The sequence below is a fragment of the Homalodisca vitripennis genome, chromosome 1 (genome assembly GCF_021130785.1).
Source record: "Homalodisca vitripennis isolate AUS2020 chromosome 1, UT_GWSS_2.1, whole genome shotgun sequence".
Lineage (NCBI taxonomy): Eukaryota > Metazoa > Arthropoda > Insecta > Hemiptera > Cicadellidae > Homalodisca > Homalodisca vitripennis.
Genome location: NC_060207.1, coordinates 191,445,663 through 191,517,751, shown reverse-complemented (window position 1 = coordinate 191,517,751; position 72,089 = coordinate 191,445,663). Strand labels below are relative to the sequence as shown.

Below are 72,089 nucleotides of genomic sequence, written 5' to 3'. Positions count from 1 at the left end.
TTTTTAATCAATTGGACCACCTTAACTAATGTAGAAAAATTCAATACGATGTGTGTAAATATGATGAGTTTTTAAACGTGTAATCGTGTAAGTTATGAAAACATTAGTATGCAAAAAAATTAACTATGTAAAAAATGTATTTGTTAACCAATGACGTGTTTATTAGTTATAGTTGACCTTGAGGTGTGAAACTTTGGTGAATACTTAGCTAATAACTTTCATAAAAAAGGAGGCTAGTTACAAAAGTTCTCATTAAGTTCACATAGTATACAACAAAATGTATTCATTTGTGTGCCTTAAACAGGAAACACTCAGTAATCATAATGGAAGAACCCAAATCATCTGAAACGTTAATACATTAAATCATTTCACTTTTCCCGTCCTTTTTGTTTGGAACTATTTCGTTTTCAATATATTCGAGGGAAACGCAATTCCGGTGAAAAATCAACGGGCTCATCAGCGACCAGTGTTCCTCGCTGCACATTTAAATCCAATTGGCGCTAAATTTTCCTCGCAAAGCCGTGGAACGCTGAACTAATGTTTTAAAACGTGCAAGTAAGCACAATGGCGCCGATTTTGTGAGTACAAATGTAAATCAGCATTACAGGAGGCGAGGGATAGGGAAGGGGAAGTGTAGGGGGCTGCCTATCCCCTCAATCCCAGGCTCAACTCGGGCTCCGGCTTCGGCCAACTCCCATTTTGTCAGGAGGCCCTAATACCTTCTACCTTAATACGGAGTGTAACAGAGCAACGTCGTGGAAACACAATTATTTGCAAGAGCCGATCGAAACCTCTCTCTTCTGGCCGGACAAAAAATTAATTAAAGTAAAAATCCTGAAAGGTCCTTTGTCTTTTTTCCCCATTGTTCGTCCACCTCCGGCGCACGCCCGGTTTTGCAGAAAATACCGGGACCTGGGAAATTCCGGTGCTTTCACTCTTCTCCTAATGGACAAAACTGCAACGAAATCCCCGTGTTTTCTTAATGAAGTACTCGCATGTGGCGCGCTTAAAAGTAGTATTGTGATTTTTGCACACTATTTACTTTGGATGTTTCAAAGCAGTATCCAATTTCTCACTTCAACAATTATTTTCGAGCAATATGCGAGTGAATATGCTCATATTTTACATTTCAGAATTGTTGTATACATTTTATGAAATTCTAACTGCAGTGTCACTTATACAGAACAGTTTAGTATGCCACTGGAGTTTTAAGTAACAAATAACAAATATCGATAGTTATTTAAAATATCCAATTTAAAAACAATTATATTTTAGTTATAGCTAAAAAATTATTCTCAATACACGCACAAAATGGAAGAGAAAAACTCAATGCATTGTTCTATAAATCAACTTCGTTTTATAAACTTAAGTTGACGTAGCAATTTTATAATTCAATCGTTTACTAACTTTATTGAATTATTTAGATACTTTATTATTCCACAATATTCCTTTAATCAAATATCAAGATTGCATTTTAAATTAGTACTGTTTTTAGTTTGTGAAGTGTGTTTACATAATTGGGAAGGTCGAAGGCGCTTGATTTATTAAAGAAGATTTTTAATAGCATGTAGCAGCTTAATACCGTGATTATCATTATCTTTATTAATTTATACATTACACATATTTGTCAAATTATAAATTTGTGCAAACTACTTTCACTACCTAAGATGGCAATGCCTCTTAGTAATAAAATATTGTTTTAATAGCAAAAATTGTTTAATTACCTAATTTCCTGTAATTATCACCATTTTTATTGGACCGGAGGTTATAGTAAAGCTCCTTTAAGATGATAATGTTGAGTTAGCTCCATGTTGTTAGCTCCATTTAACCTTCCTCTTAGTGCAACTTCCGAAATCTGAGACTGTCACATACTAGACGTCTGGAATCTGGAATCAACGTTCATCTGAAGAAATGCAAAGAAAATTCGGTGACGAATACATTCTAAACGAGAAATTGGTCCCATCGTTCCAACATCTAAAACGCCTGGACCATAACGAATGTGTCTGGTTGACTGAGCATACATCCAGTTAATTTATATGCAGAGGAAGGAAATAGGGGTAAACTTAACCCTTCCATCCATAGCTTACTTCTGAGTATAAAACTCATTAACTACAAACTATCGAGAGATGAAACTTTAATATCTTACAATTTTAAAAATGCTCATTAAAAAACAAGAATGTCATGGGTTGCGCATTCTAAGAATTACTAAAATTTTTTAGTTTATAAATTACAAGTACTCATAATCAAATAATAAGAGGTCCAATTTCTATTATTTAAGCGTATAATATACAAAATAAAATCTTAACACAATAATATTTATTAAAGTTCTATAAATGGTGTATAACAGAGCAATAAAGAAACAATTTCGACAATATAAATTATTATATGTATTATAATATTATATGTAACAAAGAATATGACTTTGAATAAACAAAAAATTTAAATTTTTAACTCCCAAATATTATTTTCTCCATTTGTTTTTGAAAAATTCCACAAGTCCAAGAAGGACAAATATTTAAAATTACACAATCGAAGGAACGAAAGAAAAATATGAACTGATATAAATTCAGTTTTGAACTGTTCAATTATAAGTTTGATTAAAGTTATAAAAAAGTCCCCTGTTCCACAAAAACCCTTAATAAATATTATGAATAAGAAATTCAAGATTTATATTTAAATACTAGAGTAGTAAAACCATACAAACTCTGTTAATATTGTTGTAATATTAGGGTATTATATTACTATTTTTATTATATTAAAAATATATTATATTAGTTTAATTTAATAAAACAATAATTAATTAATTTTTTAAAATTGAAAAATGTTTAACGAATTTAAAGTAAGAAGCGTATTTAGAATAAGTAATTTATATTTAAAAAATATTATGTATTTTCCCTCGCTGAATTAAGTAAAAAATATTTAGAACAAATCTTTAAAAATATTTTAAATTGTTAATGATGCAAAATCAAAAACATGATATCAAAGTAACATTCAGAGTTGCATTTTCCTGGAATATTAACTTTATTGTAAACTATTACAACTGATATTATTATCGTCACTACCTACAAACAATACTGAGATTGTTAGTCCAGGTAAGAAATCTGTGCATACATTGTTTGTAATATGAGTAAACCAATAAATAGTGAATGCTTATTCCGATGCATGGAACACAATGATCTGAACTATCCGTAGAGGCTTCACACACACCGATGTTTTCATTCTGTACAGAAAGCCACAAACGAAGCCACCAACATCTATGCTCTTGCATGATTTTTGTCCATTAATTCATAAATAATTTTCATTTTAACCTAAGTATTTCCCATTCTTCATAACCTGGTCTTCTCATGGCCGAAAATGTTCTTGCACCTGAAACATATAGTATAAAAAAAGACTTCGAAAACACAACATAAATCTGTAAATTTATCATGTTTATATGTATTTGGAAGGCTTGTTCTTAATTTATTTTTAAAATTAACATAATGGAACTATACTATGAATTAATTTTATAACCAAAATATGAACAGTGTAGTTTTGTATTACTATTAATAATGTATAATAAGTATTTTGGTATTCAAAGGTCAATTGCTTTGAAAATTATGTCAAAATAATGAATATTTATTTCCAAATAATAGTAATAAATTTAATGTGTAACATTTTTGTGCTTTTAGGTAACCTAGGTGATAAGGATAAAAACGAGTATAAGTCCATTATTAAGCAGACTGATTATGTCATAATAAATTAATTAGATATCTAACGTGGCAAAGATGGTTTGTGAAATTGGTTTGCTTAGTACAAAAAGTGTTTTTTTAGTTCAACTTTATATTTTTACATATTGCAAAAGAAAACAACTTTTATCTATGCGCTGAGTATTTTGAAATTTACCTTAACATCTACAAATTAAATTTTGTACTATGTTACTGGAAAAGCTCTTTAATTTTACAATCTTTGGCCAGTTTGTTTTCAATCGCAAAATATGTGCAAATTCTCCAAAAGGAATTTAGAAATACCTGCTTTGCCATTTAGATTGTCTTTTCCAGCCATGGAATTATTTTCAATAGTAAAAGTTTTGACCAAATTAATTTAGACATTATTTTCTATATTCTTCTTCTTTTTACTTTACCTTGCTTAACATATTAAAAGAGGTGTAATTGATAATTACACGATCCGTCCAATAACAATGTAATTAATAATAATGTAAGATGAACCGTAAAAATATCAAATGTCGGAATGGTTGCATTTAAACTTTTACGGAATCTGCTTCTCATTTTTAAGGGAAATGATCGACTATTCACCAAAGTCTATGCGATAATTGGATATCTAAATGTCCTCAATTTACCCTCAGATCACCAAATTAAAATACCTTCTTGTGTGTCTGAGCTCAAGACAAATATCTAGTACACTGACTTTATATTTAAAATACACCAACCATTCCTAGAATAGGAGTCACTGGAAACGTCTTTCCATTCTTCATCTCTTTCCATTAAAGCACATCCAAGTACGCTCCAGCATTGAGGCCATCAGGAAAATCTTAGGAATATTAACTTACCATATTTTTACCATACGTTTAATGTCAGAAGGACTAGGAGAGCGGCAACTACCAAGTGGCGGCGTGGTTCTATCTCTCCAGTTAGTCAAAGATTTGTTTAACACACACCAATCAGGATTTACATAAATCAGAAACTGGAGCATGAAAACATGCATATGAACATTAAGTACATTTTACCTTAGAGACCAACAATGTGTTATTATATAACTTCAGCATTCGCCTTACTTGCTATCAATAAGAAAATGCGGCTTTAATGTAGCAACCACAATGTATTGCTTCTACCAATATCGGAATTAGTATTGTAGGTAAACTCGTTTAAAGTGAAAATATAGAGTTTTATTTTTTTTTAAAGCTGTGTCCTAAATCATACTTGGTGCTTAAATAGCTGCGAATGAACATTTTACAAGAATTTAGTTATTTTTACTATTGATATAACAGGCAAAAGTTTAAAACATTGTATTATGTCCAAAACTTATAGTTATTGACAAAAACTACTCAATTAAATATTTGAACATTTCAAGTTCTCAGTAAGACATAGATCTTTAAGATAGCGTTTCCTTGCCTTTAAATTGAGATATTAATTAAGTGATTTGTAATTGGTGCCGAAAATATCATATATAGTGCTATTTATTAAGTTTCATTTTGGTATCATCATAAAATACATCCTGGAACTAAAGGAATTCTTCTATACAGAGTTTTCCTTATTCAATATTAAAAAGTAATTTATTTTTTATCCTGTAAATAAATTGCCTACATTTTTACAATTAATAAGGTATTACTTTTTTAAAGTTAAAAATGTACTATTAATTATCAGAATATTATGTTTTTAACACTAAAAACAAAAGAGGTTAATAGTACGTCACAGAACATGTCGTAAAATAGTCTTCGATAAGGTTGCATGTAAAATTTTGAATATATAACCTCTTTAAACCCTCGAGACGTACTGCAGATAGATAGACATACAATCATTAGAACAGAAATTTACAAAAAAAGATAAATAAAAAACGCTGAGCCAAACTCTATTTTTGGACATGCTCTATGATTGGAAGGTCTTAGAACACCTTCTTATCTATGTATAAATGAAATGTCATGAGACATTTTAAACGTGCTGATAAAATCTTTCTCCAGATATCATAACACATAATACAATCACATTTTTGTTTATTCAATTATGTTTCATATATGCTGTTAGAATAATATTTCCGTTGAGCTAGAGGACGGTACTACAACGCAAGAGTGTCCTAAAATAAAATGTCACCAACTTTTGCATTGACTTTCTACTATATCACTTTGAATTTTACTCTATGAATAAGATGTCTCATCTTAAAATCACAGTTTGTTTACAAAACTATTTATTGTGTAATCTCCCATTACCGCCATGGTTACCCATAGGACCAATGAAATATATTCGCCAACGCTCAGCAAAAACCCATGAAGTGACACTCACCATTGAATTAAGTGTTTCTCTTACAAAATTTTTAGGTATCGTGCAGACGGACATACAGAAATTAAATTTGCCCTGCGTCTCAAGTGATAGGCTTCGATAAATCTCAGAAACCAATGTTGGTTTTAAAAATAGTTAATAAAAAACAATAGGTATTTATTTTGGGGCCTTGATACACATAAACTATAAAGTCACAGTAAGTGCTATAGCAAGTACATCACATGCTATAGTTGTTTTGATTATCGAATGTGTATTGTTAGTTACGGATATTCATATTGTTAAAATATCCTGTTTTCTATATCCGATGCATCAATACAACTTTTAGTTATTAAGCCAAACCGAAAGTGCGTAGTACACATCTCAATGCTTGGCACACACACTGAGTTCAATTAGATGTATGGTATAATTTTATATTAATGATAGAAAAGTATCTAACTGTCATGAACAACAGTAGTGTGGATGAATACTTTCGTGCAACTTCATAATGATGAAGATGAAGGTATATACTTTTGTACCTAGACCGATCATACGTCTAAATACCAGCCTATTAAATTCATCCACATTACCTAGATGCAAACAATTTAGACAATTGTAATAATTTTCCTTTATTTTCGTGAAAAATTAAGTAAAAATGTTATTTAATTTGTAATTATTAAAATCAATTTGAGTTTTTTCTTTGTTGTAAAAATTAATTTGGTGCAATCAATTTCGTACGTCGCAACTTTTTCAAAAACCTTTACCATGACTTAAGTAGGTAACAAATTTAGAAATATCTTTGAAATATTTTTAATTTCATTGTATTGATAATGATTAGAAATTTCATAAATAATATAATATTTAGAACAGTTGTATTGCTTTGATCTAATGATCAACCTTATTCCTTACGAATATGTCCCTTCCTAAGGAATTAATAATAATAATAAAAGAATAATGAAATCGCTCATTGTACATTCGGGATTTGATTAACTTTTTTTATATTGTTCACCTCACAAAGTATACTTATATTAGAAGTATTTCATATAAAAATCAGGTATAAGACATACATATAATAGAATAAATAACATAGATTATATAAAATACAACATATAAATAACGACGAACCTGATTTAAGAAACTTTGCCAAACAATGTAAAAAGTATACTGCGTCAATTCGTTTAGAATTGAACTTCCTGGAATAATATTATGTGTATCCCCTAATATATACAAATTTTCTTTTTTTAGAATATTTACCTTATTCTTCAATGTTAAAAATATTTCATTAATACATGTTCCAAACTGTCTCAATAGAACGTGAGTGCTAATAAATGTTTCTTCGCAAAAAACATTAAGAATTTTTAATCTACTCTTTAATATTTTAGACACTAATTAATCACAGACAATAATTTATTTTCATGTACGCCCTTAAACTTAATTCAGATCTAGCCAGTAACTTTTTAGAATTGATTTGTTTTAATATATTTTCATATAGTTTAATTTCTAATATATTGTCATACGTTTTTCATTTAGATTTGCTAAGATTCTCAAAAGAATTTTAGTAAAGTAAGCAGTCACTATGCAAAATTAACTCGGTGGGCATCAAATTGATCATAGTTATAGTTTACAAAATTATGTAACTTAAAAAAACACAGAAATAGATAAAACACGAGTATATCCAAATATAAACTAAAAAAAAGTATAAAAAAAGTTTTGATTCGAGATTGTATGTCATTCTGCTTGTGATTAAAATTTCTTATGTAAAAACTATTTACAGGCAAATATTTTAAAATGATTGTGTATATCCTTGTCATTAAACATTTCATATCACATATTTACTCATTACTGGATTTGTATATGCAAAAAGAGTTAAACACTAAAAATGGATGTTTTATGGTTATATTATCTGGCTGACTTTTTCGGTAAAGTTATTTCCTGGAACTTCATCTACTTCAAAAACAGACCCGTTTATGACACTGTCCTCTAGTAGTGTTCTAATGCCGTTCTGTTAAGTATCGCTTGGATATAGAAAGTCCCTTTCACTCCCAAACAACGACTAGTGTTATTTTGAGTTTAGCACTGGCTGGCCTTACCTTCACCTTAGAGGGTTGACCCTATCCTAGGATCCTACAAAGAACAAGAAGCAACCTCAGTATTCAGCCTTGACATTGTGACTGCACTATCCAGACTACTCCAGCTGAAACCAGTTTCCGTCCCAGGCCGGCCAGGAGGGGTGCCTCCCCCTCCGCCAGCAGGACCCTTGCATGCCGCAGGGGCCAAAGGTTAGGGTTAAGGCCTGTCCTGCACCCAGGTCAAGCTGCAAGGCCAATTACGGCCTATTGCTGGAACTGGTTTGTCCCGGTTGAGAAAAAAGGCCAACCCTCCCTTTCCTGCACCGATATAGATATGCGATTGACCCCTATTATACGGTGGTTTTTGCAAATGCGGTCCGTGTCCTACGTGGGGTCGTCAACATAAGCATGATACTAAGCATTTAGAGTTGTAGAATGATTTTTATTTTATAACAAAATAAAAATATTCCAGTATACGTATTACATCCCAAAATAAGGAATCTCTGACCAGAAACATGTATGTTCCTGAATGACATATTTAATACTCATTACATTACCATTTTATCTGTATTTTCAAGTATGCCTGCCAAAAATATTGTATTTATTATACTTATTCTTAAACGCCACTTCATTGTATAGTTTGAAACTTAATATGTGCTAAGTAATAAGTACATTGATTCACTTTCATATAATAAAACGTTTTTGTCTATAATAAAAATGATAAGCAGGTCTAAATAGTGGAATTGTTTTCTAAAATTAGCTGAAAATGCAGTCTATGCACCACCATAAATAGATTTAAATATGTTCATTATTTTCAGACTGTGATTTGATACCTCAAAGCGGTTTGGTAATAATAACAAGAAGGCAAGAGACAATTAAGGTTCAAGTCTTAAAAGCACTTCTTAAGTATTTGAAAGATTTCAATAGACGTCCTACAACACAATGATAATATTTTGGCTAATTTACTACACGATTCTCTGTTTGAGTGTATATATCAGCTGAATTATGGTGATTTAAGGCCAAATGGGTACTTATCGTGATACTTTTATCATAATAAAGTTAAATAATATAGGTAAAACATCGCATCAAGTTCAGTCCTTTTATGCCACCATGGTTTCTTAATATTGTAGACATTTTCTTTGTCTTAGATCATGACAAATTTCATTGCGACTGCCACTATATTTTATAAAATGTCTTTAAACATGCCAAAGGCATGTGTAGTGGTGGTTATCGTAAGATCAAGCAATGTCAAGCGTGGTTACTGCTTGGATGAGTGACCGTTGAGCGATCCTGTCCTTGCAAACAGCTAGCCTGCCCGGCCATTGGTACTAGTTCGAAAGTCACCGATAAGTGTCAGAGAGGGCTAAGGTTCTAAATTCGCCTATTAAAATAACACATTCTTTAATTTTATTTTTAAATATCCACGAAAATAGACTAAAATGTAGTAGTGTTCTTTTTCATTTCGTTTTATTTTTAAATAATGTTGACTGCTAATCTGAAAAATAGATACACTTTTGATATCTTTGATAACAAATCATTATCTCGCTTATTAAGAATATTTTCAAATTACACATAGCGTAGCTATGGTGGGAGCAGTTGATTCAATGTGAATTATAAGATCCAGTTCGCATGTGTATAACGGGCATCAAGACAATTCAATTGTGGACCCTGTAAATTGAGAATACGTCTTGACCTAGATTATACTATATTTTGTAGTCCAGGTGTCTCTGATGTCGAAACGTTGCAAAGAGTTCAGTTTAAGCTTCTCTTCGCCCCCTTCTTTGGATCTCTTTAGTCAAATATAACTCAGGATTTCAGAAGTCAGGTCTGCGACAGCATTGGATTTCAGACCACACACTAAGAGGAAGTTGAACTGAATCTTAACCCGACACATGAACTTACAACTATGGTTTATTTCCTGTTTCAGACATTTTGTAACATTAAAGTATCATGTGAATGCGTTGTCGGTCCGTTTTTATCAGTCTTAGATAGCATGCATCTCCTGTTAATTTTGCAACTCATAGTAATCAAAGATTATTATCGTGATCTGAATCGTTTTTTGTGTATGTAATGTAAGAAGGCACTTTTAGGAATTAAACAACTTCGTGAAAAAGATATATAAAGATGAAGGTGAAGATAAAATATCCTGTTTATCACCATCATGAGGAATTTGCAGAATGGGCTGTCAAACCTTGTACGTAGTATTTGGAGGTTGTGAACTAATCTACGTCGATTCATAGAATAAGAATTCTCTACACAATTTAACTCGTATTTACTAAAATGAAAAACCCTTTCTTCCAGTATGTAGGTAACCATCTTCAGCATAGTGAAAACTTTTTTGAAACTTGTCAACGTATTAAGTGGATTAAGAGACTTCCCAAGTTATTTAAAAGCCAATTATTCTATAGGCGATAACTGTTTTATTATTTTTAAACTAAAATAGAAGACAATATAAAACTGTTTTACAGAAATAACGTATAATGCTATGGTCACATGAAAAGTCTTCTTGGGACTTATTACAACAAATACTTATTGAATAAATTTTTAACTTCCAACACATCTGGTACAAGTATAATGAGACACAAAAACTGTTATAGTATACATACATAACTACCTCAAATCACGAACTAAACTGAAAACTTTCAAAAATATTTATTTTTCTTCAATAACCAATTATATAGCGAACATAATATTAGTAGTTAGACATTCTTTTAAATTTAACTAATAAATAGCTATCAAACTATCAAATTGGTTGTATAATTTGAGACTTGACATGTTAAACATTTTACACGCAATTTCCGCCACGGACGAACACTGCTTTGTGGGTAATGGGTGTAAATCCAGTTAGCAGAACGGTGTATTTAACAAAGTACAAACGAAACTGCAAGTACAAACTACAGATAACATTGTAGCGTGTAGTAAAGCCCCCTGCATGTAATCTTATGAGGTACGTTGTCTCGATACAATCAGATATGATTCAATAACACAAGATCAAAGCTTAGAATCACATTGCATCGATAGAAAGCTCGTTGCTTTGATTCCATTCCCTCGATTGTTTCTCTATATACATCGTTTGTGCTTTACCAAGAGCTTTAAAAGGTCAGAGAATGTAACGTTGACAATCCTTCCAATGGAAACCGTGGATCTGTAACTCTATTTAATACTTCAGAAGTGTTCAAAGTGGACGTTTGCAGCGTATTTCGAGAGGATCGGCGTTTGTGAAACGTGTTAAGGTTGTTTTATCGATACTAGATCGACTTTACAGCAGCTTTTCTCGTAAACGGGATGCTCAAAATAGGGATTGCTGGATTTTTTAACAATCTTTGAAACAGTTGCGATTAGTGCTGGATAGTTATTATACTATTTTTACTTATCACTTGATGTTTACGAAATTGAAAACAGATTGAAAAAATTGTTTCAAAAAACATGTCAAAGCTTGTAAATATAACGAAAATGTTACAAATAATTTGCAATTTAAATGATGAACGTTGTAATTTAATCTGATCAAATAAAATAAGTTAGAAATTTATTCCATTTTATAATTATCTTGTACAAAACGTTTCTGAAGTGTAGCAATAAAGTATAGGATATGTAATAAAATGAAGGTGTGTGTTTTTATTAGTTTTTTTCTTGAAAAAAAAATTATTATGTAATTTTTTAACGAGTTGTGTAAAGGTTTCAAAATTATAATTAAATTACTTCACATATTATGTTCAAATTTGATTAGTTTTATAACTGAAAAACTAAAATAGCACAGTCTGAATCTCAAATAATTTGTAAAATATTCCAGTAAATATTTATTATATTGTGTAATAAATAATAACAAGTAATCAACTGAAATTACAGAAATAATATATTCAATGATTTCTTGAAATACAAAAATGAGATTAATAATTTAGACGTTTGTAATATTTTTAACCAATTGAAAGTTAAATTTTCTACACCTATACAATTTGCAGGATCTAATTTATATTTCAGTGTAAATTGTAATATCTTTAATATCTTTATTGTGATATTTCAGTGTAATATCTTTATTATTAGCATAACTAGTTTATGCCTTGAAGATAGATACTGTGGCATTTTCCTTCAATCTAAAGGGATGGTGAGGAAGGATTTGAGAGGTCTTTCAATATCCAGTCATTTTAAAACGTATTTTCTGAATAGACTAGTCTAATATAGTATGTATTCCATCCATTAAAAAAATAACTAGTTTTAAACTTAGAAAATTATAGTTGCATCACTCTTTATTAAAGTATGAGAAAATACCTCATTCATACTATCATGTAATGAAACTAAAAACTAAACAGCTTCGTAAAATTTCTAAACATTTCGTCATTCAAAAGCACATCCATAAAAGATAAACGTAGACTGAAACTGCAAAGCAATAATAGACCAAATGTTATCAAGGTCTAGCCTTAAGCATAATACGCAGAAACTGTACTCCTCGAATTTTGAACTCACAACCTAACAACGTAAGGAAATTAAAGAAATATTCTTCATATCTTCTTTTTCATGCATAATCATGAAAATTACTGAAATTAAGCTTTTTAAACAGATTTAGGTTCTGCTTATCCATATTATTTATATACATTTTTAGTATGAAAAGATATACCTAGTTCGCCATTGTTATATCATTTACAAATTGTTATATTAGGTTATAGTTATAAAGAGTCACAGAGTTATAGTGATATAATTATTTGTAACACATTCCTCCTACTGCGACAGAGCTTGGTGGATAAAATGGCAGCCACCAGTTTCAACACAATTATGTGAATTTGGAATCCTTGAAATCACAATTAATCTTTATCATATGATAAAATTCGTAATATTATAACGATATCATTTATAGTTTATAATAAAATACAAGGCAAAGTAACTGAACATATTTGAGATTATAAGGAGGGATGAAGAAGCCTTCTTCTGGGAAAGTCATTCGCTATTCAATCAAAATAATCATACTTTAAATATTTTGGAATAATTATTTTGATAGAATCCTTTTCCAGCCTATATTGATATGTTTGAAAACGTCCAACTTGATTCGGTGCACGAAACAAAAATAGCAACATTCGAGTTTTTAATTAATTTATAAGATATATCAAGTTGTTTAGCATTAACAACACTTTCTCAATTGAAAAAGATAAATATCTGTCACACCTATATTTAAAGGTCAACATAAAACCTTTATATAATTTACGTACGATGAATCTGTGACCTTTTACTTTTTTCAAACCCAATTTGTAACGCACCATCAAAGCCAAGGTGTCCAAACTGAATTAAATTTTATCAATGCAAAAAAAAAAACATGAATTTCATGCACTTCCAGTACACAATTTCAACAGTTGCAATATAGATTTTACAACACAAGGCTGTGGCGAATAAAAATTTTTAAAAGTTGCCTGGTGAATGAAGGTGTTATTTTTCATGTTACTGCATCCTTATTCTACCAAGGCTTACTTTCTCTTATCTTATTCTATAATGTTCTAAAGTCTGTTATGTAAGCTGGGAAATGCTTTTACAATGGAAAAGTTACGTAAGAAGTTTATAAAATTACAACCGTCAGAGCACTTTAATTCCAAAGTTACTTCCAAATACGATCAAATATTATGGCATCAACAACACGAGTTCCACTTCGTATCCTTTATTAAGATTATGTCTAGTTTGTTAGTTACGTAAGAAGTTTACAATTACAAGCGTCAGAGCACTTTGATTCCAAAGTTACTTACAAATACGATCAAATATTATGGCATCAACAACACGAGTTCCATTTCGTATCCTTTATTAAGATTATGTCTAGTTTGTTAGTTACGTAAGAAGTTTACAATTACAACCGTCAGAGCACTTTGATTCCAAAGTTACTTCCAAATACGATCAAATATTATGGCATCAACAACACGAGTTCCACTTTCGTATCCTTTATTAAGATTATGTCTAGTTTGTTAGTTACGTAAGAAGTTTACAATTACAAGCGTCAGAGGACTTTGATTCCATAGTTACTTCCAAATACGATCAAATATTATGGCATCAACAACACGAGTTCCATTTCGTATCCTTTATTAAGATTATGTCTAGTTTGTTAGTTACGTAATAAGTTTATAATTACAACCGTCAGAGCACTTTGATTCCAAAGTTACTTCCAAATACGATCAAATATTATGGCATCAACAACACGAGTTCCACTTCGTATCCTTTATTAAGATTATGTCTAGTTTGTTAGTTACGTAAGAAGTTAATAATTACAAGCGTCAGAGCACTTGATTCCAAAGTTACTTCCAAATACGATCAAATATTATGGCATCAACAACACGAGTTCCACTTCGTATCCTTTATTAAGATTATGTCTAGTTTGTTCATTGTATAGCACTGAACAAGAAAGTGATGACATTCACTTAAGCGATATATAGCACTTAAGAGCACTTAGATACTGTGAAGGATGACACAGCATGCTGCCGTGTTATACAGCGGTTTCGCTCCGGTGCTCACTGCACTTTGGCACAGAAAGATCTGAAAGAGCGTCGACCACGAATGAATCGGGTTTGTAATCATTCAAGAACTTATGAATGATTTTACCGCATTGTATTAAATTTGAGCTTCAATGATAGTTATATTTCTATACAACCGTTCTTATGAGACATTGGGGCTCATAACGGCTGCGAAAAAAGTATTGCAATTTTATTTGAACATTGCATTGGACAGTATAGTAAAAAAAAACATGAAGTTGTTAACAAAATGCAGAAAGTTTTTGACCAGTAAATTTGGAATCAAAAGTCTTCTTACCTTGACTGGTAAGTTAGTACTTGGTCATCCACGATCACAAAGTCTTGCCTATTATCATTATACCGAAGCATAGGGGCATGTCCTATGTGCTGCTCAGAATTTCAGAACTGCTTTACATATATAATTCACGTAGTTGTTTAAAGAAACCAAATACGAGTACTTGAAATTGTATTTTCAAAATAAAACTTTCCCACCTGTGAAAAAATACCTACCGTGACAAATTTTATCATTTAAATACCAATAGGATATTTCCGTAGCACATATATTTTTACCGAACATAAAATCTAAATTACATAATTTACAACGGAAACTCTAGTGTTGTAGAAAGAATTGTGATAAAATGATGAAGTTAACAACTTTTTGCAACAAATCGTTTGTAAAATGTAAGTTTTGATTATTTTACCTTGCTTATTTCGTAAGCACTTTTAGACAAATTCATATTAATTAAAGCTATTTATATTATACGATATTTACTAAATTTTTTACAACCTCATATAGTAAGTAAAGTATTAAAATGTAAAACGAGTAAACTCTTCGGAATATGATCCCTTTTCGTGGTGTGACATAAATTTAACTAATGATAGCCCGTGGATACGGGCGCTAATATCGGGACGGAAGAGCACGGCGTGACGGGCGTTGGAAAATGGCAGGGCCGCTTCTCCTTCTGGCTTCAGTGATTTCCTGCACATTATACCGACCTGAAACAAAACCCGGTCCCTCAGCAACGGTGATGAATGCAGCGAACATCGCATGCTCCGGTGCGGCCCTTCCATCGACAAAACTACGATACTAATGAGTTATTGTAGTTTAATATATCGTATCAGCAACACCCGCTATGTTGGAGGACGGCACGGCGCTGGAGTTGGAAATCAGGAGGTGGAAGTTACAGTTGTGCAATACATGCATTTACTACAGGTGTGGTGGTAATGTCCAATGCGAATGACAAAGTTACTCGTCTATTATGAATTAGTTTTAGTTCACTTAATGTTGAATTACGGACTAGTTCATCACAAACAAAATATTACCATTACTCCTGCTGTAGCGAACGATTGGATGAACAGTACTTAGTACAATTTTCTTAATGTGTTAACTAAATTATAATGTGAATCAAATTACAATTTTTAAATTATACGATGGCTGACTATAACAACATCCATCGTAGGTTTGATAATAATTTTTTTCGATTCTAAATATTTTTTATTTACGCTGATAATGAAGTTTGTCTTTGGTAGGTCTTATTTCTCCAGCCGGAATCTCTACATCATTGTGTACAACAGTCGGTGTTCAGGCGACCGTAAAATGTTTCGCAACTATTTCATTAACACAAAGGCCAGAAACACAAAGAGCCCCAGCGTCTGGGAAATGCTAAATGTTTTCATTATTCGGTACCCGTTCCCGTTTTAGCCGAATTATATTTACCTTTCGTGTATTTTTTACTTTTTCATCCGACAAGGGTACGGGGAGGGTAAACACGGTTTCCCCTTTAATAATGTATTTTTTCTTTCTGAAATCCCCGGCCGAGTGGGCGAGGAGAGGAGAGGAGAGGACCAAGCGGGCCGGGCTGGCAGCGAGCGAACTTAATGGTGCCCTGCCATTGATCAGCAGAACAAATGAGTCTGCTAGAAGCATTTGCAGAAGTTAAGCCTGTCTAATTAATGGCCGCACGCCCACCCCAGGCAAGATACTCGGTTCGGCTCGAAATTTACGTGTGTACAAGAACGTTTTTCATCCGGTGATAAAGCAGGCCCCCACTCTTTTCCATAATTTAATTTATAATACACGAGGATGACGTGGATAGGGAGCCTACCCAAGGGTGAAGTTTTCAGATTATTGTCAAGAATACAGTTGCAATTTCGCCGGCCACGTGTGGATGATAGGATGTATTATTTATTCTGCCGGAGTGAAACATGGCTTTTTACTCTTATTGAGGAGCCTGGAAGATGGATGGTTCCGCCATATTGCTTCCACCAGCTTTAATCAGAAAGGGCTTTTGTTAATAACAAAATCCCCGTGCAATATTTATTTTAGAAAATGGAAAATTTTTTGTTTGCATTCACTTGCACGATCCAGAAGAACGAGGAATTCTCTTGAACTTTCAAAGGCTTTTATAATACCCACTGCACAATATGAGTGGCAACCTAAACATGAAACAACTAATAGTCTAAGTTTAATAAATATCATGCAGTTAAAATAAATGTTTTCTCACATTTGGTTATACATTGTCAAAACACAAAAAAAACATTAAAATAAGACAATATCTACATAATATTAGGCGTTTTTAAGACATGTTAGTAATAAGGTACCAACAGACATATTTGTAATATTTATAGTACAAAATAAAAAAAAATAAAAATATATATATATATATATATATATATATATATATATATATATATTACATAAATTGAGAATCTAGCTTTTATAGTATGAAAAAATCTTATATCAAAAACAACAAATCCCCAATGATGAATGGCAGATTTCAACATCAAATATTTAATTACTCATTAATATAAATAACTGTAAAAAAAAAAACTATCATACATTCTTTATAAAATAAATTATCCAAAATGTTTTTACTCTTGTTAACGTACTTTAATATATTTGATCACAACATGTTTGCCTGTTTCACTCTTTACTTCGAAAAATGTTATCTTACATTTTGTAACAAATTATTAAAAGTTTTAACTTTAAAATTATTTTTTTAAACCTGTATTAAAATACCTCCCATTTTTTAAAACCTATAACCAAGTTTTTTATTATACGATATCCTATAAATATTCCATATTTTATGCGGTGTTTGTATACTGGTATAACACATTTGTAAAGACTGAGTTCATAATATTCCTAGCTCTTGGACCAACAATATTCTACTTGTGATTTATTATATTTCTATTCAAATTTATGAATATTGCTATGAAATTAATTTTACAAATAATAGTAGAAATTCCAGATGGTACTACTTTTAAGCAGAGTGTTGTTTTTATTATAATACATTTCTAAACGATTTTAGAATCAAAATCCCTACACTTTATAAGCAATGCAACATTATAATAGCCTAGTTTAGGAATTTGTAGAAGTACAAGTAATTACCTGTACTCTTCTGAGATTTTAAACAGAATTTCAAAAAAAAAATAAATTTTCTTGAAATTATGGTGTCAAGAAGGTAAAGAATTAGGTTAGGACAGTAAAAACAATTTTGCTTTACAACTTTCATGAAATATCGGCTTAGTTGGTTTAAAATTCAAAGGTGATAGGAGTTCTAGATACCTTTTACAGAGAAACCAGATAAATACTTTTTCTTTCCACGCCAACGGCATTTCAATTGAGCATACCAAACTGTTTTTTCTTTCGTTTTTTTTATGATAAAAAGTTCCAAACCCACTTACAAATATTCATCGACCTCCCCGGGAATCGAACCTGTAACCTCTCAGTTAGAGAGCCGCGGCCTTACCCCTATACTAAGGTGTAGAGATAAGTTCCGTAGTACATTACCTCTTCCATCCTGTATTGATTATAACTATTCGCTCTTGGCATTACTTATATTATAGTAACTATATTTCTTGGAACTAGGTTATTGTAGTGATTATGTAACAAAGCAATCTTGGATTTAATTGAATCTATTTATGTATATACTGTTTGTTGTACAGATACGAGAGTATTTCTCCTGGGGGAACTAAAGTACACTGTTCACTCATGTTCTCTGATCAGTTGCATATCCAATAATCTTCAGCTTCACAATATGACTGAAGTTTATGCTGATAGTAAAGCCATGACAACGGCTCAAGCAAGATTATGGTGCATTCACCATGAGGCTAAACAGTGTGAGTTGACTTGTATACATGATCTTAGCTCAGTTAGTATCTGCAGTGCTTTATTCATGTCAGCAGTCAAGCTTAGCTATGGCTAGTAGCCTGAGGTGCTATTAAAATATCCTTGTTCTTTGTTTTATGGCACCAACTAGTTTGAATGCTTCAGCTGATTTTATTATATTTCGCTAACATTTCCAATCTCGTAAAACTTATATTTTTGTTTGATTTAATTAAAAAAGTAGTAAATAATTTTGTGATATTTAACACGTACAGTATGAAAACAGGATATGCCTCTCTTTTATTTAATACAAAATGTTAACTTGATGTTATTATTACATTTGAAAGTGTTTGTGTAATATATTGTAAACCCTCAACGTACTATAAAAAATCTGTTATGAGAGTTCTATCTCTATGAGCCTTCTTCTTCTCATCCCCACGGGTCACTGGCTTATACGAGGATCTATCAAACAGAATAAGTTGGAGATGTCATACAGTATAAGGTTTTTTACTGATATATATATATATATATATATATATATATATATATATATATATATATATATATATATATATATTAAACTGTTGCAAACATGATCTGATTTTGCAGTAGCTCTAACTCAGATCCAAAGTCCGATATCTGATACCCTTCACCTATCTGTATGTCCTTCTCCCCGTATTTTCCAATTCTCCATGTATTTATTCAAGTAAGAAGTACATAATTATATAGTTGCTTAAGTGTTTTTGATAAAGCTAGGTTGCCTCTATTAAGGAAGAACACAAGTAGAACTTTCAATAGATTTTAAGGACGCTACGTATGTTTTCGTACCTACAGTGTGTAACAATGCAGTTAATAATACCAGTAATCCTGGAAAAATACAAGATTTCTCAATGTCACGATTGGTATTTAACTTATTAGATATTATGGATCAGTACATTAATCAGTACATGTCAAATATTACATGAAACTAAGATCAAAGCTATATTTCGCTATTAACCACTTGCTGTTTTTAATATTTTTGGAAAATAAATAATAGAAAAGAAGAATAACCTTTTCACTTGGTTCCGGAGTGATATGATTTACAAAAAGAGTAACGTTGGTCCTTGTCGAAATTCAATGAGTAAGAGATAGCTCGCTCTATATCACCTTGGAAGTAAGGGATCTAGAACTGTGCCAACCTCTTCCAGTCAAAGTGGGTACGGGAAGACACTCTTTCATGTTTAGGCCAGCAACATCCTTTAACACGAAAGGAGCTCCATTGACTCTAACAGTCATCCTCCGCAGTAAGCTAGACCTATCGACCCTTCCTTCTACCACAATATCTTAGCTAACCGCAACCATATGCCGCTCCTAGGCACCCATGGAATTGCCCATATGAAATCGATTTTGTTCTACCGAGTGTAGGTTCAACTGGAAGGTATAAACCAGCCAAAATTGAACTCTCCATGAAACACTAGGACGAAGATCCAACACCAAATGACCATCTTTTATTACCGTTGTGGCTCCAGACATAGCTTGGTATGTACTTCGCAAAAGCGAGCATGGTTCAAGTCAATGTGGGGCTATCAAATATCCACTTTCATTATTTTAAAACTCAAAGTGTATTATCTTTGCAGAATGAATAGGAAACAATTTTCATCAGCCCACTTAGCACCGAAAACGTATTAGCAAACTTCTGAAGAGTGGATCTGATACTCTCCAGATAGAAAAGAAGGCAGTTAACTACTAATCTCAAGTATTACACTAAATTCTTTGTACAAGCATGAATTGTTCCAACTGTCTTGGACAAGATTGAAGAGATTAAAAGTTTCGTCAACATTGCCATTTCTTCTTTGGGATTGACCAGTCACGTTAACAAATAAAAATACATACGAGGTATTTCACCCACAAGTAAATCCCTTCCAAATTTTTACTAAGACTCAGTTGGGTGATATCAGTAATAATTTTAGTTGTCTATCTTACCTACGGAGAGAAGACAAACGTTTCTTCGAGGATCTGCAGCACGTTCTGCCTAGAGATACTGTATTTATGTATAAACCTAACTACATTTCTGTTGTTTGAGTCATAAAACCTATACAAAAATTCATGATATCGGTGAAACGGTGCCCTAAAGTCTTTAGAGGGGGTCTCTATATAATTTCAAGTATATAGAGGGGGCATTACTTCGCTCGAAAAGACGAATACATTCTTGCCATTTTTATTGAAAGTTTTTTATGAAAGCTGAATGTTGCAAACATCGTGACAAATTCATGCTATTCAGGAATACTTATCTGTATGCATACATTCAGTATTTTTGTAAACTCAAGAAGTACAAATAATTATTTAGTTATTACTTTTTCCTGAATTAGTAAAGCATAACTGCATATTTTGTTGTAATATTTTATTTATTCAAACCGGTTATCTTTAGACTCTTGTGCTTTATTCACAAATCTAAGAATGAATTCCATGCCCTCCAGTCTAATCAACTGTCTGAATTGTCTTTTCATCCTGAAAATTGTCTTCTAGTTTTCAAATCCAGCGAACTTTGTAGAAAGCAATTGAAAATATGCAAGCATGGTGAGCCTGGGTTAATCCGTGAAGACGAAATGCCTGTCACCTAAATTCATAGACAGAAGCAATCAAAGACTTACAAATAGTACTAGTCCATTGTTTTTTAACCCGTCATGATCAAAGTAGTCTATTTTTTATCTACAAGAGATATTCTTTTCTCTGTAGCCGCTGAAGTCTTCATTGCACTATCATGAACACATTTCATTAAGATCTCAAATTACTTACTGTAATATTTATTCCATAACCTATAAAAAATGTCGAATTTATTTGTCTTAAAGACTTTTAACGATAAATACTTGAATTCTCCATCTTAACAAATATTTCGTTCACTTCCGGAAGTAGTCTCTAAAAGAGGTTTTGAACCAACAATGATGTCTACATAAATATTTCTGAGATTGGTCATATCGGTTAATAAATCCTCAAATCAGTGCCCAGATCATGACAATATAAGGTTCAAACAGGTTATTCGAGTACTCTCCTTTGGGTATTATAGTAAATCGAAGCTTACCTGTTCTAAAACAGGGTTCAGATAATGTGATAAATGACAGATAATGTGATTAGCCAGTCAGTAAAGTTGCCCTGCTAGTACAGCAATGGGCCTTCAAGGAACTTTGAGGTCAGGAAAAACATCATCACTAGGCTATTATTTAGATAGTATTATCTAAATAATAGCTATCCCTGTAGCCTAACCATGCATCTCGTACTTCTATACACCATGGAGCAGTCCCAATCTGACTTCTTCAAGAATCTTTACTTATATCATGAGTCATTCCTACGAGTAAGTCGAAAAACAAACCATTGCACTCCATTCTGTCTTTTTGTAGTAGGTCTGCGTTCACTCACGGATTCAGGAAGAAAATCCTTTAATATATTCTACTCGTGAAGTATTGATATCAGAAGTTTTCGTGTAATTGAAATATTACACTTTGTAATATTGAAAGACTAATAAATCCAGTCTTTGTTATAATTTTACTGAATAATATACAAATATTCGTTCATACCTCTATTGATGGTTCTTGAAAATTATCACATTGCACGAAGACAGAGAATTATCTATAACGAGATGACCAAAGTGTATTATGCCATTTAGGTGCATAATCTATAATCCATAATCTATAATTACAACTTTTATCAATTTCTTCGCTCCAAAGATACCAAATAACTTCTGCAATATGTCATTTACACTTTTGCAACATTAGACTTTCTTTATATCAACCTATAGAGACAATATTAAAAATTAATAATTTTGACAATTAAAAATCACACTTTTAACTATACGATAGCACCATATTTTAATTATATTGCTCTGTATGATTATGGAAAAATTATGCACGTGGATAAGTATCTTATTATATGTGTCTAGTATAGGCAGACAGCATATAGAATTATTAAGTCGGTGACGTTTCTGTTCCTTATAATATATATTTATATATTATATATAAGTGAATAAATTAACAATTTATATTTTTTTCTAATAGCTCTTACTTTAATAATTATCTAATTTCGAGTAATAAACTTTGAAACACGTATTAGTATTGGTATTACGAAATACAAGTAATCATTTGCACCTTGAAAATACAAAATCATTTAACTGTATATTTCCCTTTGAGGACTTCAAACACTCAAAACATAACGCTTTTATCGGCTCGCCATCGGAATATCCCATAAACGGTAATATGGCGAACCCAAATGCTTATCCTAATTTTCAGTGCTTTGCGAAAGTACGTTTATTTCCTTTAATTGGTGATTGGCTAAATGACCGAGTGTGAATACGTTAGTAAGCCTAAATACCATAGAGGTAAATTATGCCACTCTTTGGCTATCAATATTTATAATGATCAATCTGTCGATAATCTGTTTAGTAATGTGTATGTACTGATTTACATATATAAACTATATAAACTCAACTATCCACCTTTTGTGATTTTGTACATTTTAGTTTATTTTATTCTGTAATACTAGACAGGGTTTTCTGTACAAACTTGCTAAGCATTAGCTTCGAAAATACTATAATATCCGTAAGAAACAATATATATATTTAACATCGATTATTTTATACTTATAATGGCTGATAATGTGATTAGCCAGTCAGTAAAGTTGCCCTGCTAGAACAGCCATGGGCCTTCAAGGAACTTTGAGGTCAGGAAAAATATCATCCCTTTCTTTTTATGATTTTAAAATAAATATATAACTATTTATAAGTAACCCTTAGTAAAGTGATGTATATGGCTGATATAATAGTATATAATAATAACCATTCCTTAAAATTAATGATCCGTGCTTTTTAGAGAGGATTTGTTAATCGTTCTTATAGCTTTTTCGTAGTTTGTCCTTTTACATAACACAGACATCAAGAAATTAATATAAAGTTAAACGGTAACTTAAGAGGTCATCCTCAGAGGGTTCCCTTCTAGCTGGTTTATACCTACCAGCTGAACACACAATTGGGTACAGCAAACACCACCGATTTGTCACTTAAATCTGGGAAACCTTATGGATGTCCAAGATCGGCACATCACTAACAGCAAAAGTCAAGATTCTGGGGCGCAAGGTTAATGTGATTGGTCTAGTCTACTGCAGGAGATGACTGTTGGAGTTGGTAGGGTTCTTTCCATAAAAGTCAAAGGTTCTTGCCAGCTTAGATATAAGGGTGTGTCACCTCTTGCGTGCTGTAGAGGCTGGTTCAGAGCTGGCTTTCCCATTTTCCAAGGGTACACGACTAGACATTTGTGCTCTAACTTTTCCTCGTGAATCTCGACAGGAGAATCTGCGGCCCCTCTTACCTATCCAGAATATCCTGTCGTTCCGGAGGCAGCGCAAAGGTCTTTACAGGACTAGATGCATTTTTTTACGCTTCTTGTCCTAACAGAACAAGAAAATTATAAAAAGGTTACATTTAAATCAATCTTGACTTTTATTACTCATAATTCATACTACTAATACTACATGAACTAGTAAAGTATATCATACATGCCTACTTCACCATGGAATAGTGTAGTGTAGTCATTACTGAGTACGTATCACTGAAAGTCTCTTAGCAAGGGATGTGACTGAAAGCGATGACCATTCTTAAACACCAATGTCGAGAACTTTCTATGTTTTTTTCTGTATTTTATTTGTAACTTAGTAACAATGTTTGTTCACATTCTGAAATACATAACTCGAAATTGGGTTACAAATTATTATATCATACGTTCAATGACATGACTGTATGGCTATAAAACAACTCCAAACTCAGATCAGGTTGTCCTGTCTTCTAAGACCTCTGACCCGTTTGATATACAAAGTCAGCTGTTTCCGTATGATCCTGGTGGTTTGCAAATTAAACGCTTAGAATAAGGGTTCGCATGACATAATTATCTGGATTAGGAGCTTCAGGGTTTAATTGAAACGATATGTAAAGTTGTGTACAACTGCCAATATCAGTAAAAATGACAAAATATCTAATAGGAATGTTACTATGAACGAATTTGTGTTGCTGTATTGTGGATAAATGGATGCCTAAATACTGAATATCATCGACCATACAGTGCTCCGTAAAATGACACTCTTTTAACTTCAGATTTCTAAGAAATTATCTTCTGCTTATACGGAATAATGTATAAAATGCTGTGGGTAGCAGCTAGTACGGTATTATATAGTTTCCAATATGGAGGGAGATATATTATATAAGCCCAAACGGCATTTTTACATGTAATTAAAAATTATATATGAAGAAAAATAGTAGCTAAATCATTTATAAATGTATACAACCGAGTAGTTGCTAAAATATTTTGATTTTCTTTAATAATTTTAACATTTCAAGCTGTAACATATCTTGTTCTAATACCAAACAATATAATGTATACGAAAGACAAGTATGTAATAACTTTACGTTGTTTGAGCTGGGAGGAGTTTTATCTAAAAATACCTCTTATTACACAGAAGTTTAATTTAATGGCAGACGAGTTGAGTTTCTGGCAAATTCACAAAGGTTTCATTATTACAATGTCTGAATTCTTTACGTCCTTCCGTTAACTTTTTATCTTTTTTCATTCCTACGCTTCAGGACTTGTTCTGAATTCGTTTTTAAAGATACCGTTTGTACAATTGAACATTGAAAACGTACTTTATATTATTTAATATATCATTTTAATATATAATAGAACGTTTTAGAAGTTTATAAAGTATGCTATTCTACTGTAAATTAACTAAATGGGTATAATTTCATTACTGGATAGTACAACTTCCACCTATAAACCATTTCGTGGACTTTATTAAACTTTTATTCAGTCGATATACGTCACCCATATTTAGAAAATCTAGTAAAAGTTGAAAGGTAATTTGAAATAATAACATTAGTAAATAAGATGGGCCAATTGAAAAGGAAAACCCAATTACCTGCCAAAATCAGTTAATATTGTATATTAAGTCCACAAATACATAAAATTGCATATTGAAAAAACATTAATACAATACTCGAAATAATTTTGTATTACACTCAGATGAAAATACCGTTGAGCAGTTAAATATTTGCATTCTCAACTTTAATAGCTTATTTCAACAGCTTGTAATCAAAAATACTAGCACAATGTTAACACGAGAATTACTAAGTATTTTAAATTTTGAACATAATCTATTATTCTATCGTCACAACCAACATAGACATTTTTCACTTTTTGGATGTTTCACGAGGTTCTGTACATTAATATAGTAAAAAAATTTCGACAAAATAATTTAGTACAGTTACTATTACATTACTATTGAGATTAGAAAGAACTTAATCACGTTACATTTGTATACTGTTATTACATTAAAATACTAAATACATTGTGTACTATATAGACCAGCTTTATGACACTGTTGTCGTCTCAAACTTATAACAAACTAAGGAATTTTAATGTTTATTAGAGGTTTAGTAAATATACTCTATAACTTTTTTTATTTTTAATATGCGGAACTTAGATTTTAAGTGTGAAACTATGGGTGTTTTAATCTGAAATAATGGGATTAAATAAACTCCACCTAAATATAAATAATATCTACAGTGTAAAACTCACTATCATATGTTTTTTATTTACTGAATAATGTAAAGAACCGAAATCGCTAAAATAGTTAAACCATTATATAATAATGGAATCCATTAAACATTAAAAATTGCGTTTCCTACGTATTTGACTTTTTTTGTAAATACTTTAACAATATTTTTTAATCTAATTTACACAATTTATTTTTTGTACAAAATAATACAACATCCAATATAGCAATTTCAATTTTCAACTATCATGCCATTTCTATAATGCAAATCTTGGTTATATCGTATTAAGGTTATTCAAATTCAAATTCAAATGACTTTATTTGTATTATATATACAAAAGGGCGAATTTAGGGCCATAAGGCCCTGTCATACGATTAACCCTAAAGGTTATGTGAGTCTGAAGAATAATTACAACAACAAAAATATTGAAATAGGTTTAACAAAATCGTATTATTAATAGAAAGCATTCCTTTAAATTACGTTTGAATTGAAAACCGCTTTAACGAATTGACAAACAATATCAAGATATAATCTGTATAGTTCAGATATCATGACGTCATTCAATTTTGTTTCTAAATATTCATCATCGCAATTGAATACAGGAGATAAAACAAAATCTAGATAGCTTAAAATCTGAAAATAGATTTTGTGCTTGTATTATATGTAATACAAATTTAATACTAAGTGTTATAAAATTCTACAGTAAAAATTCAGATAGCATTTCAATGAAATAAAAACTTAAAAAACATTTCTTACAAATATAAGTATTGAATTTTACTATTAGACGATATGATTTAAATTATATTTCTAAACGTTAAACATGAAAATCTTTTTATTTTTCAATATATATATATATATATATATATATATATATATATATATATATATATATATATAAGTATCTATGCAAAATATTTGCCACTCAACTTCGCATTCCTATAAAATCTATAGGTGATACTGATGTTTATTGAATTCAGGTATAATCTTAACTAGATAGAAATTAAATTTGTAATCGGGTATTTATCCATGAATGGAGTAGAGAAACTAATTACCCTAGTCTCTGCATGTACAACATACCATGGTGTGAGACACAAACAGCAGATTCAAGTAACATATATTGTTTTCCATAATTAGATGGTGATGGAGACATAATTGTGATTTTTATCAAAAATAAATAAAAAATAAGTCTTGAATTCAATCATCCATGTATGAAGAGCGTAAATTCATTAAGCTTAGAGATGAAATAAATACCTAAAATATAGTCTACTACTTACTAAAGTCCCGTTTTCAAATAACAGCCTATCTAATTAATTACAAGGAACTTTTAATATATGATCACTTTGTCAGCATAACCTTTCGTGTGAATTATTAAATCAGATATTTTACGATCAGATGTAATATCGGTCCAAAAAAATAATATAGACAAATTAAACACATGAAAACTTACACCGCCATTAATGTAATTGGTCTCATGTTTTTTTTTTTTTTTTTTTTTTTTTTTTTTTTTTTTTTTTTTTTTTTTTTTTTTTTAAATTATACACTTAAACAGAATTGAAAAAGTGATCAAGGTCAATGATACCTAAGAGAGTAAGGATGACTAGTAATGTTAATGAACGTACGTGATAAGGATAAATTAAGGTAAAACGAGGAAAATCCTTCGTAGTAAGGAGAATAACTGATAATTGGACGTATTTATTTTCCAAAAAACCACAATATATCTTATGTGAGCTAGCTGTTACCAAAGGCGGAATTCCTGGTTGCTTCTCTTGAGGCCTCGAACTTCATGCCTTGTGTATCGACATAAATTACATTATTTATAATACAGTCGAGTGGGTATATCTAACATAGCATAATTTATTCCCGATGGGCCTATAAACAATTAAGTTTCCTGATGGGTTTATAAAAAATAATTTTCCAGATGGGTTTATAAACAATTAAGTTGGTAAAAATTGTTTCCCGATGGGTTCGTTTTGAAGGCCACATTCCTTCCGTCCTAGAGTACTGAAGAAGGGACTGTACGGCCAAGGTTGATTATAGGAATGATAATTACACTTAGATATCATTGAAGGTTATTAAATTATTATTATACGTAGTATAATTATTTTCTCCTTCGACTTCACTGTCGATGAGCATAAAACCAATCACAATGTAACGGTTTTGTGAATTGTTATATAATATTGCAACTGCAATTAAATTTTAAATTAAATTTTAAAAAGTGTAAAGTGCTCTACCTATTCTTATATTCCATTTATACGTAGTAAATATTCATACTATATTGCATACTACACTGTAACAAATTCAAAAGTTATCGCAAATAAATAGAGATCGTATGGCATTTGGTAGTGTAACTAAGAACTTGTGGTACAATACATAAAAACGAGCAGTATATATTTTAAATCGCGTTAAGGAGAGGTATCCTGGTTTACTGTAGTACTTGAGTACTAATAGTATTTCAGAGTTATTCTGTGATTTAGTTAAGTACTGTACACATTTACAAATATGAAAGAGAATAATAATCAACAAATACATAGAGAAAAGTTATTTAATGTTATTTTAAGGAAAAAGCCCTGGTACAAGCTAATATCATCCAAATATCATGCGTACTAAAAGTTAAATAACGAGAAACGAATAGATAGAAACAAATAAATAGTTATACAAGATATGTTATGTCAATGTGAGTAGATAGATTTACGATAGTATCCTTTGGATAAAAAGTATATAGATTTTTTTAGTTTCTTTTTTAAACATAAATTATTATTTTAAATATATTTAATCTCAAATATGTTCTGAATGTATTATTGTTATTGATTTCGGGAATTGTATAAGCTAACAACTTAAGCCTCGCTGTATGAAGTATTAAGATTGCTTAGACTATTAGTTTTAAAATACTAGGTAATTCAGCTATAAGCTAATCTCAGTAAGTTTTCTAGAATAAATTCATTATTATTTCATTTTTTAAGCACTGATAATAACACGTGATTTTATAAAGGGAACAAAACAAATCAATACTATAATATGACAGTTCATTGTAAAGTGTTTACATAAAAGAGTGTTTCGAAACAAGTAAAATTACCAAATATTGAATACCAACAGAAAATCGCGCGTTATTGAAGCATTATAATCACTTCTGCACGTTATGTGCACAGCTGTTAGAAAGAAAACGCAGTGAAACCGATGAAACGAAATGTCCATAAAGAAAATTAAATTGGATTCGACGAATAAAATTTAAGGGCGAATAAAGAAAACGTGTTTTTATTAAAAATTAGCTTACCTACATCGGACGAAGCGTGTGTGGACGCGACACCGTCAGGCCATGTTCTTTTTTTAGCCGGGCCGTGTAGTTCGCCTACCGGCCGAACTTTTTATGGGGTCGGAGGGGAAGGTCCCATACGCTGAACTGGCTGGTACTCTGCGGAAACAGGTTTTCTGCATTCTGATTATTTTTTTGCTGACCCAGCTTAGAATACTGCAGGCCGGGAGGATAATATATTTGATTTGCACTTTTTGAATATCGAATGGAAGTTTCATGACAAAGGATCGGGTCAGGGAGAGTTTTTCTCTTGCTATCTCTCTATATACCCCTGGGACGTTGCAAATCAAATTTAAAACTGCTTTTGTAAGGATTAGTTATTATCTTGGCTGTCGGTGGAGTTTACTCAGCTCAGCATGCTGGCCTGAATATATATTTCTGAAACTGTCAACAATGAAATTACCTATCGCTAGGTTCACAATTTTATATTTCTTTCTGAAATGTATAATTTTATATTTCTCTTTATCTTTAATTTTAATTAAATTTTGAAAATTTGCTAAATTTTTTAGTATATTATAATTTTCATTTGTTGATCAGATATAATTATTTTAAATACATTATTTGATGACATTAGGCGTCACAACCTACAGTATATTAATGCTTATATATCCTTTTTATTGTAATCCTTTATGTAATTTGTTGTATTTAATATGTAAAGTTCAAGTACTTTTATATGCCTTTTTAACCAATGAAGTTATTGACATGTATTTAATTTATTAGTTGTAATAAGTGTAATATTAAATGGGATTATTTCTTAAAACAGTAGTATTACTTAAGAAGTGCACCCATCTGCGTGTGCATTAATTAAAATCCCTCAGTAAATTACGCTATGTACCATATTACTAATTTAATTAGTATTTGTTACTATGTTAGTGTATCACTTAACTAAATACCTTAGTAAACTATTTCATACACAATTATTTCTAACAAGAGTTTTAATTTTACAAGATAAAAAATTCAAAATTCCTTATATTACTATGCTATTTAAATTATCAAAAAGTTCCCAATACTAAATACTGCGCATGATGAATTTTCTATCAATGTTTTACTTTGTTATTTCCATACTAATAGTTATTTTGTTACTAACTTATTACTATCGTTGTATATGTTTATATATTTTAATTTCTATGTTATCATATACTATGAGTTGCATAGTTTTATTTTTTTTAGGACAATTTGTTAGCTGGACAGCGGACGCTTCAGCTAGATGTTCCAAAGTGGCCTATCCTCGTTGCGTCTAACGAGTATTCAAATTGCCTATCCTCGCCTTGCACTGTATTTAATGAAATGTGCTTGACTATGAACAAGTATTAAACATCCCCATGAGAACTTGAAACCTTTTTACTCGCTTATTTTTGACCTTAGTGTCATGTAAGATGCATAATAAAAAAAATTAGATTATTAATATGTATCCAAACATTTATTTAAATGTACTTTAATGTAATGTTTTAATATTGAAATGGCGAAATTGTCAACAGTTTAGAGATTTGTTCTTAGTATAATTTCTCAGTACAACTCATATATTGTATTTTATGGTTAGGATGCGTAGTATTTTATCTTTAAAATGAATAGTTTACAAACAAAAAACGGCTTTAAACGTGTGGTTTAGAATTGTTCTTATGGTTTTAACGTAAAGATGAATGTCGTTACAGCATGTCCTTGATTTTTTTAACCATTTTAAATTAGTTTAACATTATTTCTTTGTAATGTAAAGTTATACGTTACTAACTTAACGTTAAACAGTTCCTCTCCAATTAATTACTTCAGTCCCAAGGTCATTCAGACATTTAGTGCCTTTTAATCATTAGGTGTAACTAAATACAATGCGATTTTCCTTAACTCTTGAACAAATAAAATAATTTAGGAATATTATTTGAATGATCTTATACAAATTAATCCTGATCACGATTGTAGCCTATATTCTTCAGAAGAACCATAAGTATGACAACTGTAAACGATTTCCTGATAGCGCGATTTTCATCATTCAAATTGGAATAACAAAACACAGAAACTATGATAAAAATTATTAAAAGAGAAAAAATTATTTTTATTGTTTAGAAGAGTGTAATTTTACTTATCGCTTATCATAGTACAGTTTGCTATCTCTGATGTTCGACGTAAGCGATTATAACTGATAACGAGTGCACGCTTGGTGACCGGTCTTGCCAAAGCATCACCAGCTCAGGTAGAGGCTGATTCAATGAATTATAATAGATCGTTCAATAGATCAGTTGGGGGATTATCAAAGTTTTTATCAATTACCAGTAAGTTGTTAGATAAGTATCAAAACACGAGGTTGTGTTTCAAGTCTGATCGGCTGTAAATAATATATGATGAATTTTGATTTAATCAAGGTTTTCATTTCTACAATGTTAAGTTATATCTTTAAAATAATATCAAGTATGTGTACATAACAAAAGCAAACAAACTAAAAAATTCACTGTCACTAATACACCATATCACAGAATAAAAATATTAATGTCTAGCGATTTTCTACATGTTTTATATATATATGTATATATATATATATATATATATATATATATATATATATATATATATATATATATATATATATTGTGTAGCTAGATCGAAAATATTAAATTTTTCAGTATTAAGAAATAAAACAACGTTGATTGTACAGAAAATATATTTCCTTTATAGATAAAAATTCATACGCCGTGGGTCTTTTGTGGAATTTAACATTTGAAAGTTAATAAGCTCCATTTTAAACTTACATGAGAACAAGTGTTTTTATTATATAGGTGATTAAATTATAAAAAAATTACTACTTTATTGTTTTAACATTTTCTTAGTGTAATGTAAAAACAATATAATATTGAAACCCAAACGATTAGAGGAAAATCTCATTCTAGTTCATTCATATGAAATTTTCTGTGCTAATGCGTTAAACAACCCCCAACATAACACAAAATAAAAACATTTTTACAAACATAATTTTGACATTTTTAATCCAATGGTACTTACCTCAATATTTCACTAATAAATGTAAGCTTTTCTCAAGAAAACTTTATTTTTTTTTTTAATAACATAAGTATCATCTGTTCTATACTATGATAAGAATAAAATATTGTATGAAAAAACAACTTTACCAGCAAAACCTAACTATTAACAATTCAAGCAATTAAAACTTCCAGAAACAAAACTAATTAACGTTATCATCAGTAACCTTAAATCATATTTCATATTTGTTTAATTTAGGTAACTCACAACAAGTGCAAGTAGTTCATACTAACATATAATAAAATACCAAAAACAAAGTGCATGGTTTAATGTACACTCACTTGCTCAAAGAATTATTTACTTTAAATGAATCCCCGCATATGAATCTTAAATATTACGTTTTTAAATGCAAAATATGACTTGGCAAATTTAAAATTTGTCACTTTTTGAGATGCGTGCCAATAGTTAATGTAACTAGGTAGCTACCAAAGCATATTACGGCCAGATGGTAGCCAGTCTGGTGGAACAGTACTGTTTTATTTTGTAGCCTCCACAGATGGCTAATAAAGGAGTTATGCGACTAGGCTATAACCGTTATCAAGTTATAGTGTTTCTAGCCGCCAGACCGTTATAGTCTGGTCTAGATGGCGTCACTACAAATTTTAAATTTATTTACACTATTTGTTTAGGAATACTTTTAAGTTGATTTATTTACTTATGGATGTATACTTACCCTATATCTATTATTAGTCTGCACAACAACACAACTATTAAATAACTAAGCAATGTTCTATGTTTTTAAACAGTTCAAAACACGCAGTTGTGAAATTTTTATTAAACAAAATACAAATAAATAATGTGAATATTTTAGGGATAAGTTAAAACAATATTTGATACAAATCATTCATCTTTAAATATCTATAGAACTTCAGTCAAATAATGAAAATATAATAATCAGTTGTGTTTTTTCAGGCTGTTTCGTAATAATAAGTTAAGCATCTGCAGAACTATAGAGAAATAACAAGTTTTTTACTCATTGACTATTTTTATATGTCAGATGTTACCTTTGGGGGTATTGAAACTTCAGTAAACAGCTTTTTAACAGCAATAATGCAATCTGTTAATTATATGAATTGGATTGAAACTAGTACGTGTACACCGTGAAATTAAAAAGGATCTTAAGCAAGTCCAAATGTCTTGAAATTAAATTATATTGTTTAAAATCTACTATGTAATTAACTATTTTTACGAAAACACCATAAATATGTGTCTTAAATCAAGAAAATGTCACTTAAAGGAAAATGTAATAGACTCAAAGAGTTAGTTGAAACAAATTTATAGAGAGGAATGCAAGTTTAAACCCCCAAATTCAAGTTTGTTTTAGTAGAATAAAACATACTTATTGTATTTATAGTTGCTATTATTAATTTACCATTAAGTTATTCATATCGCTTTAAAAAAACCCAATTCATATATTGGAAGAGATTTCTATATTGAAATAAAACAATTCCACTGAAGAAGATTATGTAAATAATTTATTTTGCTTATCTTACTAAAATGGAAATAAATTTATTTAATCTTAATATAGATATTGTAAATTTGTCGACTATTTCATCGCATTCGTATCGGAAAACGTAATTAAATCAAGAAGAAATTGGTAGAAAATATTTCTTTTAGAAGATGATCTCCTATTTTTCTTAGATATGCAGATGTAAGTACTTTACTAGATCTACTTTTAATATCAATCATAACAGATTTTCATAAATATTGTAATAGTTATAGTGTTTTTTTCTTACAGTTGAAATACTGTAAACGACAACATTCCAGACACAAAAAGTCACTATTGGCTTATATTGAGAGGAAGCAACTTTACAAAATAGTATTTTCTATTTTCAAAGAAACCTTTTACAGTGATGTAATTGAGCCATATAGTAATTGTACGTCTTCTTTTGCCAGTGGGGTTAGTTTAGATTCGGTTTGGAAGGGTGGAAAAATAAGCTCCAGCGATGCAAGTCGGCGACGACCTTTAGCTTCAATACCCGTGATACCAAAATTGCCAGAAGCTAGTCTACCATATGGTAATGTATGTCCTAACATCCCGACAAGCTTCCCCCCTCCCACTCCCACTATTACCCCCCACCACTGTTCCACCGACTTTTCGCTTTTGATCAAAAAGTTCATCGGCAGCCGCAATAACCTTTTGTGACTCCTCGTGTATGAATTGACACCAGTGACAGTTATGGCACCAATGGCCATTGGGATATTTTCTCCTCTGGATTAGTTTTCGTGATTTCAGATTTTCGTTTATTTTTAGTTAGCTCGATTCATTGCTAAATTACTGTTTCCGGTCACATCGCAGCTTTTTTTAATTTTAAAATGCTTCTACGATTTTTTTTAGCAAACTTCTTTGAAATCATTATAGCAATGACATTTTTTTAGTTTCTTTTTCAATTGTTCACTGCTTTTAAGTGCTGCATTCGTACAACGAAATAAGATGTTATTTCGTTATAGGACACAATACCATTCCAATTAAAATATTGAGGAAAAGGTTCTCTGGATTCTTAAGATTATAAAATTCAAAAGACTAATATCAAGCAAAGGGTGTAATTGTGTTAAGTATACAAAAATTGGTAGTAACCCAGAAAAAACTTACAAACGACTCAACCAAATTAATGTTTATAGTTTTTGTAAATAAATTCTACATTTTTGAAGCTTTTATATATGTCTTGCTTCTATAACCTACTAGATCAAAATGTTTCCAGGCGTTAAATACTTGATTGCATCTAATTAATGGTGTTTCTTTAAACTGTAATTTGTGTACGTAAGACAATGAAGTGAAGATTGATGTACATAAACATATGAATACTAGTGGAAACAAATTTGGTACGTTAGAGTTATTGGTTGATTTTAACAAAACTTAGTTAAAAATCTAAATAAAACAGGTAAAAATATAGTAAAACCTAATAGTATGTAAAAAAGCTAATTTTTAATGTCTTATTACCAAACCTACTAAAACATGTTATAATTATGTGAAAATATTTGTCATTTATGGAATCTTCCTTTTTGTACCATAAACTTTATAACGAAACGTCCTATGAAATCTCAACAGTGCTTCATCATGTTGCGTTCATTTCTTCTATTCCATCTTCTATCATTTTTTGCTTGAAAAGAAAAAGACGCTATGATATCTAGAATTTGGATCTTTAGTCCTGTGACGGCTATAATGAACCACAATATCTTATAACGTGTCTTTGTATGAGCAATACTCTGCGTCCTTCTGCTTTCCTTTTTTCTTTTTTTCTTTTTGGAAAAATTCTTATAGCCTTATAAAAATAATTCCCCTCTTATCCATCTTAATTTTACTGAATAATTATATTACTGGAAATCCTTTATTTCGAGAATTCTTATGTACTAAGTACCTAGGGAAGAATGGGTGGGCAAAGGCACGTCACGATTTCAAGGGATGTTTTGAGTTCAGGTTCAGGAGGAGTGGAACTGCCACTACTTAAACTGTAGGGTAGACTCTGATTCTCTTTGAATCTCAGAATTACGATCAGTTGGTTCACGATCAAATCATTAGCTACTCATTAAAATGAACACTACAGGGGGAAGGCACCATTTAGATGTCCAGAGCCTAGTCGGTCACCATCGACATCCAGATACTAGTTAGGACGTGACATATATAAGAAGCTGTACCGAACCACACAGAGTTCAAGGAGTTCATGCCTTAAATAATTACAGATCAAAGTGGCCATATAAATTGTCAATGAGAGTGGCTTTGTCTCAGAAACCGATAGAGAGCTGATACAATCGTACATAATCATTTCGAGTAAACACTTCTCATAATGCAAAATCTTTGTAAATTTTGACAACCTAAAGTTGCATATGACCAATATGACCATCAGAGCCTCTTAAGCCGCACTGTGTCCATTATCCGGCCGTTACTGGACCCAAATAAAAATACCAAAACTCCATTCCCTTGACTGTGTCATGAAGTATACTGTTTGGCCCTAATTTCATACTAAGTAGCCTAAATATTTAAAAATTGTTAATTTTGGCTACAACACTAACTTATTCGTAGAATATAACTGACATATAACACATATTTATAGTTAAAAACGAGTGCACTCGTAGTTTAACCCATATCTGTTCTGGTTGAAACTTGCGTGACTATCGTCTAGTCACGCCTGATGAGTCAGTTGCTGTCACAATATCTGTGGACTCTGCCCCTGATCACGTTTACCACTGGATCTCTGATGCCTCAGTGTTTCATACAGTTGGCCTGCTATTTATATACCTTGCAAGATAAGGTGTGTTTCATTTTTAAGTTTTATGACGAGCCGTTAAGGTGATGGAAGACGTGAAGGTCTCGTTGTGCCGATGAAACACGGTGTCAACCTAGCATTCATAAAATAAAAAATGTTTTTGTAGAGGTTTATTTTGAGTACTTGTGCCTTTATCATAATTATTTTCCTCCCTAAATGTTTTATCAACAAATAAAAAATAAAATAAAATTTGGTTTATATTCTTCCATTTATTTTTCCAGACAGATTTCCTTGAAATCTTAACGGCTACTAATAATATAATACCATATACTTTTATGATATTATAATAAATTCTAAAATATTACTACACAATAAGATTAGTCTTTAGTAAGAATAATAATTAAATAATAAGTCAAATAAGACAAAAATAGGATCAGAATTACTTCAATAATTATGTATAAAGCTCTTTATATTATTATAGTGGCCTATTGAACTATATTTAACTATGTAGTTTAGCTAGACAGTTTTTGTTCTGCGACAGACGCCTAACGGCACAGAGAGAATGCTGAGTGGACAGTCTCACACAGTACAGACAAGAGTTAACTGACTATAACAACATATTTTGCTGTAATATAACTACCTATTTGATGTTACAGTGCAACTTTTGTTCCATATGTACTTACTTTGTGTTAAGATTTTTAAATTACAAAATACATATATGATGCAGGACTTTCTTACAACTCTAAAGACTTTACTAAGTGTATTCTTAGGAATTTTTAAAGTAAACTAAAGATATTGTAATCTTTCAATCCTTGTAATTTTTGGGAATACATTAATAACAAATGTAATAACAATACACAATCTACCTCAACTAGCTTTTCTCCTTTAACCTACTTCCACTATTTTACTTTGCAATACTCACCTTTCAACGAAATATAACCTTAGGTTCCTTACACATCCTTATCATTCATATTCCCGTCATTACCTTAGCATAACTGCGTGTCGGATATGACTGTCAAACAATAACCAGTCTCAATCATAACCCTGACCTCGTCGGCGCTGTGGTAACCGGTAGTCAGTGTTGCATAGAGGCGTTCGGAAAGCAAAAAGTATAAAATTCTCACGAATAAAAATACAGTAGATCCCCCTCCCGTCCTTGGTATCATTGTATCCGATTGAAGGACGATTTCCTCATGGGGAGGATCCCTATCCAATTGTGTCCTGAAGAAGAAGAGGGTTGCCCGCCCCAATGGTCGGCCGGTCCCAGGACAACGAAACAGGTTGTCTTCCATTTTGGTCCAGCCATTGAAGCCTTCTTGTCCCACACCGTGAGATGTCCCAGGGTGGCACACGTACTACTGAAATAGCCCTTTGAGTATTGTTAAACAAATTCTGGAACAGTAAGTATTTCTACTGGTGCCCTTCGAGGAGTTCTTACTTCATAAGGGGTCACTACACAAAACGATACTAGGGTGTTTGTATTTCATGTAAACATAATAGGTTATAGTGTGTTGCTGCAAAGCAGTCTTTTTATATCAACACTACATTTTATTATAGCCATATAGATATTTTACAATGAAATATATGACTTAATATGTCTCAAACGATATATATGTCTTCATTGAACCTTGAATTTTAAAGAATCTTGGAAAAAACATTAGCTACGTTCCTAAACTGATTTTATTACAATTTTTTCCCAAATCAGTTTCATTCAATTTTCAATCAACTAAGATTATTTATTTCTTTTTCTTAAATTAAAATAGTGAAATTATAGTGAATTTAAAACACACAAACTTAAAATAATAAGGTTATTCTTATCGGTACGCATAACCAAGATTCTTACCTTTTTCTTTTGTCTACAATAGTGGTTGTGGATATGCTTATGTCCTTGTAAAGTAGTTTAATATCCTATTCAAAACTGAAAACATTAAATGCTACGCTTCACAGGAATAACAGTATTGAAATTCGTTTTAGGATAATATTTCCTTTAATACATTCATATTAAAAACATTTCAGATATACAATCAACGTTTCATGTAGAGTAAGTTTTACTTTTATTAGTAAATAATTTTAATGTGTCTTCTAACATTGCCGTCTTGTTTTCCTCTCTTCTGCTAAGTCACGTCGATGTGTAGCCAAAAGTCTGAAACGAAACATTACGTAATAGTAACATAAAATGAGCAATGCTGTGAGATTACATTTATGTCATAAGTTCACATTTAAGTCAGGTTAAGTTTTTAGAACGTTTCTGTAATACCCCACATCTTTTAGAAACAAATAATTTAATATTTCAAAACATAATGTAAGATTAATACAAGAATGTATTGGACCTAAACCACGCGTAGCCTCTACTTTTCATTCAATTTTTAGAATTCTTAAATAGTAACACAGTACTTGTTCATTTCAAATTTGTTTATTTTATAATTGAATTGCGTTTTCCATTAAAATTAACTAAATTTATATGTTCAAGGTTATATGAATACTTGGATTTTCACAGTTACTATAATGGATTCATCATACGTTCAAGTGTATGCGTTCATTGACTATCTTAGAGGAAAATTATTTTTCTCATTGCCATAAAAGGAAAGAATACACCACAACACATGATTTTAAATCTACATTGCTCATTTCATTTTCTACATGTCCTGTGAATAAATTCATATAAAAAACATTTTTACATCCTCCCGGCAGACAAAAGAGAAGTTGTGTTTGCCTACTTGCTGATAGGTATCAATGGCGCTAAGCCTAATTCCATGGTTGTACATGCACATTCTGGAACTCATTCTTGTCTATGTAGAAAAGTGTACAGATGAAATCTTCTTAGAGGTATCTTGCCACATGATAAATTTACATTTATGCTCGGTAAGTTAGGTTTTACAGCGGTATTAGAATAAAAGTTCAAAAATGTAGTGAGAGTACTATAACGTAAGAGACCACTGAAGTCAGATATTGTCACCAACTTTTAAAATTGACTCCAGCCTTTTTTTATTTGATCGTTTCACTTGCTAAATTCTTATAATATTGTACACAGTTTTTGACAAATTTAGTTTACGTAGCTGTTTTTCATTTTCATCATAGTTATTCATAAGACTAATGTAAAAATAATCACTAACGTTCAGTCAAATCCAATTTAGTGATACATAGTGATCATATCATCATATTGAAATCAGTTTTTCTCATATATGTATGTCCTTGAAGCTTCATGAACAATTTCAAGTCAATAGGTTAGTACGTTTTCGAGATTTCGTGCGGACAACAGACAGACAGAAATTTTCCCAGCACCACTAGTGATAGGCTTCGCTAAAACTCAGGCTGTTATGACAATTTTATAATTATCTCATAATAACCTATTTGTATCCAACCAGGATCTATAGACTTTAATGATACTGCTACACGATGCACATTGGCTTTGTAGTTAGCCATAGATAACACAATCCATGTTTACTCTTGGTTTCTCTCAAATTCTTTTGGGATGGATTGGTATTGAGTATACGTCAACCGAAGGGCAAGTGCCACTTAGCGTTGTGAAAGCATACAACATGGTTATTTCTTGAAATTGAGAGAGGAAATTTTCTTAAAAAAGAAATCGGTCGTCAGGTATCTCCCTTTTACCTATACTAGTGGGACGTGCTCGAAACTGGACTCCAAGCAGCTTTTGAGTATGTTTAAACCCTTTTCTTTCCTTCTTTTTTTTCTTTCTGTTATGTTTGTATGTACTAATACCTCCTCCACCTGACGAAGAGGATTCATTCCAATGCTCGAAATTTTGTGTTTATACCTTTTGTAACATATAACAATGGGAAATTTTCAAAATTCTGTTATCCTTTTAAGGAAAGCTGATCTAATGGTTGCCACTCTGTATAATAGCTGACTCTGAATTATTGTGTTCTCTGTCATATTCTCATATTCATTATTTACTTAAAAGGTGGTGATAAGCTATGTATGCTTAAAAGTGCCGAGAATAATAAACAATTCAAGGCAATTCGTGTATTGTTAGATTTGGGACTACGCCACGAGAATCTTTGAACAGAAATATAGATTAATTAAAGTTAATTTCTCAACTTTTGAGTAACGATATTTTAATAAAGAAGCGAAAGCAACATTACGTTACGTAGACTACGTGACATTTTTGGAAACATATTAATATTACGAAAAGCAACTTTTTGGATGAAAAACAGTTAGTAAATTTAATAACTCAATATGAAGCAGGGAAGGATTCGTGTGAATCTTGAGTTCCAGGACATTTTCTTAGTGAAGCGTCTGAAATTTGATGCTGTCACAGACTTGACTCCTGGAATGTGGAGTCGTGTTCGTCTGAAGAGATCTAAGAAAAATCCAAGAAAAACGATCAAGCTCAAAATGGAGAGACTACACATGAACTGCACCATGCACAGTCAGTTACTTACTAAAGGGACCTCAGTGTGTATGTATTGGCTAATTATTAACCGAGTTAGGTTGGAAAAATGTCCGCCTGTTTTTCTATAAGCACTATATCTCGAGAACGAACTGACCAATAGACATTAAATTTTTTCAGAAAGCTTCATTTCTACATAGGGGCTATTAAGTTTGATAATAGTGCATGTACCTCCATTAGATTTGGGGAACATATTTACAATTAATTTAGTCTTATAGGTAACATCATGGCAATGAGGAAATCGAAAAATAAACTGATTAAAACCAAATAACATATGTGTTGTAACTATCCACAAGTATCTCAAAAACATATAATTTGCACAAAACTTTATATCTACTGAGCCGGTTCAATGCCTATATCTCCCCGGCTCATGTGTGTTTTATATAGTGTATGTGTGTGGTTTATTGGCTGCAGAGCCCACTGACCTTTTGAAGGCGTTGGCCTTTCCGGTAGAGTGGTAGAGACTCCGAGCCGTGGTGTACTAGTTAGGAGTAGCTCCAATTTAAAATTTTTGTTTAACTAAGTGTTTTATTTTGTTTTTGCTGAGCTGTACTCCTTCTGACATGTGCGGCTAAGTTTACGGCCCCTCACTGATGAGGTCCAAGTGATGAATTGTTTCCTCCTGTCATCTCTCCATCATGCGTGGTCGCAGAGAACCTTCGCTTTTGCGCTCTACTGAAGGACGGCCACCATGATGGACATTTCTACCAGTCAACATCTGTGATACCCTGTGATATTGTTATTGTTGCCATTTATATAGTTTATATTTTGTTATTTAATTTTAAGTTAGTTTTAGATATTATTTAGTCATTACTTGGATTTCATTAGGAGCCCGCCCTTAGCCGAAGGATACCGGGTGGAATTGGCATTTCTTGTTTCAAATTATGGCGTTTCTAATTTTTGTATGCAGGTGCACCTGACGAGGATTGTTTGAGGTATACTACTGCAGGCACTTTTATTTATTTATTTTTTTTATTTTAGTATAATTATATACCTTTTTATATTGACTGGATAGGCCTATGTTTATATTGTCTTAGTGAATGAACCTGAGTATACTGACCACGGTGTTCTTATTTTCTCCTCACCTAGTTAGTTTTGTTCCGGCATCCCGTTCGCCACCATGGGCGCGCGCTTCCCTGATGGTTTGCTGTGGGTGTGCGAGCGGCGATGTAGGTTTCAATGGTAGCAGAAGCGTGGTTCGCTGCTCTCTCAGCTGTCTCTCAGTTCTGGGTTTTGTTTGTTGGTGTAGGTTAGTGTTAGGTAGGGGGAGGTCAGAGTACACAACTTTTTTTTATTAGGAGCTCGCCCTAGCACAGGATACCGGGTGGAATTGGTTTAGTGTCTTGCTTCCTGCAGACTTTCCCTTTGCAGGGAGCAAGGGGACTCTAAATTGCTTAACCGCTAAATTTATCTAACTGTACTCTACTTCTCCCCTATCAATGTGTTGTTTTGTTTATATTTTGCTTCTGTGTTTGTAGGTTGTGGTTAGTGTATATTTGCAGGGTATCCTTCTATTAGGTGGCAGGTATTAAGTTCTTCACTTGGACCTCGTCAGTGTAAGCCCTTTGTGAGTTGAGTCCACTTAGGTTACTAAGTAATTGTTGCGTACGCTTTGTTGTATTTAATTTTGTCTTAATTGTTTGGTATGGCGTTTTCCCTGGTGCCTGAACATCTGCGCAAGCCCGAGTTGGTTTTTGAGGTCCTGGCGAGAGGACAGAAGCCCGAGGGAGATGTGAGGGCATTAAGAAGCTCAATTACGGGCTTGTATAGCGTTGGACCGCAGCTGGAATGCAGAGTTCCAAATTAATACTGAATTTGAGTTTTGTAAGACCCGGAATGGAAGAGTTAGAAGACGACATTAATTTTGAGTCACTTCCCATGTCCGGGTCAGCAAAGGCTAGATTGGCATCTCAGCTTTTACATTGGCGTGACAGAATAGTTTTTACTTATGTCAGCTCCTAGTTTTAGACTCTGATATTAAAAGTTGGGCTTTTTCGGCCAGTAGTAACAAAATTAAAACAAGCCTTAGATGGTTTGAGTGAGGTGCGCTCGGTGAAAGAGAAAGGGGTACTATTTACCGCTGTCACTCCCACGGAGGTTCCCACTACCATTACCTTTGCTAACCATCCACCGGCTCTTTCTTTCGAGCCTCCCAGAGTTACTATGTCTCCGATGGGTAGTGGCCCTCCTGAAGCGGCTGGTGAGGCATCATCTATAGTTCTGCCTTCTTTTTCCAGCTTTGGCAAACTGCCCCATCCTTTGGGGAGTGTTTTACAACATTTCCCCAGAGTTGATGGGCTTGACACTAATTTACTTATCCATTTCCTTCTGGAAGTTTTTAAGCTAAAAGAATTTCCTGGTATGACAGATATGCCATGCTTATGCAGATTTTAGCGCAGTTTTCCTTAAGGCCGCTTTTTGATCGCCTTCTAGACTGCCTTAAGAGAGGTGCCACTTTTGACCAGTTCCACGCCGAGATCTTGGAGTTCTTTGTACCTGCTCGGGTTAGGGAGCGCTTGCGGGTGGAACGCGTTTACCGTCCTCAGGCACCCAGACGAGACGTTGAGCCATTTTGTCGGGGAGATACGGGATGTAGCCCGGGTGTTGCGCTTGAGCTTGAGCGAAACAGAGTTGGTGAGCCTTATTTTGGAGGGCATTAAACCTGAAGAACGCTCCCGTTTGATTTTTTGTAGCCGTCCCGCATCTTTTGCGGATTTGGACCGCCTCTCCATCATCTCTAGAGGGGTTCAGGATTGCGGATGATCATAAGGGAGGCCATGTCGAGGCATCTTCCTCACTTGCCTCCGGGGCCGGTCCATGCTCCGGTGCAGTCTGAGCCAGCAGCTGCTCCTTCCCGTAGGCAGCCTCCTACCTGTTATGGCTGCAAGCAAGTGGGACATATTAGACCGTTTTGTCCACTTAAATAAAAAAAACTAGTAAGCTTGCGGACGAGTAAGCCCGACTCGTGCCGTAAAGGTAATTTTGAGGGCAAAAATGTACCTAATTTTGATGGTAAAAGGGTAGCTGGTTTAATACAGAACAGAAAGAAAACAGAAAGAAATAGACTTGGGGACAGTTATCATCGTTGGCCGAGAGGGGAGGTTGCTGCTCTGGCTGCGCAGGGAGTAAGGGCTGCCCGCTCAAACCTGCCCACAACTGGATGTGCTTGTGGGGAATGTGGTGCAGAAGGCCCTGGTTGATTCTGGGTCAGCACGCAGCCTGATTTCTTTGTCGTTTTTTTGAAGATCTAAAATCCTCTGGGCTAATACGGCAGGTTGAGCCTAGTTCACTTATCTGCTGGACTGCTTCACGCACCACCTTTACCTATTATCTGTAGTGCCCAGATTCACATCAAAATTAATTATTTCTCTTGGGATTGGAGCTTTTTGGTGGCTAAGGACCTGACTTTTCCTTTCATCTTGGGAGCAGATTTTATCGGAAAAACTGGCATGATTTTGGATTTGGCCTCCAGTCATGGTTTTCTTTGCTTTCGCCAGGCGGTGCTCGTTCCCTTTTCAGATGTTGAGTCTCGTGGGACTGCTGCCTTAGAGATGGAAGATAAGAGCTTGACTCCTCCTGACCAACTAGGACATCTTACGCCGAAAGAGGCTGAGGACATAAGGCAGATCTGTTCCAGTTTTCCTGAAGTCCTAACTGACAAACTGGGCACGACCAATCTCTTGGAATACGAGATTCGTTCTTACAGACACCCCGTCCTGTACGTTCCCATCCATATAAACTTGCTCCGCCCAAGATGGAAATTCTGAGAAATATGATTGATGATTTACTTAAGAGTGGGGTAATCGAGCCGTCTTGCTCAAATTTTTTCCAGTCCAGCGTTTCTAGTGCCGAAACCTAATGGGGAAGTCCAGATTGGTCCTGGATTATCGAAAGCTCAATGCTCAGATAGAAATTGACTCCGTGCCTCTCCCCGATTTGCATTCTGCTTTCGACTGGTTTGGTAAGGCCAAGTATTTCTCCATTTTTGATCTTAAATCAGGCATACCATCAGATTCCTCTAAAACACGAGTCTCGACCTCTCACTGCCTTTTGTGTGCCTTGGAATTTGTACCAGTTCACCCGAGTGCCAATGGGCTTGGCTGTGGGGGCCCAGACACTCACCAGACTCCTGGATTCTATCTTTCATGATGTCAAATTTAAGTTCGTGTTCAACTATCTGGATGACCTGCTTGTGTACAGTGAGAGTTATGAGGAGCACTTGACTCATCTAGAGGAAGTTCTAATTAGGCTGCGAGAGTCTGGCCTTACCGTCAATCCTGAAAAGGTGAGTTTTGCTCAGCCTGAAATATCGTTTCTGGGTCATCTTGTCTCTTCTCGAGGTGTTTGTATTGATCCAGAGAGAACCCAGGCAATCAGGGAGTTTCCTCCTCCTAAGGATTGCCAAGGGGATTGCCCGTTTTGTAGGAATGATAAATTTTTTATCGTCGTTTCATCCCCAATGTTGCTGAAGTGGCGGCCCCTCTGAACTCTCTTAGGAAAAAGGGTGCCAAGTTTGAGTGGGGTGAAGCGCAACAGACTGCTTTTTGAGCAGCTGAAAGAGGCAGTGATGCAGCCTCCAGTCTTGGCTATGCCTGATTTCAGTCGTAAGTTCGTCTTGCAAACTGATGCTTCCTCCTTAGCCGTTGCTGCTGTTTTATCGCAAGAAGTAGATGGTATCCGGCAGCCCATAGCTTATGCTTCACGCACGTTAACCCCTTGTGAGAAGAAGAGTTGTTCTGTTTATGAGCTGGAATGTTTGGGCTGTCGTGTGTTTGGAATTAACAAGTTCAGGCGTTACCTAGAACATAAAGAGAATTTTTGTTGGAAACCGACAACCAGGCACTTTCTTGGCTCCTTGCCCACACCCCGTCAGCTCGGAAAGATTGGTCGCTGGGTAGTCCAAATTTCTGCCCTTAAGTTCACAGTGCAGCACGTGCGAGGCACCCAAAATATCATAGCGGACACTCTGTCACGCATGTATCACTTACCCAACGACCACCAGAATTTATCAGAGCCGCCATGTTGTGGCGTGCTCCTAGACTTTCCTCTGGCATTTTCGGACATTGTTCCACACCAACTTAAGGATCCCGAGCTGACTGCTATCATCAATGAGCTTAAAAACGGAGGTGCCCACCCTCCTTATTTTCTGTACCGAGGTGCTCTATGCTGCCGTGACAAGCAGCGGAGAAAACCTAAGTTAGTGCTGCCAAGCTTTCTTGTACCGATGGTCTTTCAGTATTTTCATTCTTCTCCTGTGGGCGGACATCTAGGAAATTCATAAGACCATCGCGAAGATTAGGGATCAGTTCATCTGGAAAGGTATGGACCGGGATATTGCAGCTCGAGTACGTTCTTGTGAACTGTGCTCGCTAAGCAAACCCGCTCAAAATACCAAGTTGGGTCTTTTTGTCATCTGAGGTGGCGGAAAAAAACCTTTGGAGAAGAAGGTTTTCATTGACTATGTTGGGCCTCTGCCGCGTAGCAAGTCCGGAAATAAGTTCCTACTTGTTTGTGTGGATGCCTTCTCCAAGTTTGTTTGGTTGTTCCCATTGCGGAGTGCTACCGCGCAGCTCACGGTGCAAGCACTTCGTAACCTTTTTTTTTTCAACACTTTGGAATCCCCGCCACCTTAGTTTTCCGATAATGGTTCACAGTTTGTCTCCAATATCTTTAAAAAGAATGTGCTTTGGGCACGGAATCCGCCATGTGACTACTTCCCCTTTCTATCCTCAGCCTTTCATGCCGAACGGTTTAATCGCAATCTTCGATCTGCTCTCATTGCCTTTCATGCGGAAAATCAGGACCACCTGGGATCAACAACTACCTTGGATCCAATTTGCCTTTAATACGGCCCAGCATGAAAGTCACAAGGCGGTACCTTTCGAGTTATTATTTGGCTTTCCGCCAAACAACCCTTTGGCGAACCTTTGGAAAATTAGCGATCTTCTGCCACCTCCTGGTACTCCCGATGTGAAAGCCACTTGGAGGCAGCCAGGCGGAATCTCATTCGGGCTAGGGAGTTAGTAAGGAGGAAGTACAACCGAGGTCGTATTGCCAATCCCTTCCAGGTGGGGGATCTAGTTTACTGCAAGGCTCACCCAGGTCAGTTCGGCTGTGGATAAAAGAGCTGCTAAACTTTGCTACAGGTGGACTGGTCCCCACCGCATCTTGAAGTTTCTGACTCCGGTGACTGCCCGACTGGGAGATCCTCAGTCCGAGAAGATTTTCAGGAAGGCGCACATATCCCATCTGAAGCCTTGCCGGAGTCATCCGTGATTTCTCTTTAGTCTGTGCGGGAGGGTTTTAGGTCCAGAGTCCCTGATCACCTCTGCTCTTTCTTCCTGATCAAGGTTCCTGTTTTCTTCTTTGTACCCACGCAACTCTTGGAGTGATTTCTTTCCTCCAACTGGATTTTCTTGGTTTTCCCTTCTGCAGACTTCAGGGTTTCCGGTTTATATTTCTTCAACCTTTGGGGGGGAGAGGGCATTTCGTTTGGTTCTTCATTTTGAAGAAATTAACAGAGGGGAGTTCCTCCTTTTGGGGGGGGAGTCTGAGCCGGTTCAATGCCTATATCTCCCCGGCTCATGTGTGTTTTATATAGTGTATGTGTGTGGTTTATTGGCTGCAGAGCCCACTGACCTTTTGAAGGCGTTGGCCTTTCCGGTAGAGTGGTAGAGACTCCGAGCCGTGGTGTACTAGTTAGGAGTAGCTCCCAATTTAAAATTTGTTTTTAACTAAGTGTTTATTTTGTTTTTGCTGAGCTGTACTCCTTCTGACATGTGCGGCTAAGTTTACGGCCCCTCACTGATGAGGTCCAAGTGATGAATTGTTTCCTCCTGTCATCTCTCCATCATGCGTGGTCGCAGAGAACCTTCGCTTTTGCGCTCTACTGAAGGACGGCCACCATGATGGACATTTCTACCAGTCAACATCTGTGATACCCTGTGATATTGTTATTGTTGCCATTTATATAGTTTATATTTTGTTATTTAATTTTAAGTTAGTTTTAGATATTATTTAGTCATTACTTGGATTTCATTAGGAGCCCGCCCTTAGCCGAAGGATACCGGGTGGAATTGGCATTTCTTGTTTCAAATTATGGCGTTTCTAATTTTTGTATGCAGGTGCACCTGACGAGGATTGTTTGAGGTATACTACTGCAGGCACTTTTATTTATTTATTTTTTTTATTTTAGTATAATTATATACCTTTTTATATTGACTGGATAGGCCTATGTTATATTGTCTTAGTGAATGAACCTGAGTATACTGACCACGGTGTTCTTATTTTCACCTAGTTAGTTTTGTTCCGGCATCCCGTTCGCCACCATGGGCGCGCGCTTCCCTGATGGTTTGCTGTGGGTGTGCGAGCGGCGATGTAGGTTTCACTACATAGACAAAATGAGTTCTAAATTATTCATTTCATCCATGGGTTTTGGACTAAGCGTTATTAAAGCCCATTACTCAGTAGGCTGACCCAATTTATATCTAGTCTGACGGGAGATATTTCTTTTTGTGTAAGATTTTCATTAAGTCCCTCTGTCCCCTGAACATTTTTAGAATGAAAAGCGCTGTAGACTTGAAGTTAATAAGTATCCAACATCAGGGAATCTCGTTCATGAGACGTGGTGTAGCCTACTCTGCATATTATATCCTTAGTCGAGGATGAGTAATTTTCTTCAAAACCCCTCAAATAAGATTTTAAGATGGTTTCATACAGTATTATAAAATCCCCTATAGGGAATATACAAAGAAAAGGCTTAATGGGGCTGAGAAATCCCTTTTGTAAACTTGATGATGCGTCGTTGGGATAAATGTGTCTGTCAGCCTATATACAGTAAGTTCCAAAGTAGGTTTGTCCTTTCGTGAGAAACAAGAAGATCCGGTGGCCATTGAGGAGGTTCATATAAATATAATAAGTCTCTTGCCTTAACCTGACACTGACAACGTTGTTACTAGGCAATGAAATGTATTTCCAGCACCTCTTATTCCTTATATCGTTATTTTGTTAGTTATTTATTCTGCATAGTTCTTAGTCTCGGTGACAATCAACAATTCTTTCTAGCATCAGCAAATGGAAACAACCTCTCTTCCCAAAAAGTGTGTAAGAGAGGTGATATAAGATAAGTATTGTAAAGTACAAAATGGCAGTATAGTAAACGTTATCCCAATAAAATCACAATCAACAAGGACGTATGCAACAAAATTCTAACTAGCCTATTCTCCTAGAATCTGTTGTATTCTTGTATATTGGTTCAAAGATTTTGCGGAGTAATCTAAGACAGAACCCCTTGCAGTATACGATATGAATGTTAATGATTGGCTGAGCTTAAGCGAAGCTTTGATTCTTGCTATCTGTATATCTGTCTGTCTGTTCGCATGATATCTCGAAAACGAAATTACCTGAAGATTTGAAATTGTACTATTTATACATGAAGAGTAATGTATACTCAATGGAATTCGGCTGGGCGTTGACGAATATTTTACACTAGTCTTGTGGGTAACCATTATCACAACGAGAATAAATACATTTTTAAACAAAATCAACACACCTATAAGATATTCGATCGTGTGACATTAACAGATGCAACCTAAAAATCCTAACTTATACTACTTAATTTTTAGTGACTTGGTGTGTAGAATTTTATTATTTAAACACTGATATGAAACCTAATTTAATAAACGAAAAACTGAATGCATCATGTGGCAAGATATGTAGAGAATTTTTATCATACGTAGGCTTTAAATATCGCATGAAGAATTAGATATACTATAAGTCATTTTCATATCGACTCCTTTTTTATTATGGTCTCTGTGTCTCACTGTTTTCCAGGACATCTTGAGAATAAAATGCTATAGATTTCAAGTTTTGTATGCAATCTCAGCGAAGTCGTGGTGTGGCGTGCTTCTACCTTGTTACATATCACAGAAATTTCAAAGGAACTAACCGAAAGTGCATGTAGGCGAATTATTGGCTTTTAGCATACATATTTTAGACATTTGTGCGTTATCAGATGTCAAAGCCGTATGTCAGACCATAATACTTTCAGTTATGGTTGTAAGTGACGGTGTGAAAACGGTCCAATTAAACACCATTTCAACTCATAAACTTTTCTCGCAGTTTATAATATGACATACCTATGTAGGTAGTGTGTAATAATAATTAGAAGATGTTGTGTCTCATATAAAATATATTTCCTAGGCCAGTTGTACAGGATTAGTAGTATTTTTTCTTCGGATGATTTCTCCAAATTATCATAACTTACTTCAGAGACGCTGAGGAAATTTGTTTTGTTATCAATGTACTGATTGTTGTTATTTTTAAGGCCAAGGCCCGATATGTGGGTTTTAAGAATGAAAATATAATTATTTTGTGGACATTTCAAGCTAACCCTGTACCAAATATACAATGTTGACTCTTATAGCTTGCTGTTTTCGTTATGTGAGATCATTTGCAGTCTTCTAGTGAACTTTTAAATTTGTATTTGTATTGGTTGTATAACGAATTACAATTAGGAGTCTCTGAGTCAATAATGCGGAATTCTCTACATGAAACAAAAGGGCCAAAAGAGATGAGCGAGCTCAGACGTCTTTCGCATTCAAAAATGTAGTTTGATGGTACCAACCGTCAAACCAAACATTTGTTTCGTCTCAAGTTTCCGTTATTTTCGCCGAGTTTTCCCAATCTTCCCAATTACCTTGATTGAACATAAAATAAACGTAAGAATGATTGTTGTAATTGTTTACTTACAGGGCTTGTTTCACGCTATGTCGCCGCTTCGAGAGAGCATACTTGATCACATTCTGGTGTTTTCAAGACAAGATACTCTACACTTGAGCACATTTCTGATTCTTCCTCATTTTACCTGAAAGCAACAATATTTAATTTAGATTATTACGACTGAAATCAAGAAATTAAAGCTAAATTAGTTTACCAATGTTTAGAATGAGGTAATGGTTTTTCATATATTAATAACACAGTAACTTTGTTAATGCTCATTGAACAGAAGAATAAGGCAATTAGATCCATCTTGAGTATACTCATTGATGGTTCATAAATAATAAGGTAAAATATACATTCTGTGTGAAAGATGGTAAACATCACAACAGATGTTCATCCCATCAAAATTAATTTAAAATTAGTGTATGAATATAACTGAATATATCAGTAAACATCTGTGGATATCTAGTTACCTAGTATTCTTCATTTTCCTTTAAGTAACAAGACTTTTTAGAACGATTAATATTTATTTTATGGATATAAATCTGTAATCTTAAAATTTGAATAGCAATATTTCTTGTACGAAATCATTGAAATGTCTGGTGTTTTTATTATTCTCTTGATCATTTCAATGTTTAAAGTCATTCTGACGACGCTGACTCGAGTAATGTACTCCCTGTGAACTAGGAGATTCAACTCTGGAGCTATCCAAAGTCTCTCGGATGCTCAAAAGCTATCACAAGGTGTTCACTAGACCTTTTACATTGCTGGTGAAGCGCATTGGCTGCCGGATTTTTTGTTTCTTACTGTTTAGTATGAGAATTAGATAAGATTAAATCTGCATACACTATATGAAACATTTATCGAGAAATCGACAGAAACAACTATACAATCAAGATATTTTATCAAATATCATAGCATTAGAATTAGTTTTCTAATCTACCAATTTTAATGTCTTTGAGTAAACTAGGTCTATGATGTGTTATAGTTTGAACGAAAAACACTTTCACCACAGTTGTTTAAAATTAAATTATCATAATACATTATCCTATGGAATCACCACCAAATAAAGATCCATTCATCAATACAATATACACTTCAGACATGCTAGAGTTGATGTAGTTAGTATTAACACTGGAGTTTAAGGCATAAATTAAAGAATGCCTTTTTCATGTCTTGGATGTCTTGAAAGTTAGATAATGAGCTCACTAACAAATCTCACAAAACAGTGTTGTTACAGCCAATCGGGATCGAGTTAGTTGATTTGAAGCTGCAAGGTCAAAACTGCTTTATTGCAATTACAAGTTAGTAGTACGCTTTACCACGTGTCGCGTAACAGGCTTCGCTGAGCTTAAATGCAAACTTTCAAGTATATAGCTCATTACATTATTTACAGATAGAACGACACACAATCGTACGGAAAAGAAATAATTTTAGATCCCCAGCAAACACAAGGAAAATTGTGTCAGCCCACTGAGTGATAGGCTTCAACTACGCTCAGCCAAATTCCGAGCCAAAATCACATGCACTCTTTCTTGTCTATGTGGAAATTATGTTTCATGTTAGTGTTAAGTCTACAGATGAAATTTTTCTCGAGATATCTTGCCACATGACACAGTCCAGTTATCGTTCATTAATCCGAGTTTAAATAATAAAGGAACGAAGTCAACGTTAAATGAAGTTGCAAGTGTCAGGATAAATAGTCTACGGTGTTCATATATCACATAATACAATTTCTTATGAGTATACTGTTGTTTATAAATTGTTTTTTCTGCTCGTTGCCATCATGCTTAACGATAAGACCAATATATAAAGATTCGCTAACGCTCAGCCAAATCGTATTGAGTGACATGCCCCATCATCGAACTTAGAGCTTCTAGTATAGAAATATTAGTAAATATTAGTTCGTTTCGAAATATCGTGCGGACAAACAAACACACATACATGAACTTTTCCAGTCCTACGAGTCTTTTCTGTCGTTCAGCCAAGAATCGAAGTTCAATACATTTTAACCAATATTGTGCTTCAATGCCAAAACTATTTTATAAGCAATTTCTCCAGGAAACATTGTGGATTTTTTTTTAACAAAATTTGACATTCATTTTCTATGGAGTGAGTGAAAACCAAGGGCTAAAATTGTTTTCCACATTACTACTATAGACGATTTTGTTAGATTGTTTCTATGTAAGACATTCATACATATTTATGCGGTAAATTTTAACCAAGGGTGGGTTTTCTTTGACATTCAAAGTTATGAGCTAAAGAAAGGCTTCCGCAGCTAAAGTATGTAACCTATGAACACTGTGATTAGATCTAAGAATAAAATCATTTTGTACTCAGTTATCAAGGCTAACATTTTAGTGGCAGAAATATCTCAGAAACCAAGACTATTTAAAGCTGTGGAACAGTGGTCTCTGACTCCAAAATCATTTGAATGTAGAAATTTTATAGACGGTAGAGTTAATGACGACGTAAAGTTTACAGATAACGTACCTGAATTATAAAAAAGGAATTCATACCTGATTCAATACTACATGATTGAGTAGTTATAAAGCAATGTTTCCCAACTATCCCTGTAAATGTTTAATGCTTATAGTCTATATAAGTAAAAATTAAGGAAAAAAGTCCTGAAATTAATAAGAAAAATAAGTTTTTTTCTATTGATTTCACAAAATAACCGATCTCTGGTAAGAGATATGTAGACCATCCCAATCATTTGGCTTACGTAGTGATATTATGCTAAAAGCAGTCCCGATATCTTACTAAAAATGGGTATACAAATATAATCTGAAGCCTATTTTATTTGTTATCCAATCCTGTATAGGTAATTGTAATCACATGCAATACTTCAGTTATCTTATTTGTCTATACCAGCACATGTAATCAAAAAATTGCTATTTCAAATTAGTAATAATTCAATGGGAGGACCAAAATCTTATTTTAAAGTTACCTTGCTGTAGTTAGAATAGAATACTTTATGTTTTAATTAGTAATTCAAATATATGTTTTTTTTTAAAAGAAAGTTGTCTGTAAAAAGTACTATTTGCAGTATGTGTACAAATTTAACTTTAATTCTTTTTATGAAAAAAATTTCAAAATTCATTATTTAACAAAACTGTTTATAGGTGACCACAACTGTTTTAATGTTACAACATTCAAAATTTTGGAATGGTCATAATACGTTCTGGTGGAAAAAGCGGTAATGTAATGTAGCATAACTGATATCAATGCATTTCTCTGAGTACTGTGCTGTGTCTGATGCTGATAGTTATATGTCCGATTGCATGTAGCTATAGAACGCTCTGATTTGGGTCAACCTGAGCTTCCAACATCTACACCTCATCGGACATGGCACTATAAGGGTTACATGGTACGGTGAGGGTTCTAGCATTAAATTAGCTGATTCAATCTCATATTCCTATATATTATATTGCATATATATATATGCAATATAATAAATAGGAATATGGTACATATATATATATATATATATATATATATATATATATATAAAGCCGCTGATTATGCTTTAAAATATCAAACACGATATGATATTAATATGATGAGTTACATCACATCACTAGGTTATGTATCATCAGTTTATTAAACACAGAATTCTAATTATTAGCTACATTATTTTAGATCAGTCCGGTGTGCAAAAATTGGTTTATTGCAAATGCCTTCATGCTGACATTATCAAAATTTCTTTACACAGGACATAAACTTAAGTTCCCAAAATCCTCTAGTTCCAAATTTTGTATACGTTATATGACGCGGCTTGTAAAAAAAGGTAACTGTCCCATAAAAAGCCTAAAGGGTTTAAACTTTATGAAAACATGGATCTCACCTTCATTTTCCAGCTTTCTAAGGTATTTTATTCCATTAGGGCGGCCCCTAATATTATAAATAACTTCACAGCTCTATTATTTATGAGCCTAGAGAAAGATATTTTTGTACAAATATAAATGTTATCGTCTTTCACTTAAGCCATACTAATATTTCAGCAGTCATTACACATTCCATCTGAGCCAGTTTAAAAACTGTGTGTCCAAAAATTATGAAATATACGAAGAACAGTTATTAACAGTTAATTAGTAAAAATATCCTCTTCGGTTTCAAAAATGAAAACATAAATAGCTTAAAACAGCTCTATAAGTGGTATATATCTTACTGGTTGTGTAATTTACATGCTGTTTTTCTAAAGTTAAATTGGTGAGGGAAATCTTGAAATAGTCTTATAAACATTATAAAAAACTATTATCTTATATGGATAATTTTCTTGGTATTTGTTTACATAGAAAATATTTGAAAAATTCTTCTTTTTGAAGTAATTAAACTTCAATATACTTCGAATTAGGGCACCAGTTCTTAACGCATATTTACGAACATTGACATGGTCTTCCTAGAAGTAAACTGTATGATGCAGATCCCTGCTGGGTTAAACCGCATTGACAGAGTAAAATCTCCAGGATCAAAGTCCTGGTGAACACAAGATTCTACACAAATGTTTCATAACCACCATGGTTGATTGGATCGAGATAAACGTTCTAAGGAATAACTTTGCACCAGGACAATTTAACGGCGCCCTTTGAGCCAATTAGGTGGAGCGTTAGCACGAAAGGTGGTTTCCACTTAACTATACTAAACTACATTACGGAGGTACAAAAAATCGTTATTTCTGTCTAATGTTTGACCGACTGGACGTTGTCTCGAAAACGAACTATATAGACTTGAAATTCTACATGAAGCTTCATTTATATATGAAAACACTGAGAGCGATGATGGTGTTTGTACCATGAAATGGTGGACGCTCCATAAGATTTGTATGAGCGTTAGCGAATATTTTTACACGGGTCTTAGGGTAATCATGATGTAAACGAGAAAATAGCTAAACAAATAAATGTCAAGCAATTGTTTACAATGATATAATATTGTAACAAGTGACCCTTTTATTCATGTGGCAAAATATCTCAAAAAATATTTCAACTGTACACTTCTAATTTTGGAAGTTCAATTTCTACATAGCCTATACTGAGTTCTTATCCGAATATGGAGTTGGGCTGGGTGTCATTGATATGTGTCATTAAGTAGTCTAACACAATTTACATTTTGTCTGGGGGGTGGATGTAAACGTTTATTTTCTGTATGATTGTGCGTTTGTTTATTTGGTCATATCACATCTAGATTATTAAATGAGCTATATAGATTTATAAATTTTCAAATAACGTTACTAAAGCCTGTTAGGCGACACTTGGTGTGGCGTACTCTTGCCTTGTATTAACAAAACTCAGTGTCTTAGAATGTAATAATTCTTCTCTGTCATTGATCGGAAGCTATCTGGATGGAATTAACTAGCAATGTAAATGGGGTTATACCTTTCATCAAATATAACTTGACAGACTCCAAATGAACATAGGCGTGCCTTGAGACCCGTGACCTTCGTTCTTTTCACGGCCGACCTGCTTACATTTACAGGACCTTCCTGTAACACGATATTGTAAGCCGATGACACAATCATCGTTACTTTAAACTCGTCCTACTTTGTCCTAAATGTATACTCAACTGCCCATTTACTATAAAACACTGAATTACCTTGTTTTTATTAATTAGGAAAACTTCAAGAAACTTCTGGGCAGGAGGAAAAGGGAGGTATCCAAATTCCTCGGATTATCCCCTAGATTCTCGAGTTTATTAAGGGTAAAATTCGCCTGGGTGTGGTGATCGAGGCTCTCTGTCGCGGATGCATCATATTTATGTCCTCTGCACATAGCTTATAAATATCCTCTTCTCTCTTAAGTTGATTCACGAACATTCAAGTTCCTCAGAGGCACTCAGGGCCACTTAACACACCTTGTTCAAGTTTCACTTGCGTTACGAAATTATGATTTGGGGCACCACCTCTGAACCTCTTATAACCTGAACCACGTGCTTGGTATTTGGAAAAGTGATGTCAAATGAATTGCTCATCTAGAGTGGAGGAAGAGTTGAGAGGGACCATCAAGAGCTCGTAAATTTTTATAGTTGTGGTAATCTACTTGCTAGAGGTTTTTGCCTTAATGCATCAATAAATCTTCTTCTCACTGGGTAATTCGTGCCCAAAAGCACAAGATTTCGAGGTCCAGACCACCGAATGGATTTCAGTGAAAGAGCCAGCCCTGGGACGTTCAGAAGAGAATTTAATGAGTACTATTAACTGAAGTGTCCACGCCCTTTTTAGGTAGATTTCAAAGAAATCTTAGGTGTTCCTAATATCTTTGGGATTTTCTCCTATTATAACCCAATATTTAATATAACACGATACTTTTCGTAATTTTCAAAATATCTAGACAGATTTCTTTAAAGGCATTACTTACCATTAGCCTCGATGAGTTCCTTAGTGAGACTTAACCAATGAAATCTTTCAATATGGTGGCTATTCAAATTAGAGCAAAAACTGTAACGCAACTATTTCACAATATAGACCCAAAAAGATACATTTTCCACATATATACTACGTTATTATAAACAAATTTTATTCTTTAACTTCTTTCTATATCTCCTAAGGTTTCAAGGTGGTCATTCGAAGGTTGATTAAAATTTAACTAGTATACAAACAATCTGGAATAAATGGTAACACGATAGCTACAGGATTTTTTAATAGATTCAATCAAAACTTGTAATGAATTTGAATCTATTAAAATTTGAATCTATATAAGAATTTGTTACATTGCTTATTCTAGTTTATCATCCTGTCTTAAACAAAAAATATTTTCAAGATGTCGGCTACTTTATTTCTCCTAAAAATGCGCAATGGCTAACCGGTGCAATCTCTGCTACCAATTCTTTGTTTTGAAGTTTATTTTTGAAGATGGAAAGATTATGAAGGAAACAGTATTTTCCAGACATTTTGCATCGTTCAGTGAAACAAATTATACTGATTATTTGTTTCACTGAACTATGGCAAATGTCCAAAAAAATCCTGTTTCCTTCTTCTCCCAAGGTAACCAACTCTCCCAGTTGTCCACTCGCAAACCAGTAGTTCTATCTCAAATTTAATTGCGAAACCGTTTTAAATTTTATACATAAACGATCCAGTTACTTTTTGTTGTATCTCTAGTGGTGAATCGACAAAATCCACTCAAAGTCATAATTTTGTTAATCCAGAAAATAAGTAGACACTGCGGTACTTTTTACTCTCTTGCAAATCCCATCTCCGAATTCAACTTACCACACGAATCTTCTTACCCTTTTGTTCATTTAAAAGAATAAATTGATAGCTTTTATGTGTTTTACAGGGGGTGAATGGACTGAGCAAGAATATTAGCAAATTTAGAGTTTCTAGTATAACAAGAAGTGGGCTTAACTTAGAATAAGATGGTCAGGGTGTTTTATTTCATCTAGAAAAATAGTTGAAAGAACAGGCGCTTTGATGGAGTTGAGTAAATAATGAGAATAATTATTTCAGGTGAAATGGTTGATCAAAGTTTGAGTAACCGGTTGGTTAACTTAACCGAGGATAAATCTTTTATAGGGGAATATACTTACAGGAAGTAAAATTTGCGTAAGTCAACCAAATATTTTTTTTGGATCTGAGGAAGTTAAGAAGGAACCTTTGCGAATTATATGTTCCACCCCTAGCTACCAGTCTCACCCATCGCTTTTTGACAACAGGTTTACGTTCGTAAACTAATAGTGCATCTTCAAGTTGGCAGCCTCATGTGAAATCTACCTTTCTTCTAACTGAGTCACAAAGGATATTACAAAGGTAATGTATATGTTGACTGAAAAAATGTTTAATGTTGTAAAGCACACGGAGCCTCATCTAATTATGATCTGTCTGTTGCAATAATATGTATTATTGTTCACTTAATTTTCGATCTTGATAATTTTAAACAGATATTATCTTCTCTCCCTCCTTGTCATATTTAACAAATTAATAAAAAAAATGTTCGGAACAATCTGTCACATATCAACCCTCTACTACGCAAAATGCAAAGATTTTAACGGGTGGAGTGTTTTAACTTTGTATGGAAAGGGCCAAGAATAAACTGTTGTAAGTAAAAAGGAGTATAACCTCTGGGAAAAGTCATTTCCAAAATGCAACAAATAGTAACTCTATAAGTATGAGAAAATGTATGGGAATTCATATTAATATTTTATACATCACATTCTAATCAAACCAAATAAAAAAAATATTCTAACCAAATTATGTGCTTTCATCTATTCAGTGTATCGCCAATAAAAATTAGCTATAATATTTCACAAAACGAACGCTTAGCAAAGTCTTTATGAGCACTTTTGTACCAAACCAAGAGGGGGCATCTCTATAAAGAAACCTGTCTTAAATACAACTCTTATTACTAGTAATTCCTGGAGTCAGAGGGAGTTCAGAAGCACAAACATTCCAGGATTAATGACCTATCTACGACATAAACTTTATTGATTTATATTGAGACATCGAACGATCAAGCTCCCAGGGACAAAGAGTTCTTAGAGGCCTGGAGTTTTCTTAGGTTGAAAATATAGGTACGAGAGCTCCTTAATCCCAATACTGCCGATTTTGTGAGCTTGTTTAGGGATCTTCCAGTGTCCAACATCTATCTCCTTTTTGAAGCCAGAAGTTTCAGAACATGAACACATTATATAGCCTAAGAACTTCCTGAGACTGAGAATTGTAAGAGGCCGGGAGATACCTCAAGCTAAGAACATAGATACCCTTTGAGGTCAAAGAATAATGAGATATCTCAGAGGGCTGGAACTTCGAATTGCTCAATCGTTCCAAGCCCGTGATTCTGAGAATCCACTATGGTCCGAAAACTTTTAGTGAGGCAAGATTCAATCAATTTCCAGTACCTTCTAAAGCTTCAGAGAGCTAAAAAATGTAAACGCATCCTCTGGGAGCACCTGCAAAATTGCATAGACTAGAAGCTAGAGGAAAACCACAAGGGCAGTGCTGAACTGTACTAAATTTGAAGGCCATCGAATCAACAGTAACTGCTTCATAAGCAATGCAATACCTAAAATATTTTCAGTTCATACATGACCTAAAGTTTCTTCTAATATGAAAAACAAAAACGAGAAAATATGGAATTGAAAACACCGTAAAACAAATGTGGCTGGAGAGGCAGTTGTGGTAGAGGAGGTGTCATCTTCTTATCGTCGTTGCTTGGTAACTTTAGAACTCCTTCCTAAATATCACGTAAATCTTCATTATAAGTATAGAGTACTATGTTCTGTGATACTTGCTCTGCTGTCATTTTCTCATTGTTGTCGTAACATATACAGGTTATATTCTCCTTATGTCAGTTACGAAGACACGTACCTATAATGTCTTCAGTATATGTTCTGTGGAGTAAGATGTGGAGCAAAGGGTTGAAGTGAGACTTTCTCTTTTGATCCCTCAAATACAGTGATTTCCACGTGATTCTAAAAGATATACAAGAGAGATATAACCCAATCCATGAGGAAAGTTTCGATGTGTAGCCAAACAAAGGAAACACTTCAGTAACCGTACAGGTAAAGGATCCAACTATTGCACGACCGTCAGAGTCTGTTTCAATAGATTTTAGCGATGTACTTCCTTGTACTCGTCCTTCAGATACATTTTTTACTACTCACAAGAGTCTATTGACCAGGTCTTCTGAAGTCCTCTCTTGATTGCACCTAGTATGCTTTTGTTCTGAACTAAGCAACGGAATCCAAAATCTCTTTTATCCTTTGTGGAAACTCGTTGTTATGGAATAGAGCAGATGAAAATTGAAAATTTTCATTATTATCGTTTTATATTTTCTCTTTTATAGAACATTTTCTCTTCTTTTCTGAAACAAAAAGTAAGAATCTGAAAATTGTTTCAGAACAGATGCTTACCTTTGTATGGCCGAAAGCATATTTTTCTCCCATAATACTTTTCTCTCTGGCTCATTATCTGGTTCAATGTTTGACCGACTGGCTTCTAATGCAATTGTAGTTTAAGGGTGTTCTATTGACAGGAAAACCTTCTTGGTCCAGAATTCATTTTCTGGTGCATAGAACATTTGTTGCTACTTACAGAAGAATTTGTTGACTAGAACAGTTTTCTGATTTAAGGAGATAATCTGAATCTGATAATAATATTGAACTGTATCAGCACATAAAACCACACAATACTCATTCTCATTTAGTCATTGTATTACTTTGTTTTGAAATTCCTAAACTAGATCTGAGTTAATAGGTTTCTCTCAACAGCTTTGGTCATGCATGCATTGTAATGCTTCTAATAAAAACTTGTACTATGTAAAAGATTTGTAATAATAAAGAATGTCTTATTTCTGATGCTTAAACCTGGGGACCAACGGCTTCAAGGTACCCGTAGTCATCGTAAAGGTATTTGTATGTACTCATATAAATTTCACAACTTTTTCCAAGCAGTTATAGCTTTTCTCTACGTAAACACAACAAATTATGCTGTATAAAATATCCAAGTAAATAATTTTAAACTGTTACCCAATCCTTATGACTTTGCTATTTGAAATCCAAACATTATAAATGATAGTGGTTTAGAGTCAATTTTTGTATAGTTGGTTTCCAAAATATAACTCAGTATTAAACAATTGAATTGAAAATTAAAAAGACACAAATACCAATTTTTGATTATTTTACTTCTTAATTTCGCTGGTGTAATCTGTGTTATTGAAAGCCTTAAGGTGTAGAACGTTAGATCAGTGTTAAATAAAGGTAACTAAGGGTAAAATCTTGACTGTGACTGGACTGCTATTTATCTGTATTACCCTCCTCCTTATTTTGTTATGATCCTCACAAAGTTCTTTTTGTTCAGTAGATAATAAGTAGACCAACCTTTTATTCACGTAATAAGGTAGGAAGTATTTGTACAAAAATCAAAATATTTTACTGAAGAAAAACTTTCTAGTTGTTTTGTGCGAAATAGCACTTCAGTTATCACAAACAATATAAAACTTATACAAAATTCTAGCCTATGTCAACTAGTAATTTCAGAATACTATTGTAATGATTATTATACCATTTTTGTTAAAAATTCGATTTTAGGCGCGGTGTGTGCTGCTGCGCGTGGCAAAACTTTGAACTACGTCATTTAAAACATCACTTTTTCTCCTTTATTATTCATTGATACTTTAAGCATTTATTTTGTTAGATTTTGCTTTTATAATAATAATTGGTTTTGTCTTTTTTATTTGTAACTTTTGCTTCCCTTCAAACTAAAAACTAAAAACTTTTTGCAATGGTTATGTTTAAATGTTACTTTAATGATAACTGTGATATTATTATTCATAAATAATTATGACAAATATTTCATCTAGTATGGTGGTAAAAATTGAAGAAACCGTGAAAAACCTTTGAAAACAAATCTTTTATTTGATCAGTCAATCACATCCAATTGTATGCCAGTTGTATTACATTTTTTAATTCAATTTCAGATTTAATTTGTATTTTTAATATAGCAAAATAATTTATGCATAATTAAATGAAAAAATAATCTTATAGTTTGAAATTATTACATTTCTCTATTTATGTAGAATGTTATTCGCTTAATATATAGACTAATCATAAATACTTCATGCCTTTATATTTTGCCCATCTTTTATTTATTATTATTATTTTTTGTCAAACAGCATAATTTTGCATAAATGTAAAACTTACACCTTAAATTAAAATTACCATTTAAAGACCTTGTGACTTTGAACATTGCAAAGAAGCATATTCTGTCATGTCAAAATTTAATTCTTTGAGTGTAAAAATTATATTTTTTGAACACTGTAACACTATTGAGAATTGAAGAAACTTTAAACAATTTAGAAAACAAAAAAGTATAATATTTTTTAATTTTTTATATTAAAAACTGTACATTGTCAAGACAAAATTTCTGAATGTGAATAATTGTATATAAAAAATATATTTCAAATTAAGCTCTGTCTGCTCAGCGCTGAGAGAGTTCGGCGACTTTCCGCTAGAAGCAGCACATGTTGCTAATATATAAATTCCAAATCAATTCCTCTTTCCCGCCATCTGGTTCTAAACAAGCGAACTGAAACTTCTTTCTCATTAAAACATATGTTTTAATAAAACTTTAATAACAATAATAATGCGTTGGGTGTGAAACTGTAATAACATAAAATAGTGGTAATGTATATTCAATTAAAACCTTTTGAATTATTAGGAAATAAAAATAATTAATAAAGTATTATGAGAACTCAATGGATGGTTTACTAGTACTAGTGTAATGAAAGTATACCATTTTTTCATTTAATGAAAGCAGTATCATTGTCACCCTTATTTGTCAAGCATTGTTTGTTGAACCATTACTTGTAAAAAACCATAATTATTAAAAAAAATGTTTATAACACAGCAAAAAAAATACTAGTAAAACATTAATGAATTTATGGTTAAACTACCATACTTAGAGCAGTTCTGGGTCCTACGTTTCACATGTATGACTTACTCGTTTCTACGACTCCTTTACTACTTATATCCTTTCCATTTAATCTTGCAGGCAACGTGCACGAAATTGGCACCAAACCCACGATCAAAGGCCGGGAGGTGGGCTGTTTTTGAAAACATCCAGTAATAACCCATCCAAAGAGTGAACGAGCTCGTTGTTGTTTGGTATAGTTTTCTAGCACCATTAGGCTTTATTTGGTAATCTAATGATAAATGTATTCAATCAGCTGTTTCTAAAACACGTTTCAAACGTACGTACTTAATTTAAAATTTCGTTCCGGTATATTTAGTTTGGCCTCATTTTATAAACAAAATTACTGGAAGTTCTATACTTATAAAAGCATGAGCATTGACACTTCAAAACAAAATGTCCACAGTTGATCTTCTGCTAAAGGTTGTCGGCTCTCCTTGCTTTCTAATGTCAAAGTGACCTTTATGTTCGTCTGTTCTTGCCAATGTATGGTTCTCCATAGTAAATTTTAGTATTAAAGCAATCTTAATTTCAGAACATCACTGAAATTTGTGTAATCAATTAATTATGATATCCTACTTTAAACTAAAATCAATAATAGTTGAATACCTCAGTTATTTGAATCTACCCTTTAGATGGTTACTGAAAAAAGTAAAAAAGACACTTTTTATTTAAAAAGTTGTCACGAAGCAAACAGCAAATTAGGATGTGTGTTGGATTAAATTAGGTCTATGTGATGAGGTGTAGTTGTCATTACGTCTCATATTAAAATTAAAGACCACACAAATATGTGATGTATAGTTTTTATAGACGTTTTCAGCCTAACTATAAATAAGATTGTTCTTTTAGATCTTTTACGGCTTTTACTATACATTCGATTTTTGCAAAAACAAATAGTTAGTACATGGGTGACATAATATTGTCCATATTGATGATAACTTATGGTCCAAACAAAGTGTTCTAAATTATTGTAATAATTACTCAAGCCATTTTTATTTCCTTAAAAATTTCAGGAATGAGGACATCTAACCAACCCCCGCTCAATGTACAATCGTTTATTGTGTAATTAAAGCATCTAAAAACGGACGATGCATTTTGTTCCTGTTACACCTGACATGAAATAAAACTAAAGGTTTTAAAAGAAACCTACAAAGACAGTTTCGAACCACTATCCACTACACCATCTTTTTTTAGCAAAATACAAGTATTATTTCGTGTAAACCATAACGATTCCAAAGAAATATTTACTATATTTTAATGTTTGTTCCATGTTTTCACTGCAGTCTTCAATATGGAATTGTTTTTTTGCAACTTAAACACTAAAGTATTACTAAGCGTTTAGTAAATTTAAATATGTTTTATTTCTGCATGACTAATACTCAGGTCTAGTCTAAACAGAAATGTAAAGGAATATAATTCAAACCGTAATGAGTTTACAATGCCTTTTCGACACAATATTACCATTGTTGTAATCCCGAACCTTCCATGTTCCGTTGCAAAAGCTTCAAAACAGCCACAAACACATTGCACTATTTGATTATTCAAACATTGATGTCCAAATGCCTGTTTTAAGCTTTGGGCCCATTTGCCAGCTCACTATTCAATCGCTGATTTTTAGAGCGTTTTGTTTTTAAATTGTCACTTCAGTTTCAAACAAATATTTAGGCCTAAAGTTTTGTGGAGACATAATTAAGTTTGCTTCAGTGTGATGAAAACCATATGAGTTGAACAAAACAAAAACTTCATTGAATTATTGCTATCGACGAATATTGTACAGGACAGTAATGGCTAGATGAGAAGAGTTTTAATAATAAGAACTCTACTTTTAATTCTTGTAACTATTGAGTAATGAATGGTATTAAGAATTATAAATTAAAATATCATTATAGATGGTACGTACAATTTACGTAAAATGTATCAAACCAAGGTGAAAATTGCATGTTTTAAGAATTGTAATGATTTATTATGTCAGAGTGTTATTGCTCTGCCTTTTAAGATTGACGTTGTAATATTTGAAACTGTTCTGGCATGAATATAACGTGGAAAATATAATTTTACATAGTAAAAATATCAGTATTAATGATATATTATACAGTATTAATGCCTTATCAATACAATAATTAATATAGTACATAAATAATACGTTTTGTATAAGTAAATACCATGTATTATTATTTAATTGTTTTTATGCAAGTAAATTACATAACACTGTAATTTAATAGTATTTTGAAGGACTATAACTATTAAATTGTCTACAATATTTTTATGCTTACATTTTATTTCCGTTAAACTCACAACAAATAATAGCAACATTTCATAAAACAGTGGTGTAAGCAGTAAGAAATCAAGATTACTATTTATTTACAATTGTTCTTGTACACAGTTGGAAATATATCACCTGAAATCGATGACAACTGATGCTTAATTACATTGCTGTCTAATATTACGATGCCGGGCCCGGCCGGCCGGGGTAAGCGGATCTCTGTAAAGCCGTTGTTTAAACAACGCGAGGTGGCGGCCATTTTCGCGTCCCGTCCTCGCTCGATAAAAAGAGCGCCCTTTGCAACCTAATAGGCCGCCATTTTTATTTAATACGAACATAGAAGGAAGTTGGCAACGGTCATTAGGGGGGCGCATGCGCACTGGGGCGCCTCCGACTCAACTTTTAAATGGAAACTCAATATTTAGGGATCTCGCGAGAGAGACGCGGGAGGGGTGTCTTTTGTGAAAAAGTATGATATATTATGGCAACATTAGCATTTCCTGTCTTTTGTGTCCACATAAAACATCCCTTTCCACGTGTCAAAGAACGCACAAAGCTGAAATTTGACTGTGTCCAAGTAAAAAGCCCTTTCACCGCACTCGCTAATTTCGGGATAATAAATAAATGTGCCCGACTTGATGATTCCGCGTTCAACGATATAAATTTATACAAAGTCCATTTCATTCGCCGTTGAACTAATGGGAGATGGAGATAAATAAACTAACGCGCTGGCAGATATTACAGCCGAGTTCCTTTGGTGGACAGCGCGATAAGCGCAGGTATTTTATGATCTTTTCACAGGTCCGTAACCACGGGTTCTGGCGTCAGCTGGAGCGAAGTGTTGACGTTCGATGAAAAATTTGTGGGAAAAAACTGACAATGGTTTGCTGTAATATTTATAAAAGTTTCCAAACTTGAAGTCGCCATAGAAGAAACCTATGATTTCCTTTCCAATTGAATCACTACATATAATGATTTAATCATCTTCAATAATAATATTAATTTTATTAAAATACGTAGCTAATCTACGATATACTAAGTCGATGTAATTATGAAACTATTTTTCGTGAGAACGAATAGTATTGGAGAATAATCCCATTTACAATAAGCTGTTGTTGATCTACGTTAGGCTATAATTTACCAAAATTGTATGTCTTTTTACATTCTTACTGAATCCAATATTGCCTTAATAAATATAATAGCATCATAGACGATATAACAATGTTGTTAATAATAATCAATTACATTATTGAATATTAGCTATTCTTGTGTTTTATTAACTTTAATACTCGCAAATTTAAATTCGTTAAGTTTAGCACGATGATTAAACCTATATAACTAATTTCTAAAACAATATTTACTTAAATTCATGCAATATTTAAATAAAATTATTTGTATTATAAACATAAAAACTAATATGTTTATTCAAACATGTACTCTTCTGTAGGAGAAATTAATATATACTGTATGTTATGCTGATTTTCTACGTCAAATAATATGTTGCATGTATTTTGCTGTAAACACAAGATTTACATAATATATTGAAGAGATATATGACTAGTAATTTTAACTTTTGTATGTTTATTAATAGCTTGAATCTGACAAGTATATTTACTTTTTATTAATTAAGTTGTAGGATTGCGAAAACATGTTATGGAATTGTATCTTTTGTTAGTGAAAATTCCATAAAAGGTAATAGATTTTTCTTTTAAGTTCTTTCCTATTTATAGAATACCCAATCAGTTTTTCAGTGCGTCCACCTTCATATGTTGTAAACGTTCATTTTGTTTTGATTTATCCACCAAGAATTTAATACAGGATTTTGCACATTTTCAATTCTGGCAAACAATGTGCATTAACTTTGAATTTCTTAAAATGTTTGCAATCAGTTTTATTCTTTGCAGATTATGACATCATTTGACCATTTTTTGATTACCTATTTTCGAATATACTATTGATCTTTTGTGAAAGTCCGTATGCTTTTAACTGTTATTCCAATTACAAATATTTTTCAAAATGAATATTTTAATTTCTTTACATTTAACGGTTTATGTAGAGATGTTTATATACTGTACATGTAGAATCGGCATATTCTGAAATTGAAATATTCGTAGCCTTTCTATGGTTCATTTTTTATTTAATGTTCATTCCTTTCGACAGTGCGCCCACAATGTGTAATACACGTTCTATCTAATATAAATTCAAAGCTCAGTTACATCAAGGAATATAACATCTAATATTAGTACCGTGGAGTAATTGTATTATTTTCAATGACAATATTTCTTCTATAGTATCAAAGTACGACCTAAATTTCAATTTTAGAGCCCAGTTCTTTTTTCAGATATCCTGCGGAATACAGTGAAACAAACAGAAAGAAGATGGGGTTTGCTAGCAATCTGATTAATAGCAAAATGTGTTGAAATTCCACAGCTATAGCTCAGTTTGTTCTCGAGATTTCCGTGGACAGTTCGCCTTCACTCGACCGAATCTCATGGACGGACATATACCACCGTCAAACCCAATAGTCTTGCAAAATTTCATAGCTCAATTATTTTTTGAGAGATCGTGCGAATCATCTGATAATCCATTTTTCCATCCCCCTGAGTGACAGGCTTCGCTAACGCTCAGCTAATTACGACAAGTAACAAGATTTCATAACCACTTGCGTATTGTTATGTAGATCCTTACTAGTATATTAATATACCTTTGGATATTCATAATTATAATAGAATCCTTTGCACTATCTCATTTTGTAAATGTTCTTTACTAACGGATCGTAATTAATCTACACCCTCTTTCATAACTTATACGTAAATAACATTTAATCTCGGGTGTATGTTGAGGTGATTGCACACAAAAGAGCCTCTTGACAAGTGATGTTGAGTGGTCCATTGACCCAGTACCGGTAAGACGTGAGGTGTTGTGAGGGGAGGAATGTCTGTCTACCGTGGGAGTTAAGGTCCAGGAACCTGTTCCGGGGTTACTCGGTCACAGAGTTCGGTTTGCATTTCATCGCTTTGCGAATGCTGAATTAATCTTGCATTTTGCCAAGCAGGTTTGGCGACCATTGTTTGGGAATTTGAGAGGGAGTCGTCACACCCTTGATGGCAACGGTTCTTTTTCTTTGGAGGTCATTTGCAAAGTGTTGGTCAGAAGTAAAAAGCTGTTCTGGTATATCTTGCTTGATACTGTAATGCCCGTAACAGGATTTGTTTTTAAATTTGTTCGTAAGAGTGGTAGATTTACCTTATTTAAAATAAGAAATAACAATTTAAACTTGATAACAGATAAAAGTATTCTGCTTCCTGGTATATTAATATTTGGTCGATTTAAAGGTAGCGTACACATTCAAGTCTTAAAACGCTATTACATTATTTGTATAAAAGTTCAGCAATCTTTGAATATTGATAATCAAAATTGAACCAATCCGTCGTGGAAATAAATGGAAAATATGAGTTTTTCCATTAACCTTGCAAACCAATAAACGTTTTAAAAACTGCAATGACATTCTTTTATGAGGTCAATTTTTTATATACATTGGATTATATTTTTACGTATAGTTCACCTTATATCAGAATTTTGAACCTTTATCTTTAGAAAGCAAAAACATTTGGTATGTACAAAAGTATCTATAGTCTTTTTGATTTATCCAGCAATATGTAGTAATAGGATGATATTTGCACATTGTTTACCCTCCCTCCTCCGGAGAACACCATCCTGCAGTTTTGGAATGCACAAAAATGTGTGAATATTTAGCTAAAACTAAGCTTGAAATTTTCAGTAATTAAGTATATTTTTTGTTTACTAAGTGACGGAATTGAAAAATTTGGTTTCACCTTGTAAACAAAGAAATTTAAATTAATAAGCCAATCTTTATTACAATAACACATTTGCTATTTTAAAAACTAATTTCCTACTTTACGTTAGTTAAATTATCATAAAACAATTTTCTTTGAAAAAACGTAGACTCTCAAAACTAATAATGAAAGAATGAAGGTAACAACAAAGCACTAGCCAATAATATTGAGCTGCCATCCTGTAAGTCTATATTTTGCTGTACGATGTTTTATGTACAGTCGAGATACGAGTTTTCCGTTGTTGCCAGGAGTGCCTGTGGGAGGATGGGTCGGGGGGGGGCGAGAGGGGGACATCCTCTCAAGAATGATGAGTGGGATTATATTTCTTGTGTAAGCCAGGACTAGCAGTATTTCCTTGTGTCACACTCAGATGACTTATTTTCGCCATGTTTCTCGGCCCTAAAGCCCTCTTTTTCTCCCTCGGGCGGGATATATTTTAATTCTGGCTGTATAGCCCTTCTGAGCCCTCATACCATACCTCGTAAATCTATTATTTCAATCCACCCCTTTGTCTTCTATTTTCAGTTGGCCAGTTCCAGAAAAACACGACGATTGTTTCATGACAAAAAATTACAGAACACTCTTCTTTAGAAATATATATTTAATATAAAAATGTTTATAGAGAGTGGTCATGCTTGTAATAAGTTTATTTCTTACTTGCTAAGCACTCAACAAGATTTACTTGGCTTAAATTATATATAATTAAATATTTAATTTCAGAAGAACATTAATGACTAAAATATTAATATACTTTTAAGATGTTACTTCTAGAACTGAATTATGTTCATTTTCTATTATGTAATTAACCATTATTACAATTTTTCGGTTCACTAAAATTTACGTAGTATGAAAATCTGAGCATTTGCCAAAAAGAATCATTCATAGTCTACTTTTATATTTGAATGGCGTAGTCCCATTTTTTGTTACGCAGTATTTAGCCCCTCAATCTTTTCTGCTTATCCGACTTTTGATGGTAATTTCCACGGTTCTTCATTTGTTTTTGTTTTCAGGTGTTATGAACACAAAAAGGAATCAACGTCTCAAAAATGCATACGAGGTTAGAAATCTTCCTGTAGTATCAAGACGATTATTAAATATAAAAAATTGCTTTTTGTGTTTTAGGAACCAATACTTTCAAATACCGTACTGATAACCTGGTTAAAGTATATGTTTTTACACCCATTTTTTAACCATGTCCCTATTGACACCGCCCTGATGATCAAGACGAATGTGTTCCACGATTGTTTCAAAATCAAGTACAGTCCATGAATGCACTGACGTCTTTTCCAGTATGAATTTAGACGCATGCACTCTCATATCTCATTCTAAGTGTCATTAGGTCTACTAATGGCGTGTGGTAGCGGCTTGTCACTGTATTATTATAATTAATTTATCTTACATATTTTAAAATAGGGTTATGTGACCGTTGACTTTATCTTAGTTTATTATTTACCACTGAGTTGATGTTCAGTTTCCTTTCGTCTTCCAAGTTTTCACGCCAGTGTTGGACACACTTCCACGACAGACGCGTTGCAACGTTGATGGGCCGGTGCCTGTAGCGGTGCAGGGTATGCGTGCGGGGGCGCGCAACTGCAACCAACAACGCCATATTTAATGCACAATATTGACCGGTGAAGAAGGCCTGGAAGATGATGGCTGGCGGTGTGGGTGATGGTAGGGTGGGGGGATTGATGGATCACACTTTCTATCCACTGATGTTATCCAACGCTCTGCAAACATTGACTAATTGATTATCGTTCGCCTCCATTATGATTCGGAGTCTCCCAGTGGAGAAGAAGAAAAATACCCCGGCCGCCCATGTTGACTACCTACTCTATTATGGACTGTTTGCCGTCACCTCGCCCCCAGCTCGGGCTTCGTGTTAGTTTCCCTATCCTCTGATTTGTGACGGTACCTGCGGTTACATCGTAATTGAGTTTTTAGGACCCGGCTACATTCCATAGCTTAGTAAACCATAGGTACGAATTGTATCATGTTTTACTTATTAACAGTTCAGAAGAATCTTTTAAAACTAATTGTTGAATTACGTAATTTCAACTGAAAAATAAAAATGTACATCATATAAGCCACTATATGGTTAAACATTCCGTTATAGGATGTTAAAGACAATGTTAAGTAAACAACAATGTTGAATGCATGCATGTACTGAATTTACAACAATTAAAATGTTTATGGTTCATATTTCCTATGAATTTGTTAAATTCTCTCGCCTGTAGTTTGAACACAGACGGAGCAAATATTAATTAACTCGCAATGAAAATTAATAAAATAAACTTATATGTAAAAAAATTGTCCAAGCCAATATATAATGATCTTCAAAAAGGCTTGATTATCTTTCAGTTATCTCCACATTTTACTAACGACTCCCTTAAGTACATTATGTATGTTAAACTAGGTAGCACAGTTACTAGTTAACTCTTTGGGATACCTTGTAATCTTATTTATAAATTACTCTTTTCACCTCACACATGTCTAAACTTTAAAAAAATACTACACTGTTTATAAAAATGTCTAAATGAAACTCAAACTCAAGTTTTTTTTTATATTATAATGGAAATTAAGAATAATTCTTCACCTTTATCTATCTATTTATCATTATTAATGTTCAACTGAAAATTTTATATTGGTCTATGAATTGGATGATAATGTAATATAACACATATAAAGATAAATTTGCTACCCGCAGAAC

At 33.2% G+C, this 72,089-nt stretch overlaps 1 long non-coding RNA gene across 1 annotated transcript; it reads right to left on the bottom strand.

The window, feature by feature from the left end:
- Positions 1-38,763: 38,763 nt before the first annotated feature.
- Positions 38,764-70,958, bottom strand: LOC124355964. Its single transcript, XR_006921773.1, has 3 exons — positions 70,833-70,958; positions 50,887-51,001; positions 38,764-38,865 (listed from the first exon to the last, which is right to left on the bottom strand). It is a non-coding gene; the product is annotated as an uncharacterized LOC124355964 (long non-coding RNA).
- Between the last annotated feature and the right edge of the window lie 1,131 nt (positions 70,959-72,089).